Source organism: Gadus macrocephalus, chromosome 4, assembly GCF_031168955.1.
Source record: "Gadus macrocephalus chromosome 4, ASM3116895v1".
NCBI classification, from domain to species: domain Eukaryota; kingdom Metazoa; phylum Chordata; class Actinopteri; order Gadiformes; family Gadidae; genus Gadus; species Gadus macrocephalus.
In genome coordinates, this window is record NC_082385.1 from 20,501,471 (window position 1) to 20,573,559 (window position 72,089).

At 44.5% G+C, this 72,089-nt stretch overlaps 3 protein-coding genes and 1 long non-coding RNA gene across 4 annotated transcripts; 2 read left to right on the plus strand and 2 right to left on the minus strand.

Moving 5' to 3' along the window:
* The first annotated feature begins 8,340 nt into the window (after positions 1-8,340).
* LOC132456320 (uncharacterized) lies at positions 8,341-13,837 on the plus strand. Its single transcript, XM_060050661.1, has 5 exons — positions 8,341-10,035; positions 10,150-11,133; positions 11,353-11,511; positions 11,804-11,899; positions 13,194-13,837. Exons 1-5 carry the CDS (start codon positions 10,033-10,035, stop codon positions 13,503-13,505), a joined length of 1,554 nt encoding a protein of 517 aa, XP_059906644.1. The 5' UTR covers positions 8,341-10,032; the 3' UTR covers positions 13,506-13,837.
* Positions 13,838-16,166: 2,329 nt separating this feature from the next.
* LOC132456321 (uncharacterized) lies at positions 16,167-20,088 on the minus strand. Its single transcript, XM_060050662.1, has 2 exons — positions 19,037-20,088; positions 16,167-16,364 (listed from the first exon to the last, which is right to left on the minus strand). The coding sequence occupies exon 1, from the start codon at positions 20,083-20,085 to the stop codon at positions 19,228-19,230; it is 858 nt and encodes a 285-aa protein (XP_059906645.1). The 5' UTR covers positions 20,086-20,088; the 3' UTR covers positions 16,167-16,364; positions 19,037-19,227.
* Positions 20,089-31,145: 11,057 nt separating this feature from the next.
* On the minus strand, positions 31,146-31,873 carry LOC132456337 (uncharacterized). The gene is made up of 2 exons (XR_009525436.1): positions 31,764-31,873; positions 31,146-31,369 (listed from the first exon to the last, which is right to left on the minus strand). It is a non-coding gene; the product is annotated as an uncharacterized LOC132456337 (long non-coding RNA).
* LOC132456328 (uncharacterized) lies at positions 31,214-35,523 on the plus strand. Its single transcript, XM_060050665.1, has 12 exons — positions 31,214-31,351; positions 31,745-31,886; positions 32,052-32,274; positions 32,374-32,500; positions 32,796-33,094; positions 33,251-33,341; positions 33,564-33,680; positions 33,763-33,838; positions 33,914-34,165; positions 34,465-34,636; positions 34,773-34,921; positions 35,022-35,523. The coding sequence occupies exons 1-12, from the start codon at positions 31,214-31,216 to the stop codon at positions 35,207-35,209; spliced, it is 1,974 nt and encodes a 657-aa protein (XP_059906648.1). The 3' UTR covers positions 35,210-35,523.
* The last annotated feature ends 36,566 nt before the right edge of the window (positions 35,524-72,089 follow it).

Genomic DNA, 72,089 nt, shown 5'->3' on the forward strand with positions numbered 1-72,089 from the left:
ACCCTGTTTAATGATACCAATACAATGTGGGAAATAAATATTTATATACTAAAACCATGCAACCAACTGTTGTAAATATGTACAATATGAACAGATTAGCAACATAATATAAAAAAAAATAGAACAGAAGGAATGGGTGGGTGGAAAGCTTGCTATTAACTACCTACCTATACAGAAAGTCAACCCTCCTATCCTTCAGTGCTGAGAATGTGTCAATGACGGCATCATAAAAGGTTCCTTTGGTCTTCAACTCCCGTATTACTGATGACTCCATAGAAATTATTGACAGGTCTGTCAGTCTCTCTTGTTTACAGGTGTTCCGTAGGCATGTCTTCACTCGTTTTAAACACGAGAATGACCTCTCAGCTGAGACGCTGGTAACAGGAATGGTCAACATCAGCTTCAGGAGTTTCGTCACCTCGGGCAGGCCTTCAGATAGGTCATCCTGTATGATCATCTCAAGTAGTTGACTAGGCCTTTTGAGGAATGTGGTGTTCTCATAAACTACAAGCAGTTCATTCTTTAACCTGTGGACATCAAAGAAGGGGTAGACATCCGACAACTTCGCCAGTTCCGTAACTGGGAATCCGTTGGGTTTTGCAAAATCAGTAAATGCTGCAGGGTCAAGGAGATGGAAAAACTGGAGGTTTTGCATATCACTGAATCTTTCTGTCATCTGAGTGATGATACCATCCACGATCTTGTAGTAAAGAATCCGATAAGAATCACTTGCTCCTCTTGAATCGGCGGAATGTTGTTCATGACTGAGGCCTTCCTCGTCGTCTTGCCAGCCCCTGCGACAGCGGATTCTGCTGGGATCCTCATGCCCAATCGTGGTCGTGGTGTCTTCATAAATGTCCTGGAACTTGGTTTGAGAGCGCAGGGATTTGATAGCAGCTATGGTGGCATCCATCTGGTGGTTCGACTTACACAAGTCAAGTGTTTAACTTTACAAGCGCGTAAAGGCATTTTTTTTTTTAACATTTTCAAAATGTTCATGTAATTATTCAGTAATAAACACACATTGCACGTAGATAATTTTGAAAAATAATTATTTTTTAATATTATATTTTTATTTATTTTTTGGAAAATCACGAGGAGGCGTTGCCTCCCTTGCCTCCTCTAAGGAACCGCCACTGAAAACATGAACGTCTTACATGAACGTCGCAATAACGAGGCACAGGGTTACGAGTAGCATATGTGTGTGCGTGAGATTGGCAGTGTGCGTATATGCGTGTGTGAGTGACGTCAGCGAGTGAGTGGACGAGCGAGGAGAGCGAGCGGTAGCGCGTGTGTCTAGTGAAGAAGCGAACGAGTCCGGTAGAATAAAGTACCCATCCTGTCAATAATCGGTGGCCGCTTCATTCCGACCTATAAGCAGACAAACTGCCAGTCAAATCACACAAAACAATAGAGACGGGATCACAGAGGCAATTTTTTTCGCGCTTGGCCCACTCTGGATAAATGTCGTTCATATCGCATATGAGGACTTCGTCGGCTGTGGAGAAATGCAATCCTCCGTAGCCACGGAGAGCTGTCATCAGAGAGGGCATCTCGTTGCATACTTACGGCATAGGAGGGGGCGCTGTCTGCAGACTATTATTTAGACAATTATTAGCAAATTTCAATCGGACAATTTGACCGGAGAGTTAGAAAGGGCATATCGCGCTTTCGATAAGCGTATCGTTACAGCCCTATTACCAATATATCCTTTGTGTTACTCCTATCGGGTTCAACACTCAGAAAGTCCATGCAGACCAAATCCAATGGCCTACTGGACTTTATGTTGACCATTGGGGCGGCCCTCTCTGCTGGAGTTTTCCTGCGCACACGGTTGCATGTTTTAATTTTCTCCTCAACTGTTGACAACATTTTTGGCAAATAGAATCTTGCTCTCACTAAATCAAGAGTTCGCTCCACACCAAGATGACCCATGTCATCATGTAAGCTTTTGAGCAGTGATTCTCTCAAATCTCTTGGCAATACCAGCTGATGAGTGGTAGTGTTGTTGCTTTGTCTTTTTCTGTATAAAACTCCATCTATGAGTTCCAACTTTTTTAATTCTCTCAACAGGAAAACAACCTCAGGAAGCTCTTTCTTCAACGTAGGTGCAGGTGATTCACCGGTTTTTATCTGAATTATTATTTCCTTGATGCTGGGATCTGCATTTTGCTTCTCTGATAATTCAGCGAGTGAGAAGGTGGAGGCAAGTGGCAAACCATGGTCATGCTCATCTTGGAAACTAAGGGGCAAAACATCAGCATGGAGTGCCAGGGACTCAACTAATACAATACAATGACCCGGGGAGCCAGACTCTTCAGTCACAGAGTAAACATCGTGCCTTTCACAGATGGCTTTGACCACTTCTGGCCATAGACGGATTATGACATATCGGGCCCCTGGGCACGTGGACTCCACAGGCCCCCCCCCCCCCCCCCCCCCCTTCCATCATAAACACACGCACCTAGAATACACACACACTTATTGGCGATAATAAGTCATTGGCCTATACCTGCAACTCAGCAGGATTTGTAGCACAGGAAAGGCAACCTCACAATAATTATTACAAATAAATACATCTTTATTTAACCAAAACAGGATAAAAAATATATATAATTGATGCAATTTTTGGCAATTTGAACGAATTTCGAATGCACCACTTTCAACCACAAATAAAAACGACTTAAAGCAACTCAATACGAACAGTTCCTTACATTAATTGACAGTGATGCATTTCACCTATGAAATGCATTTTTTCCGGGCTCTGTTCCGTGCAAAATCCTCCACGATGTCTGGTGGTGGTAGCGGCACGTTAATATTTTTGCCAGCTCGTTGCTCTTCATCTCCCGTAGCAACAGGCTCCTGAGCTTCTACAGTAGATTATATGGTTTTTTAAAAAAATTGGGAAATACAAGGTACATTTTGCAAGGCGGCAGTTTCTCTTGTTTCTTTTTCAAATTTTCGCTTCAACACTCCACTTAGAGTTTGCCGTTGCTCCATGTTTAAATGACAGTGACTTGTTCGTGACCGGTCTCAAATTCACAAACTGAAATAGTGCCCCCTAGTGATCTTGGGATTAATTTATTTACTCAGTAGTAATAGGCCTACTATTGCTGTTTTTGCTAGAATTTTTGTATTTCTCTACTGATTGCTTCGACAATGCAACATTAAAAGTTACTAACAGTGGGGCCCTGGGCCCCACTGTTAGTAACTTGTGGGTCCAGGGCCCCACTGTTAGTAACTTGTGGGGCCCAGGGCCCCACTGTTAGTAACTTGTGGGGTAGTTAGTAACTGTTAGTAGCCTAACTTGTGGGGCGGCTCAGGGGGGCCCTTGGGCCCCTGGGCATGTGCCCGGTGTGCCCGTGCAGTAATCCACCCATGCCTCTGGTAGAACCATCTCAGAGCTCTCAAAGTCAGAAAGGTGATTGGCAGCGAATTGACTGATCCTTTCTTGTTCTTTTTGGGAAGCAGTCACTAGCTAGCCTTGACCGAGCATCTGCATCTATATTCTGCTTCCCAGCCCTAAACTGCAGCTTAAACAAAAAGGTGGAAAGCGCTGACAGCCACCTATAACTAGTGGCATCGAGTTTGGCGGTATTCAAAATGTAGGTAAGGGGGTTACTGTCAGTGACGACGGTGAAATTAGCCCCATATCGATTTTTCTGTAACGGACCACTTGAGTGCCGAGCCTCACTTTTAGACAACCCTCTACTCGCAAAAGCTACAGCCCTCAGCTCACCGTCTTGATGTTGATATAGAGCTGTACCTAACCCAGTAGTACTTGCATCTGTGTGAAGCAGATATGGCAGTTTAGGGTTCGCAAATACTAGAACAGGGGCTGAAGTGAGCAATCAGGGGCAAGTGTGTGTCCAACGTTCACCAAAAATCTCTTTGGGGTGATAATACTGAGCAGAGTTAACTTTAGGTTTTTTCTTGTGAGATGGGGGATATCCAGCTTAACTCATTTAGGGGCTTAACTATCTGAGATTTTTTTTTAATGAATCTGCGATAGTACCCACAAAATCCCATGAATGATCTCAACACCTTCAGATTTTCTGGCTTTGGCCAGGTTTTCAAGGCTATAACTTTCTCCGGGTCAGTTTCAACTCCATTTTGTGAGACTATGTGGCCCAAATATCGGACGGAAGACTGAAAAAATCTGCATTTCTCAGGAGAAAGTTTCAGGCCATACTCAAACGAACGAGGACCTGCATCAGTCTCTCCTCATGCTCTTCCAGGGTGTCTGAAAAAATGATTAGATTGCAATGAAAACCAGCACCTCTTTTAAGTTCAAGTCTCCCATGCAGCATTCCATTAGCCGCTGGAAAGTGCTGGGGGCATTTGTGACTCCCTGGGGCATTCTGTTGAATTCGTAGAATCCCAGAGGACATAAAAAGGCTGTTCTCACCTTATCCGCTTCCTCAATCTCAATTTGGTAATACCCCGATTTCAAGTCTAAGACGGAAAACCACTTTAAGCCAGATAAAATGGAGAAAACCTCTTCCAAGTTGGGGAGCGCATAAGCGTCTTTGATCGTCTGTGTGTTGAGTTTGCGATAATCCATACAGAGGCGGACTGAATTATCACGCTTCCGGACAACCACAATAGGGGACGCAAAAGGGGATTCAGATTCACGAATCACACCTGTCTCAAGTAACTCCCTCAAATGCTTCCGTACAGCATCAAAATCCTGAGGATGGATTGGTCGGGCTCTTTGTTTGAAGGGGGTTTGATCTTGGAGCATAATGTGATGTTTCACCTTACTGGTGTGACCAGGGGTGTAGTGGTCCCTGGGGAAGTGGGTATACTCTAAATCTTTGCCCTTTTTTAACGCAGCCCAGAAAAACTCTTTTGGGAAACTGATATCTAACTCAACATACCTGAAATATGGGACTTCCTGGCCATTTGCTCCCCCAACCTCCAATAAATCATGTAATGGTTTGATCTGTTGCTCTTTCAAAAAATGTTCATAAAAAGACAAGGTAACTGTTGTGACCTGGGATCCTGTGGCTAAAAGGCAGCTGACTTTTTGCTCTGCTATTGACACTTTAGCAGTGCAGTAGGTCCCAACTAATCAGCTTGAAAATTTGTAGGGCTGGCCTTTCAAGCATCTTTATATGACTGGCTTGAGTGTGAGGGGACGTTTATCATTAAGTTCAACTCCTGTCTGTCCCACAACGGGAGTTGGATTTAGTTTAAAGGTCCAGAATGAGCAGGATCATGCACTGTAAAAAAAAATATTTGCAATTGTTGGACTAATTATAGTTTTCAAGTTAGTCAGACTCCGAAATAAGTTTTTCTATGTTTAACTACCGAAACAGAGTCTGGCCAGCAAACTTCCCCCTATCGTTGCCTCAAAAGCTATTTTCATAACACTACAACTAAGATTTTGGAGTTGCAAAAAGGTAGACGTCTTTTTGTTGGAAACCCCGTGGATTTCGTTTCAGGGGTGGGGGCGGGGCAGTCTGGGCTGCGCTCGTGAGTGAGTGGATGTCAGTTTGGACAGACGGAATCTCATTTTCGACATTGGTGCCAGATCTTGGTGATAACGAGCATGTTTGGGGGATTCGTCGAACATTTTTTTGGCTAAAAAGGTAAGTGTTTTTATTTTATTTTGTTTTCGAGATGAGGGATGTTAACGGCAAAGTGCACTGTACTATTTTAATGGAAATATTGTGTCCAACTACTTAAGTTAGCTTTGCTAGCTAGACTACTGATGGGCCCCAAAAATAATTATTTCACGAACAGGAATAAATGGTCTAGCACTGAGGGCGTTTAAAAACGTGATTTAGTGTGATTATGGCATAATGCATTTAGCAGAGAAAGGTTCCACTCGTGCGCTGTAAAAAGACGGGGGAAAGGTTTCGGTCGGGACTGTCAGTCATACAAGAAGCGTAGGGAACGTGTTTGACGGTGAGGCTCGCCACCGGAGCAGAGACTGTTTACAACAGGTACCTTGGTTATAATCCAGGTAATATACATCAGTTGTGTGTTTAAGTCGAGTTATACTTTGCCACTGTGACGCTAAGAGTCAAGATTTTGACCGAGGTTAAGTGTGTGTCATGGTTGTAGCCTTGTCTCAGCCCAAGGTGGCGGTCGCCGATAGCAATGACCGCTAAATGTAAAGCTAGTCACTTTCTGTCTGGGCTAAAACCATAGATGGTATATAAAATGCTAAAACGAGGGTAATAAATTATCATAGCTATGTATGGTTAAGACATGATGGTGACGATTAATTGTGTGAAGCATTGTGTATTGACAGACTAGCTAATCCCCGCTAGCATGCTAATGCTATAGCGGGAATTTCCTCACCGTCATGAAGGCAGAAGGAACAGTTGACTATTTTGAAAAGAGACTGCCATAGCCCGCCTTTTAAATGATTTTATTATAATGTTAATGTTAATATTGTGAAATATTTCAGCAAATAAGCTGTTTTAGTTTGCCACTGTGACATTAAGAGACATTGCATTTGACCGTGGTTTATAGGTTAAGCGTGTGTGTGAGGCCCCCCAGTGCCCTAGATGGCAGGCCGTGGTTAAGCACGTGTGCGGCCTCCCCATTGCCGAATGGCGGGCGCTGCTAGCAATGTCTCTGCAAAATGTAAAGCTAGTCACTTTCTGTGTGGGCTAAAACCATAGATAGTATATAAAATACTAAAACGAGTGTTATACATGTTCATAGCTATATATGGTTAAGACATGGTGGTGACAACAAATTGTGTGAAGCATTGTGTATTGACAGACGAGCTAAGCTAATCCCCGCTAGCATGCCATAGCCGTAGGCCGGGTATTTCCTCCCACTTGTTCAAAATGTTTTGTGATGGTACCAGAGTCCGTGTTTTAATGCTTTTATTATGTCTGAGAATGCTGGAAATATTACAGTAACTGGCTGTGGGTTACAGAAGTAATACTAAGTTAATTCAGTTAAATATTAGTTAATACAATGATTCATTCTGAAGTAATGGTGTGTATTACTGAACTGTCATTTTCATGTTTGATTCGAGTTTTTGCATTACTTACCTGCAGTGCACTTAAAGGGGTGATTCTACACTAAACAGACAGTATTTCCATAGCTAAGGTTACTTGCCAATACTTACCCGTAGGCCCTGTTGAGCAAAGTTAACATGTATTTGAGTACTTACATGGGTATTTAGACAATGTAAAGTGATATAATACAGAGTATGGTACTAAGGATAGCTTGTGGAGGATATGTCTATGTGCAGTGTAGCCTTATACGATTTATGTGTGTTATAAGGTGTATGGAGTATGTGTTTAAAATAGGGGTGGGGGGGAAAAAAACAATTGTGAATTATTGTCTCTGCAGTTAAATGTTTTTAGTGAAACTAAATATTTCCATATCTTGTGTTTCAGGGGAGGATCACATGCAGTGCAAATTTTGCAAATTCTCAAGCTCCAGTCAAGTGGTTCTTCTGAAGCACTGCCGACTTCGTCACGGAACAGGTGCGCACTGGCCCTGTGTTCACACAGACTGTGTGTGTGTATTTAAAACACTTGGTGCATTAAAGTCGCACCTCTCAAGATCACACAAAACTGTGAGAATCCAGGAAAATTCCACATTTCAATGTGAATTGTGTGATTTTAAAGAGATTTGCAGTGAAAAAGCTTTTTGGAACCACCTCGGGCGTCATATAAAGCAACGAGAAACTGTACCATGTCCCATTCGAGGATGCAACTTTAAAACAAACACTCGCTCAACCTTCAGTTCTCACAGAAGTCGAATCCATAAGAATTGTACGCTTAGGGATTTTCGATCAATAGCAAGAGCCGATACTGAAGACGTTGGAAATGATGGTGAACAATCTGATGGTGAAACTGGGACTGCATTGCACAATAGTGTGAGACCAACAGAGGTTGAAGAGTTTCCGGAAGATGTGGATAGTGAGACACTTCAGCATAAATTGGCCTCTCTTTTTCTATGTATGCAAACTGTTTTACATGTGTCAAGGAGTTCAACACAAAAGATTGTAGAGGATTTGCATAACCTGCTGTCTTTTTCTAACATTCATACTCTCAACAGTGTGAAAGATATCCTTTCAAAGCATAACATTGAAGTAAATGATTCTGTTCTGCAAGAAATTTCTAATGCTATAGTTCAAACTAATCCACTCCTTCTAACAACATCAGAGAAAGGTTTGCTATCTACAGATTACAGAAGGAATTCATATTTCAAGGAAAATTTTTGTGTTATAGAACCCATAGAATATCTTTATAACAGAGATCATAAAAATGCTTTTGTTTATGTTCCTGTCACTAAGGTACTTCAGACTTTACTAGGAAGGGCAGATTTTTTGGACCAAATTGTATTTGATCAAGAAAGTTTATCCGGACACTTTAAGTCTTTTCAAGACGGCAAGTATTACAAGGACAATAAGTTACTGGGACAGCAAAACATATGCATAAGTTTGGCATTGTATATCGATGATTTTGAAATTTGCAACCCTCTGGGTACATCTAGAAAACTTCATAAAATAACTGCAGTATATTGGGTTGTTCTAAATTTACCAGCCAAATACCGTTCAAGTCTCACTTCAATACAATTAGCTCTCTTTGGTAAAAGTGAGGATGTCAAACAACATGGTTATGAAAAGTTTCTAGAGCCATTGATCAAAGATATACAGTGTCTAGAACAAGAAGGAATCTTTGTTGAAATTTTAGGTCAGTTTGTTAAGGGTGCAATATTTTGTGTGTCTGCAGATAACCTTGGAGCACATAGTCTTGCAGGCTTCTTTGAAAGTTTTAATGTTGAAAAGTTCTGTCGGTTTTGTTTGATAAGTCGGGACCAAATTGCAACCACTGAAGTGAATGATTTTCAATTGAGGGATATTGATGAACATGACACCTTTTTGGAAGAGCTTAGGCAAAATGACAACCTCCAAAGCATTAATGGGGTGAAACGGGAATGTGTTCTGAGCCAACATCTGGCGTTCTTTCATCCAGTCACTGGATTTCCTCCAGATGTCTTGCATGACCTTTTTGAAGGTGTCATACCTGTCGAATTGTCTTTGTGTTTAAAAAAGCTGATCTCAAAACGCTTCTTTACATTTGATGCATTAAACGACTGCATTAAATCATTCCCATACAAGGACTCGGACAAAGTTAACAAACCACAAAAAATTCCAAGAGCAAGCTTTGTTAAAGGAACTGTTGGTGGTAACGGACATGAAAATTGGACTCTAATGCGCCTACTTCCTTTTATAATTGGATGTAAGATACCAGAACAGGAGCCTGCATGGGAGATTTTAATGGACCTTAAGGAAATTGTTGACATTGTTGTGTCTAACAGACTCTCAGAGGAAGCATTGTGTTATTTATCCTGTAAACTACTGGATCATCGCAAGTTGCTCACAACTACCTTTCCGGACTTCAGATTGAGGCCAAAACATCACTTCATAGACCACTACCCACATCTCATTCGCTGCTATGGGCCTTTAACGGAGTTGTGGACGATGAGGTTCGAAGCTAAGCATAGCTTCTTTAAAAAAGTTATCCACGACACTCACAATTGGAAAAATGTGCTGCTCACTCTTTCCTCAAAGCACCAGCAAATGATGGCCTACCATCTGGATAATGAGAACCTTTTCAAGACAAAACTGTATGTTGAAAAGGTGAAAGTCATCAGGGTCTCCGAATTGGATCCACTACGAAAGTGTGCAATACAAAAGAAGTACCCACATCTAGACAGTGTGTCTCTGTCCAAATCTGTTCACCTGCATGGAACACAGTATGCGGAGGGCATGATTTTAGCTGCTGGGCAGTGCAGTGGCCTCCCAGAATTCCATAAGATTGTGACTGTTCTTGTCAACTCCAATGATGTGACATTCATTTGTAAATTACTTTCATCCTGGTACATTGAACATCTAAGGTCTTACGAGCTTGTTGAACCCCACTGTTCAGAATTAGTGGCCCTTGATCCAGATGTGCTGACAGATTACCGCCCTCTTACAGCGTACAAAGTTGGTGGAAAGCTGATGGTCACCACAAGATCATTCATTCTCCATTAAATAAGCCAAAAATGGTATGCTTTTTGTTTACACTAAAATGGTCTATTCAATAATGATTTTATTAAAGATTTATCAAGTAAATGTTCTAACCCAAGTTTTACATATATTTTCCACCTCTTCTCTTTCAGACTTTGTTACTTCGGGTCGTTGTCTCCTCCAAAAATGCCAGAAGAATCCAGCTTTTCGAAGTACCGGAATCTGTGAACAATCTGATAGAAATACTAAGAGAGAGATTAGAACTTGAAAGTGACTTCTCACTACAGTTTGAGGACCCAGAGTTTGGAAATGCACTATGCAACTTGACATCAATGTCTGAGTTACCAGCTGAGCGTGCAGTCTTGCATATTGTGTGGGACAGGGATTCATCTGTTAACCAGTCCTCTATTGCTTCAGTCTCCTCTCTGGATACAGCCAGTGTTCACTCTGAAGATTTCCGGGATAGGTCTCCAGATATCCAGAGCAATTTAAGGCATGTTGCTAAGTGGCCCATTCCGTTTCCTATCCCCAAGTTTAAACAGGATGTTGAACTGAAATTGCGTAAAGGCAATGCAACATATGAAAAGTCCAACAAGGGCTTTGATTTGACAAGAGACATCAAAATGGAAATCTTGGATAAAATCGCACAGGCGATTGTTGAAATCAAAAGCTACCCTGAGAAAGCGGAAATTGAATCAGTTGCCTCTTCACTGGTCCTCAAGTATCCGTGCCTGAAGGAGCCAGGTAGCATCACAGGCTACGATGGTTGGAAAACGAGCATAAAGTACAAGCTCGGAAACTTCAGGTCAAAGCTGCGCGAGGCGGGCTGTAATGAAGTGGATGTTAACAGGAAAAGAAAAGCAGGAGATGAGGATGACACTCCATTCACCCTGAAAAGGCCCAAACGTGGAGAGGTCAACCATGTTCCAGATTATCCACAACACCATGACGATTCTACTCTTGAAGGGGAAAGAGTTGCTCTGGTCGATGAAACGAAAAAGAAAAAAAAGAACACGACATTGATACGGCAGAAGATGGAGCTGACATTTTCCCTTAGGCGGAGAGAGGTAGTAGAGGTGCAGCCTATGGTATCGGAGGTCCAGCAGAGATGGCCTGCACTGTTTTCCTGTGAAGAGGTAAGGCTGTAATTTATTAAGTAACATTGTATTTAATAGGTGAAGGAGCGTATTACATTGATACATATATTGACACACTCTACTATTCCCTGCATTACCACTCCAATACATGCTCCTCCAACACAACTATACCACTATACCATCAGTCCTGAAATTTGAAGTCAAAACCTCACATTGTGATTAAAGTTAAACTACATTGTTCCGCTGATTGTTTTTCAGATATCTGAAGAATTTCGTCGAATCACCAGCAAAGACCTCCTGGAGACTTTCAATGCGTCCCTTGACAAATATGTTCCTCGCCTGCTCAGACTGTACCGGACAAGAAAGGGAGCTTTTGGGCAGCAAATGGAAGACATCCTGGATAAGCTTGATGAACAGGTGAGTGATGGACAGTAAAATGATGTTATGAGTCATTGCTTTATCTTCTTATTTTTTTACATTTGATAATTATAACAGTATTTTTAATTTGCAACACTAGAAAATGAACTAGTCCGAAGGCTTGCTGTGTTTTTATTTATTTCTTTTTTTTCTTTTTTTAAAGCGTGCGGCTGATCAGACCTGCACTTTATCCTCCATTACTAAAAATAATTTCTGATTTTGCAATTTGTATAAATCCACTATGGCACTTCACTCATTTATATGCTTATATTTTCCACTGTATACTCTTTAGACATCAGACATTCTGTCTCACCGAAAGACTGCAGCACTGAGATGCCTCCCTGTTTTTGTCCGGGATGACACAACCAAGTTTTTCCTGCAGCCTTTGGTAAGTAAGAGCAACAATAGGAAATGGACATGTTCTGACTTCAATTAATCGTTGTCAAAAGTGTTTGATTTATAATATCGTCTGGAGGCGCACACAGCTTTTGGCCGTGATAATATGTATTCTATGATATAGATATCTATGTATTATATGATATTATTTAGATATAGAGCTCCAGGACTGTAACGCAAGTGTTGTACACTTCCTTGTTATTTGGATAACCGTTCTGCTGTTGGTGTTATGGCGCATAACACGTCGGACTCTCGTCTCTGGTATTTCTACAATGAGACTCGTAGTGGGGGTTATCTCAGCCATGGTTGAGAATGAATTGGGGGGGGAAAGGAACTTTGGCTTTGACTCCCTGAAGTACATGAACCACGACATGGAGGAGAAAGGGATTGTTGGCCGCGAATGTCTCCCGCTTTAGCCCTGCTTCCCGCTGCCGAGGGACCACCGCCTCGGCGCTGCAGGAGGCGGTGATAAAAGCTGACCGCTCCCTCGGCAGCGAGGCTCCGGCGGGAGACTACCGCGGCCAACTATCCCTTTCTCCTCCATGTCGTGGTTCATGCCTACTTCAGGGAGTCAAAGCCAAAGTTCCTTTCCCCCAATTCATTCTCAACCATGGCTGAGATAACTACGAGTCTCGTTGTGGAAATACCAGAGACGAGAGTCCGACGTGTTATGTGCCATAACACCAACAGCAGAACGGTTCCTCCATGTTGTGGTTCAGTCTACTTCAGATTGATGTGGACGTGGAAGAACCAGAGACGTCGGAGAACCCGACGCGGTCGTTTGAGATTCATAATAGCCTATCGTCTGGAGGCTCACACAGCTTTTGGCCGTGATAATATATATTATATATTATATGATCTAGATATCTATGTATAATATGGGTTTCTACGAGCCATTGCGATACATCCACCGTAAACAGAGCGCATGGTACCATGGCTACAAGCTGCTCAGGGCCACACCCCCACCCCCCTCCTTTACCCTCTTTTGACACGCCCACCGAAACAGCGCATTTGGGGGAAGCTCAATGTGCGACTGGCTCGGAGTGGCTGTAACTGCACCACGGCTGAATTTCGGGGACGTCTTTGAATACTGTCTTTGTGGCCAACTAATACCTATATTAAAGCATCCATAAAATAGCATGGCATGGGATCTTTAAGGGTTAAAAAATATTTTTGTGAAAATTTTTACATTTTAATCGGCCCCAATAAATCCATATCAGTCGGGGCCTAATTACATCCTTTTGTTCGAACTAGCTCTCAATCATGCATCTGTTACTTTTCCTCAGGAAACTGACCCTGACGAAAGAGTGCTCAGAGGCGTGTCTGTGGGTCTCCTTGCTGTCTGTGAAGAAGATGATCCTGCTGTTTCACCAAACGTGCGGGACTGGGCTGTTGTGTTGGAAGGTTCCATCGTGCTACCTGACCTGCCAGACCTCGGCACTGCCTTTGCATACCTCTTTGGCCTACTGTATGCAATGAACATTGATTATCCGAAGGAGATGAGGTACACCTTTGAAGCAATTCAGACCATCTTTTTCGAACTTGGCTCTCAGTGCTCCCAGCGCACAAGGTCTCTGAAAACAAAGCTTTTGCTGTGACTCTTAATGTGGAGGCCAACCTTTTGTTTTATGCCTGTTCTAGTGCATTGTGGTTGGTGCTTGTAAATATTCACAGCCAGTGATTTAAAAAGTCCTCACGGAAAACTTTAAATAATATATTTTTATTTTCAAAATTGTTTCGGGCACCAGTTTGCAAGAGGTGCATATATCAACTGTTCAAGTTTGTGATTGTTTTAGTAACACCTCCGTGTCTGTACACGCTTGCATGTGTTCTCATTTTAAGCATGCCATTCTCCTCTGCCTGTGATAAAGAAATGTGTGGGATTATCGGTTGCCAGTCCACAAAGCTCTGGATTCTCATTGGTTTTGTTTTTTATTGATAAAAAAGTTATCAATGTTGTTCCATGGTGGTGTTGAACATGTTTCTGAATAAGAGAAATACAAAGTTTTCAGATACCTTTTGATGTGTGCTATTTATTCATTTAGCATTTCTTAAATACAATTACAGCAACATTATTGTTACTTGATTTATAAAGGAACTTTTCTCACTTAAGTAACACGAATATCTGAGTTTGTTGAAGGTAAAAATACATTGAATTGAAGTATGGATTTTATTGTTGGTCCGACATAAATATCATTATTAGGTGAACAAGATCGAGTTGGCATAACTCGTATATAAACTCGGAAATCTTAGTTGTCGACAACAGTAGTCAAAGTTTCAACGAGAATTTCTGAGTTTGTTGAAGGTAAAAATGCATCGAATTGAAGCATGGATTTTATTGTTGGTCCGACGTAAATATCATAATTGGGTGAACAAGATCGAGTTGGCATAACTCGTATGTAAACTCGGAAATCTTAGTTAAGTCAACAACAGTAGTCAAAGTTTCAACAAGAATTTCTAAGTTTGTTGAAGGTAAAAATACATGGCATTGAAGCATGAATTTTATTGTTGGTCCGACGTAAATATCACAATTAGGTGAACAAGAGGATCCAAGTTGGCATAACTCATATGTCAACTTGTTTTTCTTAATCAGGTCAACAATAGTAGTCCAAAGTTGAGAGAACTCAAAAATGTGGTTGCATCAGGTTGCCTTGATAATTTGCGTTTTCTCAACTTTTTTTTTTTTACAGTGTGCTCAGATTCCCACTGCTGCTGCTTTCGTTGCAGTGTGTTTCTCTTTGTTGCTACCAATGAGGGATTGGCCTCATTAGTGCACTTAGGAGCTATATGTCCATCCTCTCCGCAGCGGAAGCAATACCATGGGCGGGGCTTGTTGAATTGCTTATACTCTGAACCAGCCGATGGCAAAGACGGCTTGGAGGTTGGCTTTATCCGTGAAGTCACATTTGTGTCAGAAGTTGAAAATGTTTGATTTCTCTTTTTGTTTTGTGTGGTCAATTTAGCCACTTGGGCCTGTAGCTCAACAACTTGTTTTTTTAATTGATCTGTTTCAACTGAAGCTATCTGTTCTGAGCAGAGTGTAGCTGTGGTCCCAGCTACACTCTGTAGCTGGGACCACACTCGCTGTTTGGGACCAACTGAGGGTTGCTTGTTGGAGTTTTTTCATGCGCATCTCTTTATTGGCATGTTTATCTTCCTCTGCGCAGTGAGATGAGCAGTTCAGCAAAGGAAGGGGGGCATTTTATCTTCTGCTCCAGCTGTAGGTCGGTGATTAAAGTATCATTCCAACAGCCTCTACAAAACTGTTTTAACAGAAGCCTATCAAACTCATCAACTGAGACTCCCCCCCCTTCTTTTGGCAGTGTTTAGAACAATTAGAAGCCTATGGAGGTAGGTTGACGGTTTTTCTCTGACGTTCTGAAATGACTCATGAACCTGGCAAATAGTTCACCACCATCATCAACCGTGCCATAAGCTGAGTCAAGGAGCTGAATATATGCTAGTGCTGAGCTTTGAGAATCGAGATGATTGACAAAATCTGTAGCTGGGGGCAGTAAGCTGTCTACCACGCTACGTGTTCGGCTTAGGTCAGATAGTTTTGGGTCTGTTAAAAGACCCTCACATAGACGGGGTGATCCCTATGTTCCCCGGGTGCTATGTTCCCCGGGTCCTATGTTCCCCGCTCGGGGAACATAGGACCCTTTTTCCCAAAAAGGGTCCTATGTTCCTGTAGCAGGTTCACAGAGCGCTTGGACACCAGGTTTGCTTTTTCCAACAGAAAGTCCTTTTATTTCGATCGCTCAGTCCAACAAAACACCATTCCTTGGACGTAAATCATAACTCCGCTCCAAGCGGTCACAGGATGCGTTCCAGGCAATCTCTGGTGGCGATCGCCCCTGCCTCTCTCTCTCTGCTCCCCGGTACTCCTACTAACCAAAAAGCAGGCCCATTTATACAAACACTCCCTGATTGGCCTGAGTGCTGACACCTGCTTGCACTCAGGTCCAACCCCCCCAGCCAATCCGGTGTGCTCCCAACCTGCCCATACTCCCCCTGCAGGCCAGACGTCACACGTCCCCCCACACACCCCCACCGCCCGACACAGGCCGGGGTCACATCCGGCCGCCAACTCACTCCCCCCCCCCAGAGCGGGAGAGGAAGTCCGCGATGGCCATCTGCGCCCCAGGCCTGTGCACGACCCGAAAGTTAAAGGGTTGCAACGCGAGGTACCACCGGGTGATCCTCTCGTTGACGTCCTTCATGCGGTGGAGCCACTGGGGGGGGGGGGCTTGGTCGGAGTAGAGGGTGAACGTGCGCCCCAGCAGGTAGTAGCGGAGGGCGCCGACCGCCCACCGGATGGCGAGGCACTCCTTCTCCACCGTGCTGTACCGACCCTCCCGGTCTGATAACTTCCGGCTCAGGTACAGCACCGGGCGGTCGACCCCCTCCACCTGCTGGGTCAGGACCGCGCCCAACCCCCTATCCGACGCGTCCGTCTGCAGGGAGAAAGGGAGATCAAAGTTAGGAGCACACAGGACCGACTTTCCACAGAGGGCTGTTTTAATAGCCTGAAACGACACCTGACATGGCTCCGACCACTGGACTGTATCTGGGGCCCTCTTACGGGTGAGGTCGGTCAAGGGGCTGGCCAGGTCGGAGAAGTTCGGCACGAACTGCCGATAGTAGCCCGCCAGCCCCAGGAACCGCCTCACCTCTTTTTTGGTCCTGGGCCGAGGGGAGGCGGCGACCGCCGCGGTCTTACCGACCTGTGGCCGGACCTTCCCCCGCCCCAGGTGGAACCCCAGATACTGAATCTCCCTCCGCCCGATCACGCACTTCTTCGGGTTGGCCGTGAGCCCTGCCCGTCTCAGCGACTGAAGGACGGCCGCCACCTGCCGCATATGCTGCTCCCACGTTCCACTATAGATGACGATGTCATCAATGTAGGCAGCAGCATACGCGGCGTGGGGCCGTAACACCCAGTCCATCAGCCGCTGAAACGTGGCCGGGGCCCCGAACAACCCGAACGGAAGCACCTTAAACTGGTAAAGACCGAGCGGAGTGGAGAAGGCTGTTTTTTCACGGGCTGCTGGAGACAGCGGAATCTGCCAGTAGCCCTTTGTGCAGTCCAGAGTCGTATAATAGGTGGCCATGCCAAGCCGGTCCACGAGCTCGTCGATCCGAGGCATTGGGTAGGCGTCGAACTTCGACACCGCATTCACCCTACGGTAGTCTACACAGAACCGGACAGACCCGTCCGGCTTCCCCACCAGCACGACGGGACTGCACCAGTCACTGTGAGGCTCCTCGACCACGCCCAACTCCAACATGGTTGCCAATTCGCGCCGCACCACATCTTGTTTGTGGACGGGCAGCCTGTAGGGGCGTGTCCGCACCGTTAAACCGGGCTGCGTCTCGATGTTGTGAGTAATTAGCGGGGTGCGACCGGGCAGGGGCGAAAACACGTCGGCAGACCGGCAACGTCCCGTGCCTGACTCCCTGAGAGACCCTCGCCCTGACCGACAGGGGGGTGGGGGCCTGGGCTAGGGACGTCCGGCCCGAGCTCTTCCTTCTCCGGTAACGTCGACGCAAACGCGACAGGGACCGCATCGTTCCACCTCTTTAGGAGGTTGATGTGGTAGACCTGCTTGTTTTCGCCCCTGTCCGTGCGCGCTACCTCGTAATCCACGTCCCCAACCCGCCGTGTGACCACAAAGGGCCCTTGCCACTTCGCGAGTAATTTGGTGCTAGAGGTGGGCAATAGTACAAGGACCTTATCCCCCGGGGTGAGATCGCGTAATCTAGTCCCTCTGTCGTACAGGCGTCTCTGACTCTCCTGGGCTCGGTGCAAGTGCTCACGTGACAATACCCCTAGTGAGTGAAGCTTTGCACGCAAGTCCATGACGTACTGGATTTCGTTCTTGCCGTCACTGGACCCCTCCTCCCAGTTTTCTTTAATGAGGTCCAGGACGCCCCTAGGCTTGCGCCCATAAAGCAACTCAAATGGGGAAAACCCAGTGGAAGCCTGGGGCACTTCCCGCACTGCAAACAACAGAGGGTCTAGCCATTGATGCCAATTCCGAGCATCCTCGTGTACGAATTTACGGATCATAGACTTTAACGTCCGGTTAAACCTCTCACACAAGCCGTCCGTGGCTGGGTGGTAGACGCTTGTGCGGATGGCCTTGACCTTTAACAACCCGTAAAGCTCCCTAATCGTGCGTGACATGAAATTGGTGCCCTGGTCAGTGAGAATCTCTTTCGGGATTCCCACCTGCGATATGACATGAAACAACGCCTGCGCAACACTCTTCGCGGAGATGTTGCGCAATGGAATTGCTTCCGGGTATCGGGTTGCGTAGTCGATCAGGACCAACACAAATCGATACCCTTGTGAGGAACGTTCTAATGGCCCGATAATGTCCATGCCAACGCGGTCGAAGGGGGCTTCCACCAGGGGAAGGGGCCGTAAGGGAGCCCTGGGGACGGCCGGGGGATTTCACCAACTGGCACTCGGGGCAGGATGCGCACCACCTGCGCACCTCCGCCCGAATCCCCGGCCAATAGAACCGGGCCATTATCCGGTTAAGTGTTTTATCGTACCCCAAATGGCCCGCCATTGGGTTATAATGCGCCGCCTGGAAAACCATTTCCCGGCGGCTCCTGGGTACCAGCAACTGGGTGACAACCTCCTCACTCTGGGCGTCACGACTCACCCGATAAAGCCTATCCCTAACCACTATAAAGTGTGGGTAAGTCAGCGCTGCGTCTGGCCGGACCTTACTCCCATCAATAGCTATCACCTGGTCGTAGGCTGTGCTGAGTGAGGCGTCACGAGACTGCTCGAGGGGGAAATCCGCCGAGGTGGGAAACTCGGTGCTGGGACCTCGGGTTGGGGATCCCCCGCCTCCCCCGATCCCTGAGCAGTGTCGTCCGCCCCCGCCTCGGCGCAGAACACAGCACATGACCTACATGTCCCTACCGGTCGTGCACGCACCCCAATAGTCCCCCTAACAGCCTGTGGAAACCCAGCCCAATCCAACCCAAGAATCAAGGGATGCGTGAGGCTCGAACTAACCACCGCCTTAACACTATGCTTTTTCCCCCCACAACGAATTTCGATAGGGACCAAAGGATACTCGTGCACATCCCCGTGTATACATTTCACCAAAACGCTCGACGCCTCCACCAATGCCTCGGACCGCACCAGACGCTGGTGGATCATGGTCTGCATGCAGCCCGAGTCCAACAGCGCCTGGTGCGTACCCCGCTGTATCCTCACCGGGATACGGTACGCCTCGCCGGGACCGTGGGGAGGAGACGGGGCACCGGTGACGCGGACGACCTGGCCCACCTCCATTAGAGGGCAATCCCGCCGGAAGTGACCAGGCCGCCCGCACCTCCAGCACCCCTCCCCTGCCGTTTGAGTGCCCGTCTGTGGAGTGGGGGTGGGAGGTGATTCACGTGCCCGCTCCGGAACGGGGACCCCCCCTCTTGCCCTCGGCGCCGGGCTTGGCCTGTCCCGTCGTAGGGCAGCTGCACCGGTGCGTGGGACCGGTGTTGGTGGTCGCTGGGCCGTTGGTGGGGCAGCAGGTGGCTCTCCGCCAGGTCGACTGCAGCGGAGAGGCTCTCGGGCCGGTGGTACCGGACCCAGGCGGAGGTCCTGGCCGGAAGCCCCTCAACAAACTTCTCCAGGGCCACCTGCTCCACCACGTCCTCCGCCGAGTTCTGGTCTGGAACCAGCCACCTCCTCGCCTGGTCCCGCAGCTGCTGGGCAAAGGCGAAGGGACGGTCCCCCTCAGTGAACGCCAGCGTCCGGAACCGGCGACGATGTTCTTCCGGGTAAAGGCCAAGCCGGTCCCGGATGGCCCTGGCGATGGTCCCATAGTCCCGCTGGGCCCCGGCCGGCAGACTGTGGGCCGCAAGCTGGGCCTCCCCCGTCAGGAGCGGCAGGAGACGATGAGCCCACTCCTGACGAGGCCACCCGGAGACCTCGGCCACCCCCTGAAAAGTCTCCAGGAAGGCCTCTGCATCGTCCGCCTCCCCCATCTTCGGGACGTGGATGTTGGCCACGGGTCCTGCTCCCCTGGGTCCCTCGCCGCGTCCCCCGGAGGCGAGGAGCTCCCGTAAGACGGCCCGATCGGCCGCCAAGGACTGGGCCAGCTCTGTGAGCACCTCGCTTTGGGTCTGCTGAAGCTGGCCCTGCCGTTCCGCCATCTGGGCCAGATGTCACACGTCCCCCCACAGTTCCCCTGTAGCAATACATACCGGGGAGCATAGGACCCTTTTTCTGGGAAAAGGGTCCTATGTTCTCCACAATCTATCAATCTTTAAAAATATTTAAACTTTGAAGCGACATTCGCGTGATGACAGCCAATCAGCGTTCAACAGCGTGGCCACTGAGTGACATGTGTAACGTAACAGCCAATAAGCGTTGTGATTGTTGCCGTTTGCGACTCCCGGAGCTAATAGTACATAATATAATATAATTGTATAATATAATGGCCAAAAGCTCTGTGCACCTCCGGATGGCCGTAGCGCGGGGAGCTCTCGTAGGGATTGGGCTTCTCGGGGTTTGTTTACTGGCGTATGAATAGACTGCGTCGGGTTCTCCGACGTCTCTCCCTCTTCCACAAAAGGTAAAGACATACAATGGTGGTTATCTCGTCCGGAATTTGGCAGTAATCGTGGAAAAAGTAACAGACCGCGGAACATAGAACCCTTTTTTTGAAAAAAGGGTCCTATGTTCCCCGGTCACAAACATATTAGGGAACATAGGACCCGGGGAACATAGACACGCTCCCACATAGACAGGCTTAATTAGCAGCGCTAGCCGTTAGCATAGGTTTAGCTTCACACGTTCATGAGTCAGACCATGGTAAAACTCACCAAAAGTATTTTCACAAGAGATCTGCGTCGCTCTGACGGTTCATCTGTTTGTATCTGCGTTCAGTTATCTGACAAAAGGAATAGCACAGTGGCTTGTTCTGGCTCGGAGCATAAATATATGTGTTCCTATCCGTCTCATCTCCCTACGTGCGCAACTCACGGCACTCTCACGCGACCAACTCCTCCCGCAAATAACAGTTCACACTTCAAAATAAAAGTAACTTACATTGAACTTCAATCGAAAACCAACGTAACGTAACCTCATACACTTCAAACTAAATAGTTAGATCAATGCAACATTTTAACCAAGTATATGCCTTCAAAAGCCCTTCAATTAATGCTTTAGTAGCCCTTACATTGACAGGGTTACACCTGGCTGGATGGACTCTCAGTAGTGGGGATGGATGAAATGACAGCAGTAGTGCTGGTCATAACAGGAGGCTTATTTTTATTAATGAAAAAACGTTCAATATTTCTACCGCTCTTCATTTTCCCTCCATTTGTTGCGTTTATTTTCCTTTTCCGTTTCTGTTACTCTAGCGTTCAGGTCGCTCACAATTTTTAAACACGCACAACTTAGAGCAGTGAACAGGACCACGGCCAATCAGAGTCAAAGACCCGCCCAAGCTCTGTCTATTATTGGTTTAGACCAGTGATCTTTCCACGAAATGTACAGGATATTTACAAATGGTATTACTGAAAAGAGAAGGATCTTTTTGGTTTTCGCGGCGCGGATACGAGAAGAAGGAAGATTCTACGCATGCACTCAGACATGGCGGTGTTGTGTAGGGGTGGGAATCTCTTGCCACCTCACGAGTTAATCATTAATACTTCATATCTGAAATTTTCACCCGGGCAGCGTCGGGTACACCAGTGCGACCTAGAAAAAATGTTAGTCGCACTCTTAAATATTTTGGTCGCATGTGCGACCAAATTGGACGCACTCGGGAGCCCTGCATGGTGCCGATTAGGAAGGTTTACTCAAATTCAAAGAGTGAAACTGAAAATCAAACATAAATATATATCAGTTACAAAACTGGATGCACTCAAAATGCAAAAGCACAATATAACATATTGCAATAACTCAGTGCACGAAAGTTGGAGCTTTGCTGTATCTTTCCACAGGCAATAAACAGATATGTAAAAAATAGCTGGCGCCATATAAAATGGTACAAATCGATGATCCAATGACCAAAATAATGCTGCTGATGCGTAGCTAAGGACCTAACAAGCTGCAGTACCTACAAACATTGCGATCATACAGCTAGCAAGACTAGAATGGTGGAAGATGCGATTTCTCTAGTGTTAATGTAACTCAGTAGTCAGCGGAATCACTTCCGGAATAGCCAATTCCGTGTGTGCGACCGTAAGTACTAACAAATAAAGACAGCTCGATAAAGTAAATGCCTCAGCATAAAAACAGCGGCGAATAGGGTCCAGAACAGTGAATATGTGCATCTTAATGTAAACTGTTACCAAAATAAAGAATAAAAAATTCAACGCAACTCTAACATCGCCCAGTTGGTGGGGGAAAGATCGCAATTGTTTGCGTTTCAGGCATCCACACGAATCCTAACACGAAACCGCATAGGTCAGTTTTTATTTGAATACACCCTGGGACCTGGTTTCAGAAAAGTTTGTTCTCGGGCACCGGATCCGTCTGGACGGTCGGCCAAAACACACAAGACTAATGCGGTTTCACCAAGAAATTCTGCACACACAGCACGCACACTCTAGCGAGGGTCGGAGCGCCTTGGTTCATCTCTTGAGCCGCTCGGGAATGTTTGACATCATTAATTCGCTTTTTCACTGGGGAAGGAGTCTGAGAGATGAATAGCCTTATCATGCTGAAATAATTAACTCTTGTCACCCACCCCCCAACCCCCACCCCCACCCCGAAACCTCCACCTCCATCCCCCATCCCCCATCCACAACCCTCGTCAACCTGCATCGTCCCCGCAATATTTTGCTGACATTCGACTTTTTGGAGAATATGGAGAGAGGCGCTCTCTCTCTCTCTCTCTCTCTCTCTCTCTCTCTCTCTCTCTCTCTCTCTCTCTCTCTCTCTCTCTCTCTCTCTCCCTCAACCTTTCACATGTGATAATAATAACAGCCCTCTGCTCCCTCAGCTCTCAGACACACAGTGTTCATGTGACACAGGCTTGTGTATCATGTGACAGGGGTCTGAAATATTTACAAATTATAAAAAAATATTCAATATACAAAATAGTACAAAAACCTATATATATCTCTCTCTCGCCTTTCCATCACTTTCTTCAAGAGGTCCCATTAGCCGTCAGGGGGAGGGGGGGGGGGGGCCGTGGCAATGTGAGAATACATTTAAGAGGGAGAGATTTAATTAACTCCAACCTGTAGTGAACGGCGGTGTGAAAGAGGCTTCTTATCTCCACCACTTATCAAAGGCCGGGCGCTGCGGGGCCCAGTCCAGCCTACAGTACACTGTCCTGTTCCATTATCATTTACCTCTCAAAGAAACTGATGTAAGGCTTAGATACCACAACCCTATCGACAGATATGGACAACCGCATGTTTTCCTTCTAATCACACTGACTCTGATTGATCTGTGGTCCGATAATTACTTTAAATAACCTTTTCTTTTTCTGTTTTTTATCATGGTCCAATGCGTGGCAGATGAGGGCAACACACGTGAACGGCAAGCAACTAAAATGTGGAGACATAAACGACATGATACCACAGAGAAAACGAAGGGCTGTCAATCACACCCCGGACCCCCCCGTTCAAACACAGCATCCTCTGCAGTCAGAAGGATGGATCTTTCTAGCGTGTGCAATACCCTGCTAAAAGGTTGTGCGTTTGAGACCCATTGTCCGCAGCCTAAGCTGTAGATATCCTTGAGAAAGCGACCCCCCCCGACCCCTCCCACCCTCATCCCTACCTGCTCGTATAGGACAGGGATGGAGTTGACTTGGGAACAAAAAGTGAGCAAGGTAACTTGTCAAGTATTCTTTATGTAACGTCATCAGGTACATTAATCCAGTAAATATCATTAAATAAATAGGTGAAACAACCATTGGACAAATTGTAACACCCTTTATTTATTCTCAGTGCATCAGCGAAAGATTGTAAGTAGGGATACCGAAAAGATGAATTACTACCGTCATAAATCATTGACTTAAATTACCCTCTATACTCTCTCTCTCTCTCTCTCTCTCTCTCTCTCTCTCTCTCTCTCTCTCTCTCTCTCTCTCTCTCTCTCTCTCTCCCTCAACCTGTGGGGAGGGAGATGAGACGGATAGGAACGCATATATTTATGCTCCGAGCCAGAACAAGCCACTGTGCTATTCCTTTGTGATAATAATAACAGCCCTCTGCTCCCTCAGCTCTCAGACACACAGTGTTCATGTGACACAGGCTTGTGTATCATGTGACAGGGGTCTGAAATATTTACAAATTATAAAAAAATATTCAATATACAAAATAGTACAAAAACCTATATTTTAGAACCATTACTATTTACTATACTACGGCTATTTGCAATCCCCATTCCCGAAACCTCCTTGTTTTCTAAGAACTACAAGCGGTTTCTCTGAGCCTTCCCCTCCCGACAAAATCCCCCTGGCCAATCAACTTGGAGTTGGGTCCATGAGATTCAGTTGCCTTGTTGATGTTAGCCTGACGAGCTAGCTGAAGAGCTACACAAGATTATCGATGGCTTCTAGCATAAATAGGTTTATGGCAATTATTTTTTATCAGGTATTGCCGTCACTAAACTACCATTTTCGGCCTTATGTAGTATAAGCCAAACTAACTGCAGCAGGCACACAAAGATTACGGTTGGGCTTAATAGGGGTGGGAAAAATAATCGATTCTTCGATGCAGATAAATTAAAATGTTTATTTTTTATTTTATTTTTTGCCTGCTGCAACATTCTGTTCGCCAGAGAGGGATCATTTTTGTAATTTTAAAATTATTGAATTTATCTTCAGTGTGTATTGGCCAATCCGATTGCGATTCAGCCTACGCATAGCATGCGCGCAAACTCACAGCCAGACACAAGAACTCCTTCTAATTCAAGAGCAGCTTTTTCTTTAATGAAAGAAAATATAACTGAAACCTATTTTTTGCATGCTTCCATATTGTGTTATAATGCAAGCTGCATTGATTATTGCATTGTTCATAGAAAGTCATATTTGTGACAAAAGCTTTCTCTTATAAAATATGAGATGAGTTACTTCATCTGTTGTCATATTTGTGACAAAAGCTTTCTCTCTTATAAAATATTAGATAAGTTAATGATCATCACAAAAGTAGGAAGTGATTAGCAAACTCTGAGTAGCAAACCCAGATGTATATATATATTTTTGAAAATCACGCATGGAAATGTACATACTTGATGCGATTTGTTACATCGAGATGCATCGCTTTAGAATCGAATCGTTGACCTGATAATCGGAATCAAATCGAATCGTGAGGTGCCAAGAGATTCCCATCCTTACTTAATACTATGTATATACATTATACGCCATTACGTTGCCATGGCGGCGTGCATAGTCGCAGCGGCTCAGTGCTCCCAAAAACAATGCAGTGAAATCAGTCAAATGAAACCAAATCAATCGTCAAATATTGTCTACAACAGAGAGGATTTATTTCACTTCGGTAGAACATGCCAAATTCCGATAACGAGTGCCTTTCAACACTCGCATGGGATTCCTCCGGGAATAGCAAGAACACCGGCGTCTCCATGGATAGATACACCGAGCGGCATACCCCGAAGACGGAGGAGGGAACGTAAACAGAAGCGGGGTTGCAGGTCTGGCGACTTGGCTAGGCTAAAAAGGGCTCCAAACAGACCACCACTGCCCAGTCTTTACGTCGCAAATGTCAGGTCTCTAGGAAATAAGATGGACGAGCTTCATCTAGATATATTGACGCGGTCAACCATACGAGACAGCTCCATCATCGTTATCACGGAAAGCTGGCTACACTCGGGGATCTCAGATGCAGCAGTGGAGCTGGCAGGTCACTCACTTCATCGCAGCGATAGAACAGAGGCTTCTGGTAAGAGCCGTGGAGGAGGACTATGTACATATGTAAATAAGGACTGGTGTACAAACTCCACTGTCATTGATCAGCATTGTTCACCTGATCTAGAGATGCTAGCAGTCAAATGCAGACCATTTTATTTACCACGCAAATTCTCCGTTACCGTGGTAACCGCTGTATACATCCCACCAGATGCCAACGTTAATGCAGCACTTGGCTATCTACTAGCAGCTATAAACAAACAGCAGACCACTTATCCAGAGGGCGTTTTTTATCGTGGCTGGTGACTTTAACCATGTCAACCTCAAGACGGTGCTGCCTTGCTTTGATCAACACGTAAAGTGCGCAACTCAAGGAAAAAATATTCTGGACTGTGTGTATTCAAATATTAAAAAGGGATACAGGGCCTCACCCCTCGCACACCTGGGCCAGTCTGATCACCTGTCACTATCCCTGATTCCCGCATATCGCCCCATCATTAAAAAACAAGAAGCTACCATTAAAACGTTTAGGAAGTGGCCTGAAGATGCATCTCTACAGCTCCAGGACTGCTTTGAAAGAACAAACTGGACCTTGTTTTTTAATCAGGATGTAAATGAGTATGCCTTCGCTGTCCTCTGTTACATCAGGACCTGCATTGAAAATATCACCACCATCACCCGCAGCAGGATTCCCCCTAACAGGAAACCCTGGATGACTGGGGAGGTACAGGCCCTTCTGAGGGAGCGCAACGCAGCTTTCAAATCAGGTGACAGAGCACAGTACTGCATAGCCAGGCACAACCTGAAAAAAGGCATCAAGCAGGCCAAAGCCATGTACAGGGAGAAGATTGAGGGCCACTTCACCAACAGAGACCCGACACAAGTGTGGCAAGGCATACAACAGATCACGAACTACAGGGGAAGCCGCAACCCACCGACAAACATCAATGCCTCCTTAGCAGAGGAGCTCAACCACTTCTATGCCCGCTTCGAGACACCTGGGCTAGATAATGGAGCTGCTCCCCCACCTGCTGGCACAGACCACACAGCCATGGTAACAGCAGAGGAGGTAAGACTCATCCTCAGGTCTGTGAACACAAGGAAGGCAGAGGGACCAGATGGCATTCCAGGAAGAGTGCTCAAAGAATGCGCATACCAGCTTGCAGATGTCTTTACGGACATTTTTAATATGTCTTTAGCCAAAGCGGTCGTACCAACCTGTTTTAAAACAGCCACTATTATACCTGTGCCCAAGCAAAGTAATATCAGCACCTTAAATGACTATAGACCTGTGGCGCTCACTCCCATCATCGCCAAGTGCTTTGAGAGGCTGGTGGCGAAGCGCGTTAAGGCTTTCCTCCCTCGCTCCCTGGACCAGCATCAGTATGCTTACAGGGAAAACAGGTCCACTGAGGACGCTATCGTCACAGCCCTCCATTCAACGCTGACACACCTGGACAAGAAGGAGACATATGTAAGACTACTCTTTATAGATTACAGCTCGGCTTTTACTACCATCGTCCCCAACCGGCTGATCACCAAACTTCTTGATCTGGGCCTCAGCTACAGCCTGTGTATGTGGATTAAGGATTTCCTAACAGATCGCCCGCAGACAGTGAGACTGGGTCCTCACCAATCCTCGAGCCTGTCCCTCAGCACTGGAGCTCCACAAGGCTGTGTATTGAGTCCCCTGCTGTACTCCGTATCCACATATGACTGCACCAACACCCATCCTTCAAATACTGTGATCAAATTTGCAGATGACACCACTGTGGTAGGACAAATCACCCATGAAAATGAAAGTGCCTACAGAGACGAAGTTGACAGACTGACAGAATGGTGTCAAAAAAACCACCTGACCCTGAATGTTAGAAAGACAAAAGAAATCATAGTCGACTTCAGGCGGCAAAAGGCGAACCCTCAACCCCTCATCATCAATGGTGAGGAAGTAGAGAGGACCTCCTGCTTTAAGTTCCTGGGGATTATGCTCTCAGAGGACCTGAAATGGGTGATGAACACAACTGCCACAGTAAGGAAAGCACAACAGCGGCTCTACTTCTTGAGAATATTGAGGAAAAACAACCTGTCTCCCGAGCTGCTTAAGACTTTTTACCACTGCTGCATTGAAAGTGTGATCACTTACTGTATCACCGCATGGTACGTCAACTGCACAGAAAAGGACAGGAAATCCCTCAGTCGGGTCATAAGGTCTGCTGAGAGAATAGTTGGACTTCCACTGCCTCCCCTGGATGACATCTTTAGGACGCGCTGCCTCCGCCGAGCATGTGGCATTTTAAAGGATGAGACTCACCCCGCAAACCATCTCTTCACCCTGCTACCCTCTGGCAGGCGCTACCGGGCCACTACAGCCCGCACCTCCAGACTGCAGAACAGTTTCATCCCCAGGGCCATCACAGAACTTAATAATCACACTACACTCCTACCCTCCACCCAGCACAACTGCACTTTTGTTAGTGGTTGCACAAACAAATTTCGTTGTGTATCCAATGCACAATGACAAATAAAGTCTATTCTATTATTCTATTCTATACTGTGCAGACGAAGATTACAATGTCTGTGGCAGCTACAAAAGACGGAAAAGAACATGATACCCACTGGCTGATCTGGAAGCGGGACCCAATCTCCCTTATCAACTGTTATAAACAAAGAATATGATATAAAAACACAGACAGGATTGAAGAAGGTCAGCAAATGCACGAGAGATCCAACACCGTTCTGGACCACCTCCGGATGCTTTGTTTATGATACGTGCGCTGATATGGCTGGCCACTCCCTATGGGAAAGAGTTCTGTATCGATCCAAATGTTGTCATTTTTTGTTCCTTAGATGAGTGCTTCTTCTTTCTTTCTTTCTTTCTTTCTTTCTTTCTTTCTTTCTTTCTTTCTTTCTTTCTTTCTTTCTTTCTTTCTTTCTTTCAAACAAACTGGGACCCTACTCCTTCCACAATTTTTAAAGGTTCAGATTAGCTTGCGATTCACAATTTAAAAATATTTTTTATACCCACTTTGTATATTTCCAGTTGGTCTCATTGACTTCCGTTTAGGCTAGAGCTCGAGGACGTTCTAGATGACGCTCTAGCCCAAGGTGGCTATCACAAAATCGGACGTTGCAGAGGCTAAAATGTCAAGATTTATCCTAGAAATACAATGCTAAGCTTAAACTGTTAAGGTATTTCTTGTTTCACAGGCAATTTTTTTTTATCGATTGGAAACATGATTATTATTTATCGGGCGTTTATGGGTAGGGACTAGGGATGGGCACGAGTAGTAAATTCCAAACTCAAGTGATCGAAGGAATTCCTCGAGGATCAATCGAGTACTCGTTTAATCAAATCTATTTTTAGAATGCAACGCATCTGCAGCAGGAATAGGCCTAATGATGAACGGCAATATTAACAACCAAACATGTAATGCTTATTCTCCATCAAAACAGTCAGAGTTATCAGAGTATTCATTATTTATTTTTGAAAACGTTCAAAACACATTTTCCTTACAAAAATAAATATGCGTCTCCCAATTTGGTAACACTTTACAATAAGGTACGCAAAAATGTGGGTAGTTACTGAGGAACGAATGAGTAACGAATGATGAACGACCAGGGGGCCTAAGTGAGTTACTCAGTAACTACTGAGGAGTTACTGGTAAACAGACTAGGGGACTACTGTATTCGTTACTGAGTAACGAATGATGAACAACCAGGGCCCTAACAGGGCCCTAAGTGAGTTACTCAGTAACTACTGATGAGTTACTGGTAAACAGACTAGGGGATACTGTATTAATTAATCATTCTGTGAATTAGCAAACTGACCAATTGATTATGAAAGCAACTGAATTTTCCTGGGATTTCACAATTAGTTATTAAATTAACAAGACACAGACGGGATGATTGTCATATTTTAATAAAGATATTCACAATACATACACACAATACATACATTAATATTCACATTAAAGGTTTATTATGTGGCATTAGTAATGTTGAAGGCTTAAAAGCAATTGTCCACCGCTGCAGGGCACGCTTTAAACCTGCCGCCCTTGGTTTCAAGCGCTGTCGAGGGCTGGCTTGGGTCCCACACTGGATCGACTGGTAGAGCTGGATCTGACTGATGATGAGTTGTTACTCATTCGCGAACCATTGGTTCACAAGTAGTTAAGCTTTTTGAACCATTCGTTCACCAGTAGTTAAGCTTTTTGAACCATTCGTTTACCAGTAGTGAAGCTTTTTGTGTACCTTCATGTAAAGTAATGCATCATACTGAGTTGTTACTCTTTCGCGAACCATTCGTTCACCAGTAGTTAAGCTTTTTCAACCAATCGTTTACCAGTAGCGAAGCTTTTTTAATCATTCATTTACCAGTAGTGAAGCTTTTTGTGTACCTTCATGTAAAGTAATGCATCATACTGAGTTGTTACTCTTTCGCGAACCATTCGTTCACCAGTAGTTAAGCTTTTGGAATCATTCGTTTACCAGTAGCGAAGCTTTTTTAATCATTTGTTTACCAGTAGTGAAGCTTTTTGTGTACCTTCATGTAAAGTAATGCATCATACTGAGTTGTTACTCTTTCGCAAACCATTCGTTCACCAGTAGTTAAGCTTTTTCAACCATTCGTTTACCAGTAGCGAAGCTTTTTTAATCATTTGTTTACCAGTAGTGAAGCTTTTTGTGTACCTTCATGTAAAGTAATGCATCATACTGAGTTGTTACTCTTTTGCGAACGATTCGTTCAACAGTAGTTAAAGGGCATGGTGCAGGTTTCTATTTTCTTCTTTTCTGGCAATTTTCTAGTTGGTAATAAACATTTAAACAATTATCCATTGTATTTGATGTTGTAGGGTATCACAAAATATAAATATTAGGAAAAGTAGGTGATATATTAGTGGTTATTAGCCACAGGTTAGCGATGATTCTTATTTCTCCCACAATGCATTGCATGACGTCACGTAAGGTACTCCGCTTTTGGACGACAGCCGAAGCCGCTAGTGAGAGAGTGACAGTGTCAGATTATATAAGTAAATACAGATAGCCTAGATATATATAGATATAGATAGAATAGCATAACATCGATAGATAGATAGAATAGCATAACATCGATAGATAGTGAGGGATAGCATAGCATAACATAACATAGATAGATAGTGAGGGATAGCATAGCATAGCATAACATATATATAGATAGAGAGAGAGAGAGAGAGAGAGTAGATATATAAGTAGATAACATGGTTTTCTACTGTATTTGTGGCGGGTGCAACAACTCCAGCAAAAGTGGACATAGGGTCCATTGCTTCCCCAAGGACTAAGGGATTCTCCGAAGCTGGGTGCAATTTGTCAAGTTTAGGCGGGCAGATTTTTCAGCTAGCTCTGTTACCGCGTACTCCAGAATATGCAGCGCGCATTTCAAGGAGGAGGATTACCACTCAGGGGATGCCAAGATGGTCTCACTTGGTTTAAAGAGTAAGAGGACGGCGAAGTTAATTCCTACCGCCGTGCCGTCTGTGCATGCAAACCACTCTGCCTGCCCTGTCCCGAGGTCGAGAGACACCGTCTGCCGCAAGCGAGAGATTGCCACGGTAAGCATCATGCTATAGCTGCTAATTACAAGCTGCGCGTTAGCTAGCTCTGTGTATTTTGCATACCGTGTTCCCTTTGACACAGCCTCCTCTACAAGCATGATCAGTCTGACATTAGAAGAGCATATTTCGTGATTCACGAATATGAGCCAAAACAAAATTGCCCTGAAGTAAATGTCCATATCGTCATGAAAGCTTCATGGCTAGTGTTTGGATCAGTGATCGTCATCATCAAGCGGCTTTCACAAGTGTGTTTGCGTTTTGTGTTAGTGCTAGACTGCTACGGTTCTCTTTCACATATACTGTATTTGACCGTGACCGTGATTTCTTTTTTATATACTTATATATACTATACTTTATACTAATATACTTTTTTATATTTGTTTTCGCAAGATGTTGACAGACGCCTCACAGCAGGAGACCGTGGCCAGTGTAGACACTGTGGAGAGTGTCGATACTGGGGATCAGCCCTTGCCCTCCTCCACTTCTGACGCTGGGACACAATGTTATTTGAAGCCCCCCCGATGGTCTCACGGTAAATCTTTGGTATTTTAAGGGGTAGATATTATGTCTAAAACATTGCAAGTAGGACATTTCCATACACATTGATGAAATGAATACATAGCCTACACCAAAACATAGCCGCTTAGATTTGCCATGATTGTCATATGTTTGGGTATGTTTACTGCCTCTGCCACAGCTGTGCAGGTTAACCTGAAGCCCAAGATGGTTAGCGTGGGCACACAGACTTCAATCAGCCCACAAACCTCCACTCCCCTCGCTAGTCCTGAACAGACAGTTGACGACGATGATGATGATAATGCCACTGTCATCAGTGACTTGTCGTGGGTGCCCGAAGAGCCGATGGATGAGGAGGAATTGTTTGATGAGGAGCCACCTTACACGTGTGACCCCCACCACAAGTGAGATAATCGAAAACCAACATAGACCATATTGAATGCTCAATGCTTTGTTAGTTTGAATGACACCGTCCCCCTCCCCCTCATTTTTTGTTGTTGTAGTTGCATTGACAAATTCATTGTTTGCCAAGAGGAGCTGATGGGCCTTTTTGCCATCTGTCCGGCCTGTTGTGAGAGGTCGGATAGTAGCATCGTGCAGCAGGAAGGAACTTTTGTTAAGATCAAGCAGGTACAGTTTTGTTTATGCAGTTTTGTTTACGTGGCCATCTGATTAGAAAATCTGAATATCTAATTACAATCTGATAGCTCTGACTGTCTTGCCAGTTAATTTACAATGTATGTACCAGGCTGGCTTAAGTCTGCTGGTTTGTGATGCCATCATATTTGAGTGTTATACTGTATTGGTCATGTGTGTTTCATTGAAAATATGAAACCTTTGACCAGTAATGTACAGTACTTACTCTATATTGAATCCTGATATACTGTTGATTACAATGTTTTATTTTATTTTATTACATATCTAGGTCTGTGCATCATGTGGCTACCACCGTTTCTGGCAAAACCAGCCAATGCTCCACAAGAACATGCCAACCTGCAACCTCCTGTTAAGTGGGGCCATTCATTTTACTGGATGTTTGGCCACACAGACACTAAGAATGTTGACCCTGTTTGGCCTGCAGTGCATCAGTGCCAGCAGTTTCTTTCGCCATCAGCGCCACTACACCATCCCTGTAATCGTTCAGGCCTGGCAGAATGATCAAGCCAAGAATTTTAGTGACCTACGGGCAATGGATGGCGGGCTAGTTCTTGCTGGTGACTGCAGGTAAACCAGTGTGAGAGCTAGACCAGTTCCACGTTTTGATTTTGTTATTTGTTATCATGTAGGGTGGCTTTAGTTGGCATTTGCAGTTGACATGGTGGATTGTCTTTACAGACCATGGTTTTAAAAACTTGAAACATAAATTGTAATTAATTCCAGGTCAGATTCTCCTGGGCACTGCGCAAAGTATGGGTCATACTCTCTGATAGAGGACAGAGTGAACAAGGTGGTGGATGTTCAGCTTGTTCAGGTAAACCTGATGTTATTAGACAAAGAAATGAACTCTGCAATTTGGTAAAAGGATTGTATCTTAATATAACATCTTTCCACTACAACCATGCATAGAGCTTTATTGTGTATTGCCTAACTAGAGTAGTGTATCATAATGCCTGGACCAGCAACGCTTCGGTTCATTAACGCCTCCTTCAACACCACCAGCATTCTACACTTACACTGTTATGTCATGTTGCAGAGCTCAGAGGTCCCCAACAGCTCATGGTGTGAGCTTGAAGGGCTCAAGCGCAGTGTTGGCCTGCTGAGGGGAAACGACCTGCATTTGGCAACGCTGATCACGGACCGACATCGCCAGGTATTTACAATAAAAATGCAGTATAGAATGTAAATATCTGAATTGCACTGAAGCTGGATGTTAGTGGTTTTTTTCTCCTTAGGTTGCCAAATGGGTGAGAGAGGAGCTGATCCCTGAAGGGACACAGCATTATTTTGACGTGTGGCACATTGCCAAAAGTATGTATCCATTGTTGGAACCTTGAAGCAGTTTTTGTTAGTGCATATCAATTAATACCATTTGTTCTAAAACAGGTCTGGGGAAGGCATTGGATGCAGCATCCAAAGAGTGTGACCAACTACAGTTGTGGAGGCCAGCTATAGTGAATCACCTCTATTGGACTGCAGCCTCAACCCCAGATGGCAACCCAGCGGTCATGGAGGCCAAATGGAGAAGTTTAGTGAACCACATCCAGGACATCCATGACCATGACACCCCTGCCTTCTCCAGTTGTGCCCATGGCCCTCTAGACGGAGATCAGCGCAACAAAGAGTGGCTGGACCCAGGTACAGTACTGGTATTATGCACGCTCTACATAGTTTTGTTTTATTTGCTGTCTTTGAGTAATTGTCTGGATGCTTTGACATGTGACCTTTGTGATGAAATTGTTTTTTCATTCCCTGGCAATCTCATAACATTCTGTTTACTGTTTATGTTTGCTATAATTCATATGCAGGACAATTTCATGTGTTTCCATTTCAAAAAGGAATTCTGTCTGTATCCATCTTCCTGTCTAATGTCTATTTGTACGTTTTCCGTCTGTGTGTCTGTCTGCCTCCCTGCCTACCTGTCTTGGTCTTTTCAGGCTCATTGGCAGCAGTCAAGTTGGAGAACATAATGATGAGGGCTGCCTTGCTGAAAGATGTCCGTCAGCTGTCTCCACAGCACCAGACCTTCTCCCTTGAGGCTTACCACTCCCTCATCTTGCACTTCGCGCCCAAGCACACAGGGTTTTCATACCTTGGGATGTATAGCAGGTCAGTGCTATCCAATGGAATAACACTGCCAATTATTATGCCTTTTATAGTAATAATAGTACCTATTAACGTACCTATTGTAGTATTTTGTCATACACCAAGTTTCAAAGGTTTTCTCAAATGTGTTATTTTGTAGGCTTCTCTTAGCGGCGCTGCATTATAATCACAATGCCAATCGCGAGACAGCACGGAGAAGTGACGGGACGGAGAAGTACTGCGTGCGGTATCCGCGCTTCAGAAAAGGTGCCCATGTGGTGCGTCCCATCAAAGAGGCAGCCTCATACGGTAAGCAGTGTCAGGCAGTTCTATCATATTTTGAGATGGCGCACGAGTGATCAGTGACAATGATCTTTATAAAGTAATATTATTATTATTATGTCTGCAGGTTATGCAACATCATTAATGAAGGCCCTTCGGGAGAGCTACGCCAATTCACCCGCGGTTCTTCGAGAAGTTGCCGCCAATTTGTCCTCCGATGCACCCGCCCCCATCGCCAAATCCTTCGAACAGATTCCTAAGGAGGAGGCCATCAGCCTCTACCTAGCCCGGCAGTCACGCTTCAAGAAAACCTAATTTCACATTATTATTTTTTTCCACGGACAAGTCCAATGATTTAGTTGTTATTATTTGCATGAAATTTCTTTGTATATAATTCAAAATAATTTGGTAATCATTTTACCTGTGCCTTGTCAACCTCTGTGTGCGGTGTTGTCTGGGCTCACTGTGTCTGCTTGATGTGCTTTTGCATGTATCACTGCATGTATGCATGCATGAAATAGTGTGTGTGTGTGTGTGAGAGAAAGAGAACCATCAACTGACCCTCGGGTATGACTACACTATTGCAGAATTAATTAGAATTAGAATTAAACATTGCGGGTCTAGCCCTTCATCAGTGTTCCTTGTATGTTTTGTGCCTAACCATTTTTTTATATAGATTTAATTCCAACCTGTGTCTTTGTTCAGTAACCATGCCAACCACAAGCAATGCCAATCAACTTTTTTTTATCCAAAATGCATGTGTTCTGTGTACTTTATAACATTTTAAGGGCAATTGAATGATCACAACAGAATAAGCATAACTATTATTTTTATTCATTTTCATCCAAACAAGGCCATTGAAAGCCCTGATACGTCTGGTCATCATTCTGGAATTGCTGTCTGATGGTTGAAACCACACAAGAGGGTAGAGGCTTCCTTATACTCCTCCCTAAAACGCCATAAGCCCAGCGTATAGCTTGCCTGTACTCAGTGTACCGGTATTGCCTAGGGATAAGTAGGAACGATTCTTAAGTTTAAAACTCTGTAAGTAGGTTGGAAACGTCATTTTAAGCCTGTTTCTTATGCATGTTTATTGTGTATGCAACACATCTCCTGTCACCTATAACTGTTGGTTCAAATGACTCGGTGTAAAAAGATTTGTAAAGTAAACATAAACCATGAACATACTCGTGCGTGCTGGCTTGAAGGGGACCATGATCCTGCCTGAAGTGTGTGTATGCTATTTTTAGCACAAACGGATTCAGGCAGCATGCCTCAAATCCAGGATGCTGCGTTATTAGGCACGTTATATCTGCTGGCCGCGGGGTGAGCTCCTCGACCAGCGACCAAAACGCGCTCACCTCCCTACAACACAAGCTCTCCACCACAGTTTCCATGGGACGACACCGCCCACACAGACACCTGCCAAACACAGCGACACAGACACGCTTACTGCTCTCTCCCGGTAAGCGGTACCCTGACAGTTTCAATGACAATCAATCACGAGGAAAACGAGTTAGCACTATCAAAAATAATCACACTGAAGACATAACCAGCCTACTCGGCGTCGGCTACGTTTGCAAACAACATTTTCACCGGAGAAAGGTAAAAGCTTAGGATAAACACTAGGGGTTCACAGGTGGGACTGTCAAGCTAGCCCATATTTAGAAGAAATAGAAGGCATAATATGCCTTCTATTTCTGGATCTTCTGACTAAGTTTAGGGTACTTATCTGAGCCAATGACATAATCACTGTCACTAGATATAAAGAAAACGTTGACTTTCATTCGATGCTATTCACTGACAGTAAAAAGAAATAAGTTATTGTATGCACTGCTGTTCATAGACTACTAGCTCCAGCGCTCCTTGCTGCGTTTCTAAATGGTAGCAACTCACCAGGACACTTCACCAACTCTCCACTCATTCTCCTCTGACCATGCATTTATTTGTCTTTGACGGCCATCGGCTCTCGGTATTTCCTCATTTCCCCTCATACGCCTAACCGGTTCGAAATTATATGGCTGTGGGCCATCATAAATGTTGACAGTGGGTCTTGCTACCTCTTCCTCATCCCCGTCCGCCATAATGCTAGTTCTAGTATGCGTCTACCTTACGTGACGTCATCGCCAAATTGCGTAAAAAATAACCGTTACTAACCAAAAACTACAAAAACTGGACTTTCACACCATTTTGGAGACATTTCTAACTTTATATACATATTTTGAGTGCTTTATGTACCCATTAATCAAAACTTCCGGTTAACCTGCACCATGGGCTTTAAGCTTTTTCAACCATTCGTTTACCAGTAGCGAAGCTTTTTTAATCATTCGTTTACCAGTCGTGAAGCACTTTAGGGTTATTTATAAAACGCCAAACCACTGTTGATGACAATGAGGGATCTACAGCCACTTTAGTTAAACATTTATAACATAATAATAACATAATAACAAGGTAATACAGAAAATATTAACAATTTAAAACACAAACAGAAACAAAAAAAAGGCATTTTAAAATGGAACAAAAATAAAGGCTGCACTTTTAACAAGGCATTTCTCAAGAACAATGAACACTGAAAAAACCGAACAAAAAAAAGAGCTGTCTACATCAACAAAACTCAATGAAATGTTATTGATGGTGTTCGTGGCGAATGTCATGCAGCAATCTACCAAGGGGACCGTCTTTGTGGTCATTTGCCAACCAATGAGTTCACTCGATAAATGAGAGATGGCTCTTTAGTGTCCTCTCTGTGCGGTTTCCCGGCAGTCTCCACACCTTGGATTTGTAGGCTGACCAAGCCCGCTCAACGTTTTGGGTATGGGCTCCTGTGACTGGGTTGACGAATGACTGGCTGTGGTTTACAGAAAAATTTACATAGCCACTCTGTGCCAGTGCAGTCCTGTAGACCCGCCACCTGTCCGTGAGAACTGTGGTCCCTTGACGGGCGTATTTTGTGACCAGCGGAATTAAGTAGCGCCTTGACCTTTTCGTTACCAGCCTGAGGATGGTTCTTCTCCTTCTTCCTTTGATTCCCAGCATTCAGAAGACCCATTTTCTCCTCCTCCAGGTAGCTCCAAATCTCCCCCTTCAGTAGAGACAGGAAAATAAACATTAGGACCGACAATTAATGAAAAATTCTAGAACATGTAAAAGTCAAAGATTATTTTGTTACCACGGTTAAGAAATTTCGCTGGCCATTGTGTTTGGTCACATTAAAAAGAAAAGATGCGCAACTGATGTGAATTTGATGAGTTCTAAGTGTTTTTAAAGCAAGTCATAACTGTGTGCATGACACAATAATAATATTAAATTACTTCGCTGATTCATTCATTAACCTCTGATCTCAAATGATATGTTCTTCTTTCCCCTGCCATTTTATCCAAAGCTCTGACTACAACATTCTATTGCAAAACAAAGGTCCAAGTTTTAGTGAAGCTGAGGCATCGCAGTTTACACACACCTTCCTTTTGTGGTAGAAGTTGCTTTCGTCCAGCATCACAAATTCATTCCCTCGTCCAATTCTCTGCTTTCCCCTTCTTTCTCTCCTCTTGATTGCCCTCTGGCATACTTGGCATACTGCTTCCTGCCACACCATACTGAAGCATATCAATTTGCCTTAACTGCAGCCCCTGGGAAAACCTGTTAAAGAACAATATTAAATATTAAATAGAAATAGAAACATCTGAATACAAATGCATCCCGCACCAACAGCTAATATGCTATTTCATGACTATTTCATGCTAGTGCATGACGTGCCGGATGCAGAAATATTCTCGTTGTCTAGCATTGTTAGCATTGTAGCATCATAAGCGAGAGGTCTATCTACACATCCCTCGGCGACTTTATGTGATAAAAAGTCAACACAGTGCCTAAAAACCATCAACGTCATTCAACCTCGGACACGAGCTCTCTCTGATGCCGGGCCTAAACAACATTTATTTCACTACGATTCCTTTCAGCTGCCCACCCCTCCTACTCCTGCAAAAATAATAATTAATAAAACGGCTAATTATGAGTATATAAATGATTATTATGAGCCTTTGATTGATATCCAGACATTTCTTGTGGAGACACATTCCTGTTCCCCACTTGTATTGGAGTGAACGGGAGATATCTCTAGTCTACTTCTGGGCCCCTTGAATCGAGGGACCCGTCCACAGCCCGCTTAAACAGCTGCAATACCAGGCGGTATCGTTTGTGCTCATGCGCACAAACGTTATTAATCTATTGAATCGTGTCACAGATTACAATTGTCCGACTTTTTTAGTGCTACACAGAATGATATGTAAACCAATGCATTCTGAATGGGAGCGTTCTCCGACAATTGACGTGCTCCACAAAACGAAGCGAGAGAGAGAAAGAGAGAAAGGGAGGGACAGAGAGAGAGAGAGAGCGAGAGAGAGAAAGAGAGAAAGGGAGGGACAGAGAGAGAGAGAGAGCGAGAGAGAGAGAGAGAGAGAGAGAGAGAGAGAGAGAGAGAGAGAGAGAGAGAGAGAGAGAGAGCGAGAGAGAGAGAGAGAGAAGCTTCAGAAGGGGTGAGCGCAGATAGTACAGTGCACCCTCTAGTTATGTATCTGTAGCCTATATATTATTATCTAGTTATATATATGTCAACATTTCTGATTTGTATGCAGACCTCCTCAAAAACGACGTTAATTGTCGGAGAACGCTCCCATTCAGAATGCATTGGTTTACATTTCGTTCTGTGCAGCACTAAAAAAGTCGGACAATCGGGATCTGGGACACGATGCGCACAGATTAACGTTTGTGCGCATGAGCACGAAATCGCGTGATACCGGGTTGCATAGTGATATAAATTGTGACATAAATTGTAGTCCATACCGTCGGCCCTTCTGCACACCTTACCTATAAATGTATTTCATCCAGCTGAATAGGGACAATTTGCTCCTCTCAAACAGTGACCCGCACCTCACTGACTTCCTCGTCGTTTTCCCTCTGCGTTTATTACGTCGGCACTGCCTACAGAAGACAACACATTTCTTCATGATAAATACATATCTTAATTAATGTCACTGAACTTGAATTTATAACATGACATATCAGTAAACAAAGGAAGTCATCGATTAAAACCGTACCAAAAGAATAATACTTACCACTGCAGTCCGTCAACGTTTGCGTTTTCCTTCAGTTTCATCCTCTTTTTGCAGAGTTTGCATTTTCTTTTGGCTTAAAGTAACTTCTTCTTTTGGAGCCATTTTATCAATTTTAATTTATTTGTTAAAGTCTGTCTTCCCTCAATAAGACTGAGTACTTTGGCGTGCAGGGTCATGATAACTTTGCATCAAACCGTCTTCCTGTCTTGCACATGCGCAGTTCTTACACGTGTCTCACTAAGAAGAACTTGGCAATGGAGGCTCAGAGGAAGAGCAAGCGTAAAAGGCAGCCTACAAGAGATCTTGGACGCGTGGAGAAAGCCATGGCAGAATGTAAGTAGATGCTTTAAAGTTATTAGACATCGTACCACGTCTGTTCTATCACATATTTTTTGGCCTTGCTAGCTAACCTTGTCACTAACCAATGGATTGCTAGCTGGCTAGATAGCCGACGTTGCAAGCAGAAAAATGATCTGTCAAACACGAAAAATGAACTCTTAACTGGTCAAAAGACCGACGGTTCAACCATTTATCTCATGTTAAATTAGGCGATATGCCACGAAAATTAGGTCCAAGCTTTGAAATTGGACTTGTAAAGTTATTCTCTTAGCCACATTATTCTGTTAGACATGTTACCACATGTCTTTGAATCGTTTTTGGAGTTGTTTTTAACTACTAGAAAACTCGAAGGCTGCTAATAGCACTGTTATAGTGCTAATACGGTAATACTTTTCTCCGTTTTTTTTTCTTTTCACTTTAGTCCATAGTTACAGTATGTAATGTTAACAACTGAATCTCTGAAACATGTCTTATACACAATGGACTTGTGGAACCATGACAAATGAGTTGATGAAGATTTTTCTTAAATCAAAATGACATATGATCATACATATTATTATAACATATTATAACATTAACGACAATGGATAATGTCATTGCCCAAAGTGAATAAAACTCTTATTTCTTAACTATATTATTAACTCTATATATATATTTTTTAAGGTATCCATACAATTTTCAAATGAACCAAAACGTCACTCTGTATGCATTCGGGGCCTGCCCGTAATTCCGACGCCTCATTGTTCCGACGTCTCAATGTTCCGAAATATTTCCCATTAGATCGACATGCCACTATTCCGACGGTTCAATGTTCCGAAAACGAAACCCATTGGTCCGAAGGTCCGTTAGTCCGACTTTTCAAAAAGGAGGCGCATTAGGCCGACGGTTCAATATGCCGAATAGGAAAAAGAGTTTTATACCTCGCTCGCTCCCTCTCTCTCTCACTCTCACTCTGTGTGTGTGTGTGTGTGTGTGTGTGTGTGTGTGTGTGTGTGTGTGTGTGTGTGTGTGTGTGTGTGTGTGTGTGTGTGTGTGTGTGTGTGTGTGTGTGTGTTCGTGCCCGTGTTGAGAATTAGACCTCCGCTCTCTGTCCATGGTGCTGCATGGAGCTGGAGTGAGGTTGAACAGCTGGTGCAGTGGTGTGAAGACAATAACCTTATACTAAATACAACCAAAACCAAAGAAATCATCATTGACTATAGGAAAAAGGCAGGCCAGCACCTTCCCATCTCCATTAATGGCCAAGTTGTGGAGTGGGTCTCCTCCTTCCGCTTCTTAGGCACCACTATCCACCAGTCCCTAACATGGAACCTCAACATTAGTCTTATTATTTCCAAATCCCATCAGAGGTTATACTTCCTCCGTCAGCTAAGGAAGTTTGGGGTAAGTCAGGCAGGCATGACCCATTTTTATCGTGCAGCCATCGAAAGCGTGCTCACCTTCTCCCTCCTGGTCTGGTATGGTAGTGCTACCAGCCAGGACAAACAACAGCTTGAGAGGGTAGTACGCAGGGCCTCTAAAATCATTGGCTGTAGTCTGCCTGCCATAGGCTCGCACTATGACACCAGAATTTCCAGGAAAACTAGGAAGATCATCTCTGACCCCTCTCATCCAGCACACCACTTATTCACACTCTTACCATCAGGGAGGAGGTACAGAAGCATCACAAGTAAAACAACACGCTTTAGGGATAGTTATCCACAAGCTATACGCCACTTGAACAAGCACTAAGCACTTTAAGGTCTTTAAGATCTTCATGGTCTACCTCACTTGCAGTTTTTGCACCACTGTACTGTACTTTACTGCTGTCATTCCCCGCGAACCATGCATTGTGTGTTTTACTCCTTGTTATTTATGTGCCGTATTGGCTTTCTGTCTTGTAATGTTGTGTTGTTATGTTGCTGTGTAATACATGTGAGCACACCAAAACAAATTCCTATCAACTGTATTTTATATACTGTTGAAATGGCTATAATAATAAACTTGAACTTGAACTTGAACACCGTGTCGAAATGAAGTGAAGCGTTGTCTTTTTGCCCTCCAAAATTCATCGTGAACGTCATATGTAGGCCTAGGTTGTATTTTGGAGACAGAGAGAGAGTGAAAGTGAGAGTGAGAGGGAGAGGGAGCGAGCGAGGTATACAACTATTTTTCCTATTCGGCATATTGAACCGTCGGCCTAATGCGCCTCCTTTTCGAAAAGTCGGACTAACGGACCTTCGGACCAATGGGTTTCGTTTTCGGAACATTGAACCGTCGGAATAGTGGCATGTCGATCTAATGGGAAATATTTCGGAACATTGAGACGTCAGAACAATGAGGCGTCGGAATTACGGCATGGCACCATGCATTCATCAAGATCTTTCATAAAGTTTTGAGCCCCTTACACCAACCATGCTTTCTGTACTCCAAAATGTTACAGTGCCATCAGATTCGAGTCAGCTGGAAAGATCAGGTAATTGTTTTTATTTTATTTTAAATGTTAAGCATACTTAAAATATATACTCAGATTCAATTGACTGTGAAATGTATAAAAGTATAAAATATAATTGCTTAACACATGTAGTTGAGATTATACTTAGATCATTAACACATCATGCACTTGACATGGTTCCTCCAACTATGGACAAAATAAATCACACCATGGTGCCTTGTGATCTCATTTTGATAAGTTATGTGACAATACTAACTTTCATTTAACACTTAGTGCAACTGGGACATTGCCTACGTTTGTGATGTGTAAAAATATAGTCGATTTAAAGAGTTCCAGTGCAGAAAGAGAAGCCCCCAGTTTTCTCCTATGTTGGGGGATTTTTCCTCTGTGCTTTACCACACCTGCATTGCTGGTAGAGGTCAGGTTAGCCAAACAGTGGTGTAGCAGACAGGCAGGTTTCTTTTTGGTCTAACATGCTGCTGCTAAAGTGGGACCACAACTGGATCTCAATTTGACATATTTGACCTAAAACCATTACATATATTGAGTATACTTTTGCCAACACTATTACTAATTGCCTTTTCTTTCTCCTCTTGAAGCTGTAGTGTGCTGCAGTGATGGGTCTGACTTTGAGTCAGACACAGTACACCAGCCTACTAAAAGAGTAGCAGCTCAAGGTAAGGTTGTGTTGTCACATTGCATTACATTTCCATTTTATGTCCTGCTGTCACTGTTTTTGATTATGTGCTAGTAATGACGACGCTCCAACAGCTATTTCATCTTTGAAGCGCAGCAAACAAGAAAACGTTGTCTGGAAGCTAAAGCTGGAGAATGCAAAAGAAAAAATTAAGTCCTTGGACAATGAAAGGGACTCTTAAGGAACCAACTGTCTGAGGGTAATCAATAATGAAAAATTATTTAAATAAACAGTATTAGGATTTATTGGCATCCGATGGTTTTAAGGCAAAAAAAAAGAAAGAAAAAAACACACACCAACCCCTAAGATTTTCTCATCTACAATTGCTTGCAGAGTCCACATGTCTTTGCTGAAGTAAACAATTGCATCACGAGTAACAGTCATTTGGCATCAAAACATTTCAATAACCATACCATATAAGACAGGCACCACCAAATGGCGGGCCTGGGCCGGACCCAGACACCACACCATCCTTCAGTCCCGATCAAAAACCCTGAGAGGACAGGCTACTTCTGCCTACTTCTCTCACTGAACAAGAAGAGACAGTGGAGGGGTGGGATTGAGGAGGAAAAATGTTAAATGGGTTCAGGTTGTTTATTGGGGGCCAAGCATTGAATTTGTATCCCTTATTTAACCCTAACCCTCTTTTTTTATTCAACCATTGAAGTCCATGGGAGCCCATAGAACTGTATGTTGAAAAGTAATGAAATTCGGTACACTGGTAGACGGTTGTGCAAGGAGGCCATGGCGTGAATTTCATGTTGATTGGCCAAAAGGTAGCACTTTAGCTAACAGGAGGAGGCAGTATATGATGCCAAAGGTGTGCTGCAGAGACCTCATTGTTTACTGTACATTGTATGGCCTGAACAGCCAGGAACTCGCAGATCTTTTCATCCATTATTAATTATACACTTTGATACATTTGGGCATAATGTAAAATACTTTTAAGTTTCACTTTTGACTTGTGATGGCAGCTAACAAGTGATGGTCACAGCTAAGGGCTGCATGGCAGTTTAGAAAAAATAGATCGTTTTTGTCTTGCAGCCTCTATTTTCATTAAGGTGGAAGCATCTGATTGTTTGTCTTTTCTATGCCATCCCAAAAATCGAATCACTCTATCCTAAAGTGGGGGAGCCCAGGTGTTCATTTAAGTATAAGTATAACGCTACAATGATTGGGAGTGAGTGATAATTTCACACCCCTATTTGTAACACTAGTAACGTGCTTATCGTCTTGCTTGTTTCAGCTTTGGCGCTTGCAAATAAAGAGGACCAAGTGACAGCAGCGCCCTCCTTGTACGAAAAGAGTATTGAAAAATCCTCTTCATCTTCCTCCTCCACCTCCGCCTCCTCCTCCTCATCCTCCTCCAACAGTTCCTCCTCTTCCTCATCATCTTCTTCAGAAAGAGGAAGAAGAAGAAGAAGAAGAAGAAGAAGAGGAACAACAGCAACAACAAAAAAGACAGCAAGAAAAAAAAAGGGAAGAAAGGAAACAAAAAGAACACCAAGATAGGAAAGAGAGGTACGTTGGCAACCAGGGGAAAGGCGGGGTACATCTGTGGTGTACTAGTACAGTTATCACCTTTGAAATGCCTAACCCAGTCTTTGTTCCAACTTCCAACAAATATTACTGACCACTGTATAAAAAGGAAAAGCCTGCCTACAAATGCTATGTTATGGATCAATCAGCTGGTTGATCAGCTGGTCCCAAGTCTGCTTATAATATCAAAGCCACGTCTGAACATGGCTTTCAAATAACACTTAACGATATAATTGACTTATTCTACCACTTATCTAAACTATACAGTGCTTCCACTTTACTCTCTAGTTGTGCTCATTTGATTTATAATAACCTACTGTTAAGAGTACAGATAATACTACTCGAATAAACAGTACACTCACAGTACTCTTGATACTACTGGAAATTTTATAATAATTATTATGATACCTCTGTACACTATATAACACTAATACAAGAATAGTATTAATACTAGTAAACCCCTAACCAACTGCACCATCATCCTGACAAAATACTACTGTTAATTACAGTTAACACATGTTTATAATTTTCTTTGTTTCAGTCCTCACCCCAGAAGAGTCCATGGATCGCTACAGGCGCGTCTTTGTAGCAGTGAAAAAGGGCATGACAAAAACTGAGGCATACGTCAAAGTTGGGGTTGACCGAAAAACGGTGGCAGCAACGGCCGCCATTTCGGAGCTACATGCTGTTGACAAGGACCTGTATGACCAGCTGAGGGCATCAATGCCCAAGGGTGAGACACTATCTATTTTCGGCAAAATGTAATCTAGAAATACTTGTCAGGAACCTTCAGGATAAGGTGAATGAAATAAAAAGCAACGGGGAACTTTTGCAAATTGGACACCGGGCATAGTAAAGAAGAGAGCAAGTTTTTGTTTAGTTTTTAGGGTGCCTATTTTTCGATCCATTTTAAAATGCCCTTTTTTTTGGTTGATTTGTTCAGTGACATCGAGAAATGGCTTGTTAAAAGTGCAGCCTTTATTTTTGTTCCATTTTAAAATGCCTTTTTTTGTTTCTGTTTGTGTTTTAAATTGTTAATATTTTCTGTGTTACCACGTTATTATGTTATTATTATGTTATAAATGTTTAACTAAAGTGGCTGTAGATCCCTCATTGTCATCAACAGTGGTTTGACGTTTTATAACTAACCCTAAAGTGCTTCACTACTGGTAAACGAATGATTCAAAAAGCTTCACTACTGGTAAACGAATGATTCCAAAAGCTTAACTACTGGTGAACGAATGGTTCGCGAAAGAGTAACAACGCAGTATGATGCATTACTTTACATGAAGGTACACAAAAAGCTTCACTACTGGTAAACGAATGATTCAAAAAGCTATACTACTGGTAAACGAATGATTCCAAAAGCTTAACTACTGGTGAACGAATGGTTCGCGAAAGAGTAACAACTCAGTATGATGCATTACTTTACATGAAGGTACACAAAAAGCTTCACTACTGGTAAACGAATGATTCAAAAAGCTTCACTACTGGTAAACGAATGATTCCAAAAGCTTAACTACTGGTGAACGAATGGTTCGTGAAAGAGTAACAACTCGGTATGATGCATTACTTTACATGAAGGTACACAAAAAGCTTCACTACTGGTAAACAAATTATTAAAAAAGCCTCGCTACTGGTAAACGAATGGTTGAAAAAGCTTAACTATTGGTGAACGAATGGTTCGCGAAAGAGTAACAACTCAGTATGATGCATCACTTTACATGAAGGTACACAAAAAGCTTCACTACTGGTAAACGAATGATTCAAAAAGCTTCACTACTGGTAAACGAATGATTCCAAAAGCTTAACTACTGGTGAACGAATGGTTCGTGAAAGAGTAACAACTCGGTATGATGCATTACTTTACATGAAGGTACACAAAAAGCTTCACTACTGGTAAACAAATTATTAAAAAAGCCTCGCTACTGGTAAACGAATGGTTGAAAAAGCTTAACTATTGGTGAACGAATGGTTCGCGAAAGAGTAACAACTCAGTATGATGCATCACTTTACATGAAGGTACACAAAAAGCTTCACTACTGGTAAACAAATGGTTCAAAAAGCTTAACTACTGGTGAACGAATGGTTCAAAAAGCTTAACTACTGGTGAACCAATGGTTCGTGAATGAGTAACAACTAATCAGTCAGGTCCAGCTCCACCGGTCGATCCAGTGTGGGACCCAAGCCAGCCCTCGACAGCGCTTGAAACCAAGGGCGGCAGGTTTAAAGCGTGCCCTGCAGCGGTGGACAATTGCATTTAAGCCATCAGCATTACTAATGCCACATAATAAACCTTAAATGTGAATATTAATGTATGTACTGTGTGTATGTATTGTGAATATCTTTATTAAAATATGACCATCATCCCGTCTGTGTCCTGTTCATTTAATAATAATTTTGAAATCCCAGGAAAATTCAGTTGCTTTCATAATCAATTGGTCAGTTTGCTAATTCACAGAATGATTAATTAATACATTATCCCCTAGTCTGTTTACCAGTAACTCATCAGTAGTTACTGAGTAACTCACTTAGGGCCCTGTTAGGGCCCTGGTTGTTCATCATTCGTTACTCAGTAACGAATACAGTATTCCCCTAGTCTGTTTACCAGTAACTCCTCAGTAGTTACTGAGTAACTCACTTAGGGCCCTGTTAGGGCCCCCTGGTCGTTCATCATTCATTACTCATTCGTTCCTCAGTAACTACCTACGTTTTTGCGTACCTTATTGTAAAGTGTTTCCCACAAGGGTAAAATCACGTCGAACCAAGGCCTGTAAAGGTTTAAAAAAAACAAAAACGAAACAAGTAGCCTAACCATTGCAAATAATTTAAAGCTGCAAATAAAACGGCAGCAAATGGACTATGGAAATACTCAGCGTTGTGATCTTCTCTACACGGCCGGGATGACAGCTGCGTCTTGCGGCGGTGAAAATAGCCGACACACTTGGTTGCTGCAGGTCTGCTTTCCCAAACTAACCGTTGTGTTTCAGTAGCATATGTTGCCGCATAGTACTTGTAGTACTCTGGTAGCTCGATTTCGCTTGGCATATTTTACGTTTCACCTTATGATCTCCTATTTCTTTAAAGTATTTCAATTCTTTGCGGCGCTTTGCTTTAACCGCCATCTCTTAACTTTTTGAATTCTGGCATGCCTGCACAAGGCACGGCACGCGCCACACAGAAATTTGATACATTTCATTTGCTTTGTGCCCACGGCATGCGTTAGTGTCGCCGCACAGAAAATGCATACATTTGCTTCAGAAAACTTTGTTTGTGTGTGTATATGCAAACTCGAGTTTGCCTGTCCATCAACCGAGTTAATTTGTAACGAGGAGTACTCGAGTAATCGATTCCTCACGCCTATCCCTAGTAGGGACCCCTGTTCATATGGCTAAAGGCTAGCTGCTTCTTACATATTACAATATGTTTCAAGTCATGCTATCTACACATCAATAAGTCATATAGTAGATACCAACGGTGCAAGCCTTATCGTTTTGTGAGCTTATCTTGATTAACTAAATGTAAAAGAATAACGTCAATCACACTTTTCCAGGTGACTACAAGTGATGACACACACACACACACACACACACACACACACACACACACACACACACACACACACACACACACACACACACACACACACACACACACACACACACACACACACAGACACTCTTGACTGTAACACTGATTTAAACAGCTCTAACAGCTCAGCTATTCTATATTTTATCTCAAATGTATTCAAACTTTATAACTTTAGCTATTTGTTCAACTCTATACTTTAGTTATTTCCAACCTTTTATTAGAAATGATGTGCATTGTTTACTCTTTAGACTTTTTAACTCTGCTTTAATCTTTTCACTTGAGTCAAGCCATTTAACATTTCTCTAAGTTTTAAACTATGTTGCTTTATTAAAATAGATTTTCAACCACACTTTGCATTACAGCACTCAACATATTTCCTGCAGGAAATGCATTTTCTAGTTATTTTATTATTATTGAATGGCAAAGTCAGCTGTGTATTTTAGGCTCCATAACAGCTAACCACTGTTTTAAGATGCTCAATCATTACATGTGAAATGTGATGGCAGCCGCTTTAGCAGCTCGATATACTGAAGGCTTATGACCAAGAACGGAAGAACGAGATGCCGTGATGTTATCCACATACTCTGCAGGTCAGGATATCATACCAAACCATTAACAAAGGAAGCCCAGCTTATATCTGCCTCTCTCCCCCTCATCGAGTCGAGACGCGCAACGCACAATGGACGTTGTAGTAGATTGGGAATATCATACTATTTGCGTTTGGTTTTTGAGTCAATTTGACAGCTGGTACACAAGAATCACCCAATAATGACACTATGAGTTAATGCAGATGTGCTGGTGGAACGTCCCTTTAACTATTCATTAGAGCCCACAATGCACAGAAACTTTTGATTTAATTACCATGAAAGATAGTGACGTTTGTCAGCTTGCTATGCACAATATCAAATCATGTGATTATCTAAGACATTATAGATTCTAGCCTGGTTCGAGCTACGCGTTAACAATGGATTTATTGCTTTAGAAAAGAAACCGAGCCCTTGCATCACCCATTGTAATTAAGACTAATTGTTTTCTTTGTGGGGCCGTGCTAAGGAGAGCTAATTAAATGAAGAACCACATACATTTCCCCCAAGACAAGTACACCCAATCTTATCCTGGTCCACGGGGGTGAAGGGGGGGGGGGGGGCATTAAACATTCACAGCCACCATAACAGACACAATTCAGCAGAGAACACTGTGCAGATTGATCTAGAACTCTGTAGAACTCATCATAGTTCTGAACAGCATTATACGTTTATATCTGGGGGGGGGGGGGTTGGGCATTAAACATTCACAGCCACCATAACAGACACAATTCAGCGAACTCTGTAGAACTCATCATAGTTCTGCAGCATTCTACAGCATTCTACGTTTATACTTCCAACATATAACCGTTTGGACCCAAAGTCACTACTGCAATCATTTATTTAAGAATAAGCCAACATTATTTTATGTTTTTGGCCGTTCAATTTAGTTTGTGTGATGGACTTGATATCTTACAGATAATTGCAGTTTACATTTTATTGTAGTTTATTTATTTTTATTACACTATGTAGTACAGTCAATAATCATATATATTAACTACAAATCTTCTGATTATTTAAACATGAAATTTACCTTCCCAAAACGAATATGCAAAGACTGTCTCAGAGAACGTCAGAGTAATTATCTTATATGTTTATTTATGTTCTCTATTAATTTCATACTCTTTCTGGCTAGGCCAACGCAATATTGTCTTTGAAACGTTTGGCAAGCGAGAATAATAATTTTCTCAGTATAATTAATAAAAAAATTGACCAAACTGGCCAAACTGCTACTACAAAAACCTTGAGAGAATCGCAAAGATGTGCAGAAATAACCTTGAACGACCGATCTTTGGATGAAAAGAAGAAAAATATCAAAGCTAAAAAGAAATTCTGTTATTGAATGAAACGCTACCCTTGAGAAAAAAAACATCTTCTGTTTGGACGACTATAAACAAACACACTTCCAAACCACAAACTGCCTGATTATTAAAATATTTGTAAAACCATAAATTAATTTTGAGAGAACAATTAAAGACATGTTACGGTGACAGGGGGTGAAAAAATTAATATTTTTTATGCTTAGACAGAGAATTAACAGCCTTTATCGGACACGTGAGTGTGTGTTGCGTGTGTGACTAAGTGCGCGTGTGCATGTTTCGCGTATGTGTCAGTGAGTGTGTGCGTGTTTCTTGTGTGTGTTTGTGTGTCCACGGCCATGATGTAGAGGTTGATTGAAAACGAGCGGGTGATTACTGTTGTCACGGTGATGCATTGTCCTCCAGGGCAATTTCCCCCACCACACCCCTCCAGGAGGGGAGGGGGGGGCGTCTCTAGGGGCCCCCAGAGACATCCGGTTAGGAGGGGATCCCACCGGGAACGCCGAGGGCCCTCTGGAGTTTAGGCACAAACACACACACACAGACACGCACAAACACAGACACATACACACACAGACACACTCACGCACACACACACACACACACACACACACACACGCACACAGACACACACACACACCATAAATACAAATGCATTGAACTCAACTCACAAGTCAAATACAACACAAACCCACTTGCATACAATCAAACGCAGAGAGACACAAACATTACTGCCTTCTGTTAATAATAATAATAATAATAAATTGTATTTATAATGCACTTTATATTCAAGAATCTCAAAGTGCTTCAGAGAAAAAAAAAACTATTAAAAGGGGGAACCTCAAAGAAAGTTTAGCTAAATGCTCTTTTAAAGAGATGGGTTTTGAGGTTCCGTTTAAAAAGAGCTGTAGTCTGTGGAGCCCTCAGGTGGTCAGGGAGGGCGTTCCATAGTCTAGGGGCAGCAGCAGAAAAGGCCCGATCACCCATGGTGCACAGCTTTGTATGTCGGGTTTGGAGGGTGTGAGTGGATCCTGAACGGAGTGTACGTGAGGTTGTCGGGGGGGTGAGGAGTTCCTGAAGGTAGAGGGGGGCAAGTCCGAGAAGGCACTGGTGGGTGAGGAGGGAGACCTTGTACTCAATTCTGAGTGGGACAGGGAGCCAGTGCAGTGATTTCAGGATGGGGGTGATGTGGTCATGCTTGCGCACCCTCATCAGGACCCTGGCAGCACTGTTTTGAATGTATTGGAGCCTCTGGATGCTCTTGCCAGGGATCCCAATGAGGAGTGCATTGCAGTAGTCCAACCTGGATGAGACAAAGGCATGGACGAGCTTCTCTGCATCAGCCAGGGTGAGTGATTGGCGGAGTTTGGCGATGTTCCTGAGGTGGTATAATGCTGTCTTACAGAGGTGTTTGATGTGGGTGTCAAAATTAAGTTGTGGGTCCATTTTAACACAGAGGTTGGTGACGGATGTGGAAAGGGGGATGTTTTGGCCAGAGAAGGTGATATTGGTGATGGTGGGGGAGCGGAGCTGATGTGGCGTGCCAACAAGGATGGCTTCCGTTTTATGGCTGTTAAGTTGTAGGAAGTTGAGCTTCATCCACGCCTCTATCTCCTCCAGGCAGGTGGTCAGTGTGGATGTTGGCAGAGGGGCAGAAGAAGTGGGGGTTGTCCTGATGTAGAGCTGTGTATCATCAGCATAGCAGTGGTAAGATTAGCCATGCCTGCTACTGACTAGGGTTGGGTATCGAACAATGGTGCCATTTGGCACCGACCGAATTATGTCGGTCCTACCGAGTATCGAATTGTTTTGGAGAAAAAGGTGCCAAATTTCGATACTTTACGGTAGACGACGCGAAAGCTTTTATTTTATTATTTTTTATCTATCGCAGCCAGCCAATCACTACCGTTGTTGTTGTATACAGGCGACTTGACTGACAAATCAGCATGAAGCTATTTGGGTGACGTAAGACTCGTCACTGCCTTCGAGTTGAAAGCGGGGCAAATTCACTGAACTTCACGCTAGCCAAGATGCGTTCCAAAACGTGGTTACATTTCGTAAAGATTGACAGCAATACTGTTAAATGCAACCGTTGCTTGGCGATTATTAAATGTAAGTCCGGGAACACATCAAATATGATGAAGCATTTGATCACCCATGGCATAAATTTAAGACTGGACACCTGCACCGTCTTCAATACTCCATCTGCTGGGTCTTCTGCTACCACCGATGAAATAACAGGTACGTTTCCCGCTAGAAGTTAGCTAGCTAATAGCAGGTTAGCTGTGTGCCAGCTAATATTACGGTAGCTAACGTAATTTACGATCGTTAGTTGAGCAAAGATATATTTTTTTCAAAGTCACCAACAATGGCGTGTAGTACAATGTAAATAAAACACTACCGTTTGTTAGTTAGTCTGCTTTGCATTTGCCTTTGACTATCTCCTATTTCATTTCGTACTAAGGTCCATCTGTCCAAGCTAGCAGCAGTTTAGCTGGTTCCACCCCCTCCCTGACTCCCTTTACTATGGCAGCTGGTCAAAATAAGCTGAGGAAGGAAAAGAGAGATGAATTCCACCGTGCTGTAACCCGCTTTATAGTTAAGGGGTTGCATCCTTTCAACACGGTCGAATCTCCATCTTTTAAGTAGGTTTGCAACGACTTTACTAGGGAAAGTAAGCAAAAGTCTTGGATTTGAAAACCTGGCTTCATGTAAGGAAGTATGCTCCATTCATGGAACCATCTGATTTCACAAATTAGTTCTCCTACGAGCTGTGCTCTTCAGCCTGAAGAGCTGTACCCACACATGCACTGGTTTAGTGCATGGGTGGGGCAAATACATGGTTAGTAGTACTTCTACTTGCTGAAGGCGGGTTTTCCACCTCTGAATGATGATCTGGTGATGGTCTGCACGACATACACTGTTCCATTTTTTCTTTGTTTTATTAAGAGAGATGGTAGCAGCCCTGAATCCGAATTACCAGCCCCCATCCAGAGACCTACTGTCCAATACTTTAGTACCTGCTTGGTACAAGGTAGAGAGGGAGAGAGTGAACGAGGAGTTGAGGGAGGTGAAGGAAGTAGCGCTGACCAGTGACGGATGGACAAGCGTCGCACAGGACCATTATCTCTCAGTGACGGCCCACTTCATTAAGTCAGGCTCAGGCAGGGTGACGGAGAGAGTTCTTCAGACCAAACCTGTCTACCAAGCGCAGACAGGAGTGAATGTGGCTGCAGAAATTAGCCTTATATTGGAAGAATTTCACATCAAAGAGAAGGTGGTGGTGATTACAATGGACAACAACGCCATGAACATGGATGTGGCGGCAAGGATAATGAACTACATCAAGTTGCCTTGCTTTGCTCATTGTCTTAATCTTGCGGCACAGAAGCTCTACACAGATCAAAGTATTGCCAGGTGGGCTGCCCGAATCCGCACAGTGGTAGTGTGGCTGAAGAGAGCAGTCTTGGCAAAACCAGTCCTCAAAGAGAAGCAACGCCTCCTAAGTATGTATCCATTATTATTTTCAATAAAAAAGAGCTATATTTATATGTAGATAAATATCCTAGCTAACTAATATTTTTATATTTTAAGACCTTCCTGAGCACCGACTGGTGTTGGATGTGAAGACCAGATGGAATACATTGTTCCTGATGGTTGAAAGGTTCATTGAGCAATACCCTGCCATTCAGGCAACTTGTATGGACCCTCGCCTGAGAAGATCAATGGAAAGAGATAGGTAAGGTTGTAGAGGCTTATTTGTTTTTTTTTATTATGTTTAGAGCAATACACTTTATAGGCTAGACTACTGTACAAAAGGCTGTTTGTGTGTGTTGTATGTTTTCTTTCAGACTGGAAAGAATCACAGAACAGGACCTTCATAAGGCTGAGGACTTTGTTGGTATAATGAGAGTCCTGTACACGTCAACTCTTTGTGTTTCTGCGGAGCATACCCCAACTTGCAGCCAGATTTTGCCAATCATGCAGAAGCTGGAAGCCCACTTCAAAGTTGCAGATGGTGAGGACTCCTTCTCTGCCACTGTCAAGAGAAAGGTCTGGGATGACCTCTCTAAGCGGTACAAAGTAAGTTCAGGGTGTCCGTGGATCCAATACAAATAATAAATAGTAATGGTTAAATTGACTAGAATTACCCCTACCTAATTGAGTTTGACTTGAATTTGACTTGTATGTCTTATAATTTGCTCTAACAGGAGCCAAAGATCCGGGCGTTCCTGGAAGAGGCCACCGCTATGGATCCGCGGTTCAAGGCTAAAGTCCAGGATGTTGCCGTGTGGGCAAGGCTTGAGGAAGAGGCTTGCTTGCGGTTGCAGAACCAGAGACAGGCGCGTTCAGAGGGGTTTATATTAAGCCGATATATATATATATCTCTCTCTCTTATAGAGACTTATGTATGGAAGTAATCATAATCACATCTCTTTCCATTTATAAAGGAACATCAATCTGATGATGGCCAGGCAGAGGAGGAAGAAGAAGCATCACTGGAAGGGAATGAGGATGATGGCGTGGATTATGTAAGAGCTAAGGAAAAATTATGTATATGATAATATCAATGCCATGCCACTGTCCCCTGTCTTGAGTGTCATTCTGAGCCATGTTGCTTTCATCTGCTTTTTTTTCAGATTCCACCACAAAAGAGGTCGACCCCCCTGACTGCACTCGGTGAACTCTTTGTGGAGGAAGACAGGGCCCTAACCATCAGTGCCAGTGGTAATGTGGACGTTGCCAACACGCGGACTGATGCAGAGAGGACAAGAAAGGAGTTGGAGCTGTATAGAAGCCTATCTGATGTGTTGACCTCAACAAATACCGTAATCTGGTGGTTTGAGAGAAAGGAGACTTTACCGATCTTGTTTGAGCTTAGTGCTAGGTACTTGTGTCCCCAAGCATCCTCCACTCCATCTGAGCGCACTTTCTCAACTGCTGGGGACACAATTAGTCTGGAAAAGGGCCCGTCTCCTCCCAGAAAAGGCAGATATGATTATCTTCCTCCATAAGAACTCCAACTGAGAATGGATAGATGCAAGTTACTGCAACTTTATCATTAGTAACCACGTAGATGGCAAATATAAAAAAATATGTTATGTTGTATATATGATCATTTGAAATATATGAAAATGCCCTCACAATAAATCTGCCAGTTTGCACGTTGACTTCATTGTCATTGTATCCTTTTAATCTCAAAGTGCTATTAGAAAGAGTTATTAACGAATTATGGTGCTCAATGTATAATCATTTATAGAAAAGTAGTTCGCCGATAATCCTATAAGATTTTCATAATATAAAGTATCGGAAAAAGTATCGTGAAGGTATCGTATCGAATTAAAGTTATCGGTTTCGGTATTGTGGCCATAGCGGAAACCAGACTGGAATTTTTCAAACAAGTGATGTTGTATGAGGTGATCCTGGAGTTGTGCTGCAACTGTTTTTTCCAGAACTTTTGACAGAAATGGGAGATTTGAGATGGGCCTGTAGTTGGAGAGGACTTCTGGATCAAGGGTAGGTTTTTTTTAATGTTGGTCTGATGACAGCAGTTTTTAATGCAGATGGGATATGGCCGGCCAGGAGGGAGTGGTTAATGATATTGGTGATGAGTGGAGAGACAGCAGAGATGTTGGCCTTCAGCAGAGCTGTAGGGAAGGGGTCTAGTGCACAGGTGGATGGCTTCATTTTCCTGATGACGTCCTCCACCTCTTCCTTTGTGATGCTGGAGAAGGAGCAGAGGGTCTGGACAGAGTAAATCGGTGGGTCAGCAGTTGGAAGGGGCAGGACAGTAGTGGTGGAGAGGTGTGAGCGGATGTTATTCACTTTTTGTTTAAAAAAGTTGATGTGCATGTTGCACCTCTCCGTGGTGACATCAGATTGGGATGGTAAAGGGGGTTTGAGATAGTGATTGATGTTTGATTGATAGTTGAAAAGAGCTGTTTGGAGTTACCAGGGCTATTGTTGATTATTGTGGAATAGAACCTGGACCGTGCATTATTCAGGGCTTCAGCATATGCCCTCCTGTGTTCCCTGTATGCCTGTTTGTAAACGGTCAGACCAGAGGCCTTGAGTCGCCGCTCAAGGACACGCCCAGCAGCCTTCATTGTACGTAGTTCACTGGTGTACAAGTTTCTCATGTTACACATGAGAAACCTAGCGTTCAAGACACTAGTGAGGAGAAAGGGAAGGAGAGAGAGCGGTGGAGAGAGACAGCCATTGATAGATCGAAGCGTGAGAGAGAGGAAGAGAGGGTGAGAGAGAGCGGGGGAGAGAGAGACAGCCAGCAAATATGAGAGAGATTGTAGAGAGAGAGAGCTACGTATAACCTTAGCAAACAAAACACACAAACCATGTGGCGTGACATCACAAACCATGGGCAGAAATGCGGTGAAAAAGACATCAAGTTGTGAACAGGTATTGATGCTTTGGTCGTAGCCGCAGAATGAATGGCAATGTTCAGTTGTAGTTTTTTCTGTCTTAAAGGTCCCATGACATGAAAATCTCACTTTATGAGGTTTTCTAACATAAATATGAGTTCCCCTAGCCTGCCTATGGTCCCCCAGTGGCTAAAACTTGCGTTTGGTGTAAAACGAGCACTAGCTGTTCTGCTCGCCTTTGAAAAAACGGAGGCTCAAGTGCGCTGATTTGGAATGTCTGTATTTAGGACGTCACCAAGAATCTCAGCTCCTCCCCTTACTCTTCCTGGCCCGCCCAGAGACGTTGGCCCGCCAATGAGACTCGACCGTGTGAGCGCCACATGTGTGTGTGTGAATACACACACTGTATCGCAAGTGTTTCTTGTCGGTTCTTTGACGTGTCTTGTATTTCCACAACGAGACTGTTGTGGGGGTTATCTGAGCCATGGTTGAGAAGGAATTGGGGGAAAGGAACTTTGGCTTTGACTCGCTGAAGTACATGAACTGCGACATGCCGCCGGTTGCCGCGAGGCACCATCTCCCGGCAGCGGGCAGCCGGCAGCGTGCGGTTCAGTCGACTTCAGGTTGATGTGAAAGTGGAAGAACCAGAGACGTCGCAGAACCCGACAAAGTCGTTTGTGATTCATAATATCGTCTGGAGGCGCACACAGCTTTTGGCCGTGATAATATGTATTATATGATATAGATATCTATGTATTATATGATATTATTTAGATATAGAGCTCCAGGACTGTAACGCAAGTGTTGTACACTTCCTTGTTATTTGGATAACCGTTCTGCTTTTGGTGTTATGGCGCATAACACGTCGGACTCTCGTCTCTGGTATTTCTACAACGAGACTCGTATTGGGGGTTATCTCAGCCAAGGTTGAGAATGAATTGGGGGGAAGGAACTTTGGCTTTGACTCCCTCAAGAACATGAACCACGACAAGGAGGAGAAAGGGATCGTTGCCGGGCAGCGCTTAGGCACCTCCGCCTCCGGCGGTGGTCCCTCAGCGGGGCTCAAGCGGGAGACATTCGCCGCCAACAATCCCTTTCTCCTCCATGTCGTGGTTCATGTTCTTGAGGGAGTCAAAGCCAAAGTTCCTTTCCCCCAATTCCTTCTCAACCATGGCTCAGATAACCCCCACAACAGTCTCGTTGTGGAAATACAAGACACGTCAAAGAACCGACAAGAAACACTTGCGTTACAGTGTCTACTTCACATTGATGTGGACGTGGAAGAACCAGGAACGTCGGAGAAACCCAACGCGGTCGTTTGAGATTCATAACATCGGCTCACACAGCTTTTGGCCGTGATAATATATATTATATGATATAGATATCTGTGTAGGCTATATGATAATATTTAGATATAGAGCTCCAGGACTCCCGTGCGTTCTAGAATATTTACAGAACACGGCTAAAGGCTGTGTGCGCCTCGCCATTGCGATACATCCACTGTAAACAGAGCGCATGGTACCGTGGCTGCAAGCTGCTCAGGGCCACACCCCCACCCTCCTCCTTGACCCGCCTCGTTCCTCCTCATTTGCATTATAGCTAGAGACACCAAAACAGTGCATTTGGGGGAAGCTCAATGTGCGACTGGCTCGGAGTGGCTGTAACTCTGCACCACGGCTGAATTTCGGGAACGTCTTCGAATACTGTGTTGCCCACTAATACCTATATTAAAGAATACATAAAATAGCATGTCATGGGACCTTTAAAACAACTAATTGTCCAACATAACCACAAACCAGACACATTAAGTATCAATTGTCCATCCTGCTTTAACATTTCAACATTTCCTGTTCAACAAATACATACATAGACACAGACGCACACATACATACACACAAAAATGGCACATCCATTTATCTCACTTCCTAAAATGGCCGCCCACAGGGTTGCCTGGGTGTATGTGTTTGTGTGCGTGTGTTGGTGTGTGTGTACTGGGGCTCTAGGATTAAATCCCACTTCCTTAAAGAGTCATTTAGTATTCATTACAGACCTAAGTGACCCCCCCCCCCCCCAGCCTTACCAGTCTTTTGTGGATGCCATGCTGGCTCACACTCCACTACACATCGTCCTAACAATAGACCCCCACAATAGTCACCAACTGATGCGGCTGCACACACTGGGCCTCCACCATCACCACCATCCATCACCGTCAGGCCCCTTGGAGACCCCCCTCCCGCTCAGCGGTACACGTCCCGGGCTGGGAGGCCGATCCCCCGTCACTATCTCCAGCAAAACCCCAATCCCAACGAAACCCCTCCTAAATTTCCCGACTCCTCCATCCCCACTGGCCCACCCCCATGGTGGGCCGGTGGGGCTGGAGCGGTCGGGAAATTTAGGAGGGGTTTTGTCTGTCTTTTTTTATTATGGTTGGTGTAGTTATGAGAAAAGTGGAAGTGTTGTTTTGTGTCGTTTCTTTTGTCATTTTAATGTTGTTATTTATTTTGGTTGCTAAAGAACAAAAATATATCCGTGTCTGTTTTTGTCGCATTGTCCAAATGTTAATTATATGAATATATAATGTTTAGTATACTTTAGCTATTTCTGAATATTAATGACTATTAATTCATTGATAATTAATATAGTCTATTTATTCTATTAATGCATTAACAGTGAGAATTATAATTCAGCCAATTTAAGCTGTTTCCTCAGTTTTAATTTAAACATATGAGTATTTGACTATATATGGGGATACATATCTATTGAGATACATATTTACTGAGGTAAATACACCATCATTTTTGCTTAACTTTGCCCACTTGGACTTAACTACTTACTAAATATAATTGTATTATAGTATCTATCTATAGGACAAGAGCAACAAGTATTACTCTGGTGCTTACTTTACCAAGCAGAGTCAGGGCCATGCCCCGGATTATAACGCGGTTGACCTCATTTGATTCGCCACACCGGGAGTTCGGAAAGTGCCCCATTAAGAGTTATTGCTGTCAGGCAGGTGTGCCAATGCTAGCAGACGGTAACGCTACCCGCGGCCTCACCTGCTGTGGATTAATCTGTTTGGTTTGGATTAAACCATGGCTTTATTTCAACCCTGTGTTTGTTGACTCTCTTGTTCATGGTTAGGGTTTTAATGTTCCACGTTAAACATATATCTTTTTTTTTAACGATGAATGAAATGTTATAGGCTATAAGCGCTTAGAGTCTATAATGTTCCGTATTTTTACTTTGACTGTAAATGTTATGAATTAACTATAAATGTTTAGAAAGCATCAGCAGCATTTCTCCAAAAAAAAATGTGGCAAAGATTTCTAGCTCCTCTGGTTTTAGTGTTGGGGACCAAAGATTTTGGGGTTGAAAAAAAAAAAAATTGAGGGCCTCCCAGTGCCCATAAACACAGGTCAAGAACCTGATAATTAACTTGGGCCCGGTCACCAAGATGACCCACTGCACACACGTCAAACCATTTGAAATGAAGACGATACAAACTGACATCATTCCGATGTGTCGGAAGGGTTGCGATTATGGCCATTGGTTGGAACGTGCCATCAGGCAAGTTTTCCGCCAAAGCCCGACATACCAAGCACAAGGGGGCTTAGAATTGTTCTCCAGAGAACCGCCGTCACTATCGCGCTTTAGCTTTCTTCATCTTCTTTTTCTTTCGCTTTTTTAATCGGCCCCCATTACAGCTCTTTCAAGATGGTCACTTCAGATTTACTGGCTCCTTCCTTGGACGATGATGGTGATGGCGATGATGATTATGATCATGATGGCAGGGAAGGGAGGGTTGGGAGGGGGGGCTGGGGTGGCGAGACAGTGACATTCACGAGTTGCGACATGGCAACACTGACACTTTGGCCGCGGCCCCTTCGCCCCTCCCGGCCCCCCGCCGCCCGGCCAAGCTGTTATCACAGTCGGAGAGCGTTTCCAGGTCGCAACCCTCAGCGGCGCCAGCATTATTGGGTCACGGCTTGGTGCCGGGCCCCAGGCCCCCAGTGGAGGCCGGGGGCCACTGCCATCATTGTCCAGAACTGCAAAGGTCACAGTCCTGGCAAGCCGAGCATATGCACACAAAAACACACACAGGGACCCACACACACACACACACACACACACACACACACACACACACACACACACACACACACACACACACACACACACACACACACACACACACACACACACACACACACAATAGAGATGCGCGGATGGGCTATTATTTCATCCGCAACCGCATCACAAACGCATCATCTATCCGCCATCCATCCGCACCAACGTTTTTTGACCAATTTTTAAAACCGCATCCGCCTGCCACCCGCCGGTTGTTTTCATACGGCGATGCAAGGCTCTGCTGACGCGAGGCTAGAAAGCTCTTGTGTGTTCTTGAAAGGAGACTGATCCAATGAAGCAAAGATATTGCAAGGCTAAAGTCCCTAGTAGGATAGACTATTGCCTGCAATGCCCTCTCCGAAGCGTTGATCAATAGTCCGCCCCCAAAGACGTTGACGTCGCTTAGCAACCGAAGACGCTGGGGTTGACAAGTTACCACAAAAAAAGATCCACATTCCTTGACAGCGATCTGCTTAGCAACAGTGAATTATGAAATATAATTCACCGCCTGAAGATGTTATATACAACAATAAAAGAAGAATAAATATTTTTATGTGGTTTGGTTTAACCGCCACCCGCCCGAATTTAATAGAAATATTATTTTTTGTCGCGTCATCTGCCCGATCCGTGGTTTAGCCGCGGAGTCTGCGGCTGCAACACACACACACACACACACACACACACACACACACACACACACACACACACACACACACACACACACACACACACACACACACACACACACACACACACACACACACACAAACACCTTTCTCAGCCTCTCTGGCACACACCCACACACATACACACAAATACACACATCTATACACACAAATGTACAAACACCCACACAAGTGTACACCAACTCAGACACACACACACACACACACACACACACACACACACACACACACACACACACACACACACACTCACAATTTCAAGGGGAGACCAAAAGATAAATAAATACATGCACACACGTTTGGTAGGGGGTTGGGATTGTGGTGGTTACTGATCCAGCCCGGCAACCCACCGTAGCAACCATCTGCCCGGCTTTGCCATACTGGGGCTGAGGGCACCGTGGGGGTAGGGCCGCGCATTGACATGTCTGAGTTAATGGAACCATGTGAAGAGCAGAGGACAAAAGACACATGAAAGAGAGCCAGAGATGGAGAGAGGGAGGGGGAGTAGAGAATAGAGAACTAGAGAAGTCTTGGTAAAGAGAAAGGGAGGAAGGGAGAAGGAGAGAGGGGGTAGAGATAGAAAAAAGAGAGTAAAAGTGCGTACAGAAAGTGGGAAAGAGGGAGGGAGAGAGTAGAGTGGGGGAAAGGGAGAGAGCAATGTGGGTAAATGGCTAGAGTTGGAAGAAAGATGGACGTTTTGGAGATGGGAGAGAGAGAGATAACAAGAGAAGAGATATTTTAGTAACAATATCAGACATGTTGGTGCTAGCTAAAGGGAACAAATTTTAACCGGCTGGTGATGACTATTTTGTTTGGGTGTAGTATGAATCCAAAACGGTTACACAGATTTTTTTTTTTCAATAAGAAAAGACCTTAGACACATCCACATCCAAAAGCAATAACACAACACCCGTACAGTAGAGCTACAAAAACACAGCAATCTTCATTCCTAGATTATTAAAGCAAGGCTCAGAAGAGCCTTGTTTGTTTGTTTGTTTATTTGACAGGGACAGTGCATATTAATAGACATTTCTGTAAATATGCCAGATTTAGCCAGAAGGTTAGTTTCCATCTGCAGCCCGACATACCTTGAACATTTCCCCACAATATCTGACAGGCTAATTCTCTAAACTCTTAAACACATCGGTATGCTAATAGGGTTATGTTTCAGGTAATGTTTGCTATTCATTTATTCATCCAATTACTCTCTTTGTTCCCACATTTGGTTATTTTCTTCAGTTCCTCAGCATTTCATTCTATGCGTCTAGCTCTGGTAACCATGAGGGAGGCTTTCAGAGCCCTTCAGCGACATCCACTTTGTAACGCGATCCCAATTCAGCGCCTCAGCCAATGTTTTTACTGATTCCACTCTGGTGTCTTTGTGTCGTTTCATATTATCAGGACAAATCCTCACATCAACAAAGTGACAGACAAACAATACAAAAGTGCCATCAAATGTAAAAAAAAAACAACGTATTTATTCAGAACCCAGAACCTTCAGCTGGAGTATGATGGTACAACTATTTTAATCCTTTGTGGTATGGTGGTCTCGTTCTAGGTATGACTCGGAGAGTGGTAGATGTTCAACACGTGGTTTATTCTTAACAGAGACACAAGGTAAACGGGCATGCGTTCTGGAGGTTGGCATGAAGCATCTGCCGAACACAGGTAAACAAACAGTTATATTGGGAGTGGGCGGAAGAGTAAATAGGCCACGCCTAAATGTTCTATTTTACCCAGGTAAACCTTTGGTCTGTCTTGGCTTAAATGGAAATGACAAAGTGGCCATGTTTGTAGTCTTTAACTTATCTATAAAATCATTAAAATATGATGAAGAAACCATTCATAACTGTGGTTAGCTTGAAACATGTCATCATAAATAGCATAGGCTAAAATAATTTCCATCAAGTACCTCAACCTTTAACACCTCAGGAGGAAGCAGATTTGCACGTTGAAAACCTTTCAAAGGTTTGGGATCTTATTGGTGGTCTGCAGCTACAGCAGGTCTGAGGTCAGAGAGGGGGGGAAGGGGGGAGTAATGACTGTGGGACAAGCGTGTATCGTGGATAAGAGCGTTCAGTTCAACAGTTGGTGACATCGATAACCCGGGGGGTTTGAGCTGTTTCTGATCTGCCAGAAGACAAGCGATGGAGAGTGAACGGCGTTGACGGATGTGGCTTCCCGACGCCGCAGATCCAGAGGATGTGAGGGAGGCGGGTGAAGGCGTCTGGGACATGTCGGGCACTGGGATAGGAGGAGGCGGGGGGGCGTTGCGGTGACGCCACATCACTATTAGATACGTCTTCCTACGCGGACAGGTCAGACTGTGGTGCTTTATCACTGCTGGACCAGAGGTCTGGAGGAAACGCAACGGCAGAACGCTGTGTGTGTGTGTGTGTGTGTGTGTGTGTGTGTGTGTGTGTGTGTGTGTGTGTGCGTGTGAGTTAGCGAGTATGTAGCCTCCTTTTTTGGAGGGGGCCTGGCTCACATGCACATCGCTGCACACACACCCTCTCACACACTGTTTCTATCGCCCTCACACTCACACACCAACACTCTCACACACACAGTTTGGCTGTCACCCACACACACACACACCCACCAACTCACTCACACACGCACACACACAACAACACTCTCTCACACACACATTTTCTCTATCGCTCACACACTCACTCAGGCATACACTGTTTATCTCTCAAACACACACACCAACACCCGTCCACACACACACAGACGCACAGCAGCAGCAGTAATAAAAGGCTTGGACAGCGCATGATGGAGCAGGATGCGATGAGTCCGAGGTGACCAGACCTTTGTCACGCTGCCCGCAGGCCTCTGTTCACAGAGAGCGTGCACAACAATCTGTTCACCACGAGCGTGCACAACAGTCTATTCACCGTGAGCGTGCACAACAGCCTGTTCACTGTGAGCGTACACAGTGAAGAGAGGAGAACCCCGCTGGTAGGATTCACATCTACCAACCTGCAGAACATGCAGATGTGTACTCAATCAAAAACAAACCACCCAACTGATTTTATTTTCAGCTCATCAAATGTTCTATGTAAGGAATAATCACCGAGAGGCCGGGCAATAAACAGTTTGATATGCCCGGCTCGCGGACGGCTTTCCGCCCGAGACGAAGTCGAGGGCGGTAACCTTCCGCGAGCCGGGCATATCAAACTGTTTATTGCCCTGCCTTGAGGTGATTATTCAGTTTATTCTACTTCGCGCCGGCCAACATAATAAAACAATTCAAATACTTTAATAATTAGCCTTTTTCTTATTCGTATTGCATGCTTATTAAATGTATGCTCTGTTTAAGTTCATCTCCCTCGAAAAGTAGTTCCCTTTAGAACTACGGTGAATAACGTTAGCTCAGCTGTAGGTAACGCGTTTCTATAGCAACCACACAAGGTTGCAACTGATCACTAGTTTAACAACGTAGTTGTTACATTCGTATCAAGTCAGCTTTAATGACGATCGATCAAACATGCACTCCTTGGTTTATTTTTACAACGGACCTCATGTTTGAAATGTATGTGATAGAAAACGATACAAGCGGCGTATTGATCTACTGTGCTCAGTCAGCAGCAAGTAGAACCGACAAGTCAGCGGGCAATATGCCGGATTAATGCACCCCTCCCAGCCAATCAGAATCGAGCATTCTTAAATGAAGTAGAATAATGTAAAATAATTCATATTTTTAATTAAGGAGTATCTTTGAAAGAATGCCGCAGAAATGTTGTTCATTTGGCTCGGGAAATAGCTCAGAAGCTGAGTGAGTTTGAGCCGGGACATTAGGAGCAGACTAACACGGACCGAACTGGAACAGTTTAGGGTTGAGTTAGCGGAGGATTTGTCTTTTCAACCGTTCCTTTCATCACTTGAAAGCGAAGTGTTCAAAGTGAGCTCTCAAGCGCACCACAAAAGGAAGAAGGAGAATGCCGCCTTGGAGCGGTATGTCCTTCGGCTGGTGCAGACTGTAATGGTGGTGGTTTAGTGTTACTATTGATCCATGCTTGTATCTCCATCTTTATAAATGTACCTCTACCTCTTCCCCCCCCAACCCCACACACAAAAAAGGAGAGTACGGGTAAAGAGAGAGGAACGCGAAAGAGATAGGGGAAGAGAGAGTGTGGCAGAGATTGAGGGAGTGAGAGAGGGGGATAAGATGCGGAAAGGTAAGGGGAGACATAAAGAGGAGAGAGAGTGAGGTAGAAAAAAGAGGCAGTAAGGGTAGGAACTGGAGAGAGACAGTGAGAGAGAGAGTGAGAGGAGAGAACTCTTCAGCGAATGATTAATGGAGCAGATGAGGACGAGGAGGATCCTGGCGCCACTCCAACTCGGCTCACACTCTTTTTAAGGGATACCTTTTCGTCTCCTTCTCTCACCCTCTCTCTTTCCTTGGCCCTCTGTCTGTAAGCCCACTGGGAGAGGCCCTAGGCTGAACCAACCATGACCACTGACAGATGGGACCACGTCTCTCCCTCTGTTTGTACCTCTCTCTCTCTCTCTAACCCTCTCTCTCTTCCTCTGTTTCTCTCTCTATCTCCCTCTCTCTCGCTCACCCACTCTATTTCTCTGTTTCTATCTATCTCTTTATTTGTCTGTCTCTCCCTCAACCTTGTTCTCGCCTCTTGTTTTTCCCCTTTTTCTGTTACTCCCTCTGTTCTTTCACTCAATTTCACACTCTCTCTCTCTCCTTCAATACATTTCTCTTGATCTCTCTATTTCACAGTCTCTCTCCAACTCCTTCCATATATTTCTCTTGGTCTCTTTTTTTCAGTCTCTATCCCTCTCTTTCTATACTTTTCTGTTGGTCTCTCTATTTCAGTTCCCTCTTTTCCTGCAACAAAATTTGTGCAGCGCCACTTCAAAAAGGCCCAGCACTTTTTTGTTTGTTAGCTTGTGGGTAAGTGAGAAAGTGTGTATGCGTGTGTTTGTGTGTGTGTGTGCGTGCGTGCGTGTGCGCGCGCACGCGCGCGCGCGTGCATGTGTGTGTGTGTGTGTGTGTGTGTGTGTGTGTGCTTGTGTGTGTGTCTGCGTGCGTGTGTGTGTGTGTGTGTGTGTTTGTGTGTGTGTGTGTGGGAGACTGTACTGCAAAGGAGGCTGAATCTGAATCAAAATGTCAAGGTAAACTTTATTGGAATATGTTTATTGAAAACATTTATGTATATAACTGAATAAGCATGCAATAGAATTATGAGAATCAAACCGCAAACCCTGTTAACCACTCTTCAAATGTACTAATCAACCATTATTAATCATTATCTAATATTTTTTATATTGTATATTTTGTCTATATTTTTATATCACATTTATTAATGTATGTAATTTTTTTTTAAGTATTGCATTTCTCATTGGTTTTGTGACGCAACTTGGTGATTGTAATTTGTCGACAGAGTGACTTTTGACCGAATGCCATTGGTTAATTTACATGAGGTCCCCCGTGGGCACAGGGACCAAAAGCACAGATGGGCCCACAGTTTAGTCCACAGGAACACTTCATTTGACTGATTAGGATTCTGAGTTATTATTATTTTTTGTGTATTGTAGCGCCGGGGCTATGTTTGTTGTATAGTTTATATATTGTTGTTTCAACGACCAGTGTTGGCACTGTGGAGAAGTGGGGCACTGAGCCCCGAACTGCCTCGCCCCCGCCCCTGCACCAAAACACCACAGAGCCCCACAGTCAGGAAACTAATGCGGGTAGGCACCCTGGGGAGACTGCCATCCGTCCAACCGACCATAGACCCCATTGAGAACAATGACAAGATTGGTAGAGTGGGCCACACGGCCTCTACCTCCTCTGTTCCGTCAAGGGACACCCCTGCTGGGCCCTCGTGGACACGGGTTCCACCATCTCCATTGTGCGCCCAGGGGTGCTTCCAGAGACAGGATGGATGCTCACCGACTGTAAGATCCGAACAGTGACCGGAGAACTAGCTGGGATGCTGTGGAAACTCCCGCTGCCAGTGAAGGTGTCCGCCTACAACAACAGCGACCTCCGTGGAGGCTACGATTCCCCAGCCCCCATCGTCAGATGTTGACAACACTATCCAGGAACTGTTCAAGCGGAGCAGTGAAGGACTCGATGCTCAGCAGAGCCAACAGCTGCAAGACCTGCTCCAGCAGTTTACAGACATTTTTGCTGCAAAAAATCAGGACTTTACCGAAACTAACCTGGTGCAGCACTCAATTGACACTGGCACAGCCCTGCCCGTTAGACTGCGAGCCCGCCGACTAGGGTTTGCTAAACAAGAAGCAGCAGAGCAGATGATCCGGGAGATGGCTGAGGCGGGGGTGATAGAGCCATCCAACAGCCCCTGGGCTGCCCCTGCCCTCCTGGTCAAAAAGAAGGACGACACCTCCAGGTTCTGTGTGGACTATCGTCACTTGAACGACGTAACGAGAAAGGACTTTTACCCTTTGCCCCGCATGGATGACGCCTTGGACAAAGTCGCAGGGTCTCAGTGGTTCAGCTCACTAGACCTGCGGAGCGGCTACTGGCAGGTGGAGCTGGCACCAGATGCAAGACCCAAGCCGGCTTTCACCATCGGCCAAGGGCTCTGTTAGTTTAGGGTGATGCCCTTTTGTCGCTGCAATGCTCCCGCCACGTTCTGGCTCACATCAACAGGGTTCTGGCTCACATCAACAGCAAACAGTGCGTGGTCTACCTTGATGACCTTCTGGTCCATGCCAAGGACTTCGAGCTGGCCCTGGAGAACCTCTGCCAGTTCTTCCAGGCCATTCGGGGCTGCGCCTACACCCCAAAAAGTGCAACCTGCTGCAGCGTGAGACCAGGTAGCTGGGCCATGTAGTGGGGCCAGAAGGCGTGGCTACGGACCCTGCCAAGGTGGAGGCGGTAAGGAACTGGCCTATCATCCGAAATGTCAGTGAGGTGCGCAGCTTCCTGGGGCTCGCCTCATACTATCGGCGGTTCGTCCACGAATTTGCATCAATTGCCACCCCCCTACGACGTCTCACGGACAAGGGGAGGGAGTTCAGCTGTGAGGACGGACTGTGCAGCCGCCTTTGCCAAGCTCCGTGCTGCTCTGACAACCGCACCCATCCTGGCCCTTCCTGACCCTGGCCGCAGCTTCATATTGGACACGGATGCCAGTGACGTGGGACTGGGGGCAGTCCAGTCGCAGGAGGGAGCAGGGGGCGAGAGGGTGGTGGCTTACAACAGTCGCTCCTTGTCTCGCCCCGAGCACAACTACTGCGTCACCCGACATGAGCTCCTGGCAGTGGTAGAGGCGTCCAAACACTTTCGCCCCTACCTCTGCGGCCAGCGGTTCCTTCTGCGGACCGACCACGCTTCCCTGACCGGGTTGCTCATTTTCAAGGAGCCCGAGGGGCCGGTGGCCCGGTGGATAGAGGCCCTACAGGACTACAATTTTGAAGTCCAACACCGAGCTGGGCGTCTGCACAGCAATGCAGATGCCCTGTCCCGACACCCCTGTGAGGACTGCAGACACTGTGAACGCCAGGAGAAGCGAGATGGAGCTACTCACCAGGTAGCTGCCACAGGATAGGTCGGGCCAGACGAAGGTTGGCTGACTGCAATGGAAGACTAGGAGTGGCAGGCGGCACAGGACAGTGACCCCACACTGGCCAGGGTGGGACAGTGGGTTGACAACCAGGCACGCCCCCCCCCAGCAAGCTGTCTCTGCCTTGTCCGTGGAAACAAAGACCTACTACTCAGATTGGGCCACCTTGGCACGGCGTGATGGATTGCTTTACACAGGGTCTGGCGTGCACCAGGCTGGGGGAGAGATGTCAGGCAGTTACTAGTGCCCAAGGACTGGCACCAACGGGTGCTACATACGGTCCATGGTTCGGTGGGGGCAGGACACTAGGGGGTGGCCAAGGGGGTGGCAACAACCTGCGCAAGCGTTTTTACTGGCCTGGTTGCAGGAAGGACACAGAGCTTTTCGTTCACTGCTGTGACTCCTGCACTGCTAATAAGCAATACCAGGTGGGGGCCCCCATGGAGCAGGTGGGGGTGGACATCCTGGGCCCATTCCCCACCACAGACAGTGGGAACCGCTACGTCCTCGTGGCCATGGACTATATCACTAAGTGGCTTGAGGCGTATGCAGTCCCCGACCAGAGTGCGGTGACCACAGCCGAGCACCTGGTGTGTGAGATGTTCCGTCGGTTCGGGGCACATCAGGAACTGCACAGCGATCAGGGGCGGAACTTTGAGGCTCAATTCTTTGCTGAGGTGTGCAAACTCATGGGGTTATCAAGACCAGGACGATGCCCCTCCACCCCCAGAGCAATGGGATAGTGGAGAGGTTCACGCTTGCCACGCAACTGGCTATCGTCACCTGGGACCGCCACCTACCCCCTGTCCTGTGGGTTTATCGCTCAGCGGTGCAAGAGAGCATGGGGTGCACACTAGCCGCACTTATGTTCGGCAGAGAGCTGCGGACGGCTTTGGACATAGCCTTTGGCGCCCCTCCCGACACTGATCTCCCAAAGATACCGGGCTTCGAGTACATGCGGGACATTCAGCAGTATCTGGCAGAGGCTCACGAATTTGCCAGGCAGCGTCAGCAACAGGCGGGGGCACGACAAAAGCGGGGGTATGACCTCCATTGCCAAGGCCGCTCCTTCGTACCTGGGGAGAGGGTGTGGGATTATCATACCCACAAAAAGAGTCTCCCCTGCCGGAATACAATTGTGTTAAAAAAAATTATGATAAAGCACTTAATGCCATTACTGCCACTTTATCAATTTGCTAGCTTTGCATTTTATTGTTTATTATAAACGGTATAATATAATTTATTAAATATAAAAAATAAATATGTCTACATTTATTAATTTTATTATTATTATTTATGATTATATTGTTGGATGGGATTGATAAACAACCATTGTATTTCTTAATAAATAGAATTAATTAAACGTCATGATAAGATAATAAATGTTAATAAGATTAACATTTGTTTCACTAGGATTCCATTAAATCACATTAGATTAATAACCATATTCAATGTTTATTTTAATTAAGTAATTTAATATAGGGGTTTTGATTAAAGGTGCCTTGGACTAATTCTATATGTTCAACACAATTCGAATAACACCAAAGCTATTTAATTATTTATTTCAGCATTTCAGTTATTTGTTTGCTCATCAGTCTTGATGAGAACCCAAATAACGGACAAAATATGCTATTGATTCAAAATGATCTATTTATATATGAATATATATATTATTTATATCAGATATGTCTATCTGTTAATTGTTTGAAATTTAAAACATTTAAATTCCCAAAGTAAATGCTAGAACTCCCTAGGTGAAAAATTTATCAACTTTTTAGACGTTTTAGAAAAGAATCAATTAGCTTTCGGATTTCCGAGACAACTACCCTTTGTAGACCTGTCGCAGTGCGCTATTAAGGGCCTTGTCAAGGAAAAAGAAAAACAAGTGACCGGAGGGGGGTTAAGGAGCAGAAAGCAGACATTAATTCCTCCTCCACCTAATGATTCTGTAAATTGAAACTACTACTATTGTAGCCTGTGTCTCATTCTATGTCAGTCTCCCTCACTCTCCAGCTCTCGCTCTCTCTCTCTCTCTCTCTCTCTCTCTCTCTCTCTCTCTCTCTCTCTCTCTACGCCTCCCTCTTCCCTCTTTTTCTTCCTTCAGCCCACAACCTTTCTCTCTACATCCCTCCCTCACTCTCTTTCTCTGTCGCTCTCTCTGTCTCTCTCTCTCTCTCTCTCTCTCTTTCTCTCTCTCTCTATTTCTCTCTCTCGCTGGCCCACGGGCTCTCTACATCGTATGCCCGATAAGGGGATGAGCCGGTATGGAGAGGGAGGAGGAAATTTAATTTCCTGGCATCACAAAAAATACGTGAAAATAAGTAATTTCAGGACACAGAGGGGGAAATAAAAGATGAGATATTTCTTGCTGAATAACCAGCCATAGCCATGTGTTAATTTCCTGACCACAACAATGGCAGGAGTGTCTCTCTGTATCTCCCTCCCCCTCTCCTTATTATTTTTTTTAATCTCTCTCCCCCACTCTACCTCTCTCTCCATCTTCCCCTCTCTCTTATAGATACTCTCTACCATTTGTTCCTTCTGTTGCAGGGAGCGAGAGAGAGAGAGAGAGAGAGAGAGAGAGAGAGAGAGAGAGAGAGAGAGAGAGAAGAGAGAGAGAGAGAGAGCGAGGGAGAGTCTATATCTCAAAGCAAAAGTAATAATCAGACAGATCAGTTATTAAGGGATGGAGAATATTTAGCTGTTATGGCGCTCTCGGAAAAGCTTGCCCGTTACTTTGAATTTTTTTACTAAGCTTTTTTACTGATATTTAGATTTTTATATTGTACCTTTTTATTTGTGTGCTTTGGCACAGTTAATGATAATTTTCC

Excerpts from the sequence above, each read along its gene's own strand:
- LOC132456320 (XM_060050661.1), top strand. Across the intron at positions 11,134-11,352 it reads CACTGTTTTCCTGTGAAGAG|ATATCTGAAGAATTTCGTCG; the intron begins GTAAGGCTGTAA and ends ATTGTTTTTCAG. Across the intron at positions 11,900-13,193 it reads AGTTTTTCCTGCAGCCTTTG|GAAACTGACCCTGACGAAAG; the intron begins GTAAGTAAGAGC and ends ACTTTTCCTCAG.
- LOC132456328 (XM_060050665.1), top strand. The coding sequence starts at position 31,214 with ATGGTCTCACTTGGTTTAAAGAGTAAGAGGACGGCGAAGTTAATTCCT. Across the intron at positions 31,352-31,744 it reads GCAAGCGAGAGATTGCCACG|ATGTTGACAGACGCCTCACA; the intron begins GTAAGCATCATG and ends TGTTTTCGCAAG. Across the intron at positions 31,887-32,051 it reads GCCCCCCCGATGGTCTCACG|CTGTGCAGGTTAACCTGAAG; the intron begins GTAAATCTTTGG and ends CCTCTGCCACAG.
- LOC132456321 (XM_060050662.1), bottom strand. The coding sequence starts at position 20,085 with ATGGCGGAACGGCAGGGCCAGCTTCAGCAGACCCAAAGCGAGGTGCTC.